Genomic DNA, 72,089 nt, shown 5'->3' with positions numbered 1-72,089 from the left:
ATACGATTTACAAAACTCTAACCAGAAAAACAGAGGAAAAAGAAGCTATTTAAGAGATATACCTGGAGAGAGTTGAACCAGTGAAGAGTCAGTACAATGTGTGCAGTGCAGTATAGTTGAACTCATTTGTAAATTTAGGGATTTGCTGTGGAACAGCAGAGGCAGATGAAGCCAGAAAATAAGGAGCCAGAAGATTAAAATGAATTGCAGGAGTTAGTTTGAGGCCAAACAGAAAAATTTAGTCAGAAGCTGAGAGAAGCGAGATTGAATTAGTCAGCTTGGAAAGAAGTTTGAACCAGAACAACTGACTTGAACTAACCATGCAGAGATCAGAAAGACATAGAAATGATAAACCTACATAGCAGCAAATCTCAGAGATGAGACTTACATCTGAGAAGTAAAGGATACCTTTACAGATTGCTGTATCAAGAACAAGATATTTCTCTATGTATTATCATTTCCAGTTTTTTATTGCTGAAACAATTGGTTTAATGTGTAGAATATGTTATATATTTTTCACAGTTAATTTTTTTTCTTTTTTGAGGTTTAAAGTATTTTTATTTTTTATTTTTTTAACAACTTTATTTTAAAGAACAAAGATAAATGTACAGATTTTAAGCATTTTTTGCATAAAAGTATATAATACATTTTTGGAAGTACTTGTTTCTTTTTTTAAAGGTTTGATAGTGTGATCAAGATCCCACCAGTTACAATGAGCAAAAAGTACATGTAAAACAAGATGCAACCTGGAAATAGTCAAAGTTTTCTTGGTGTGTAAAGATTTATTTTTTTTAACAATGAGCAGACAGTACATGTAATACAGGGTACAACCCAGAATTTGTCAATGTATTCTTGGTGGGTAAGGATTGAGCATGACTATTTTTTTTGTTTTGTCTTCTTTTTTTCTTGGACTTCATACAACCTGTGAGTTGTTTCTGGGGCAGTGTGAGTCTCTGGGGTTAGCATCCCACTATCAGTGACTGTATATTATGTCTGTTCTTTTGTAACTGGGTTATCTCACTCAGGATAATATTTTCTAGATGCAGCCATTTTCTTAGGAATTTGGTTAAGTCATTGTTTCTGGTGGCTGAGTAGTATTCCATTGTGTAAATGTACCAAAATTTTTGTATCCATTCATCTTCTGAAGGACATCTGGGTTCTTTCCAGCTTCTGGATATTATAAATAGAGCCGCTATGAACATTGTGGTGCATATATCTTTGTTGTTTACTAAGGTGTCTCTGAAGTATATGCCCAGAAGTGGGTCTTCAGGTAGTATTATGTCCAATTTTCTGGGGTATCGCCAGACTGATTTCCAGAGTGGTTGTATTAGTTTGCAACCCCAAAACAGAGGAGAAGGGTTTCTCTTTCTGCGCAGCCTCGCCAGCATCTGTTGTCATCTGAGTTTTGGATCTTGGCCAATCTGACTGGTGTGAGGTGGAATCTCAGGGTTGTTTTGATTTTCATTACTCTGATGACTAAGGATGTCCAGCACTTCCTCAGATATTTCTCAGCCATTCGATATTCCTCAGCTGGGAATGTTTTGTTTAGCTCTGTACCCCATTTTTTTAATACAGTTGTTTGATTCTCTGGTGTCTAGCTCTTTGAGTTCCTTGGAAACCTTGGATATTAGGCCTCTATCTGATGTGGAGTTGGTAAAGATTTTTTCCCATTCTGTTGGCTGCTGTTTTGTTTTCTTGAAAATGTCCTTAGCCTTACAGAAACTTTGCAATCTCATTAAGTCACATTGGTTAATCTTTGACCTTAGAGCTTGAGCCATTGGTGTTTTGTTCAGAAAATTTTCTCCTGTGCCTTTGTGTTCTAAGGTTTTCCCTACTTTCTCATCTAATAGTTTCAGTGTATCAGGTTTAATATGGAGATCTTAGATCCACTTACACTTGAGCTTTGTACAAAGAGATAAGAAAGGATCTATTTTCATTCTTTTGCATGCTGAGTGCCAGTTGGACCAGCACCATTTGTTGAATAGGCTGTCATTTTTCCATTTAATGTTTATGGCTCCTTTGTCAAAAATCAGGTTACCATATACCCGAGGGCTCATTTTTGGATCTTCTATTCTATTCTATTGATCCACATGCCTATTTCTGTACCAGTACCATGCAGTTTTTAGCACAATTGCCTTGTAATATAGCTTGAGGTCAGGGATAGTGATTCCCCAAGATGTTTTTCCTGTTGTTGAGGATGGATTTCGCTATTCTAGGTCTTTCTTTATTCATTATGAAATTACACATTGAACTTTCCAATTCATTGAAGTACTGGGTTAGAATTTTGATGGGGATTGCATTGAATCTGTAGATTGCTTTTGGTACGATGGCCATTTTTAAAATGTTGATCTTTCCAATCCATGAGCATGGGAGATCTTTCCATTTTCCGAGATCCTCCTCAATTTCCTTCTTTAGAAGTTTGAAGTTCTTGTCGTACAGGTCCTTCACTTGCTTAGTTAGAGTCACACCAAGTATTTCATAATTTTTGTGACAATTGTGAAGGGTACCTTTTTTCTAATTTCTTTTTCCCCATGTTTGTCCTTTGAGTATAGGAAGGCTACTGATTTGTTTCAGTTAATTTTTTATCCAGCTCCCTTGCTGAACTTGTTTATCAACTGTAGGAGTTCTCTGGTGGAAATTATGGGGTCACTTAAGTACACTCTCATGTCATCTGCAAAGGGTGATGTTTTTATCTCTTCCTTTCCAATTTGTATCCCCTTGATCTCCTTTTGCTCTCTAATTGCTCCAGCCAGGACTTCTAATACTAGGTTGAATAGGTAGGGAGAGAGTGGGCAGCCTTGTTGAGTCCCTGATTTTAGTGGTATTGCTTCAGTTTGCCCACCATTAAGTTTGATATTTGCTGTTGGTTTGCTGTATATTGCTTTTATTATGTTTAGGTATGGAGTTTGGATTTCTGTTCTTTCCAGGACTTTTAACATGAAGGGGTGTTGGATTTCGTCAAATGCTTTCTCAGCATCTAGTGAGATGATCATGTGATTTTGTTCTTTGAGTTTGTTTATATTGTGGATTACATTGATGGATTTCCTTATATTAAAGCATCCCTGCATTCCGGGGATGAAGCCTACTTGGTCATGATGAATGATCGTTTTGATGTGTTCTTGGATTCAGTTTGCAAGAATTTTGTTGAGTATTTTTGCGTCAATGGTCATAAGTGAGATTTGTCTGAAGTTCTCTTTCCTTGTAGGGTCTTTGTGTGGTTTAGGTACTGGGTTATTCTAGCCTCAAAAAATGAGTTAGGTAGTATTCCATCTAATTCTATCTTGTGGAATAGTTTGGAGAGTATTGGTGTTATATCCGCAATAAATATCTGAGAAAATTCTGCATTGAACCCGTCTGAACCTCGGCTTTTTTTGGTTGGGAGGTTTTGATGACTTCTTCTATTTCTTTAGGTGTTATGGGATTATTTAGATGGTTTACTTGGTCATGGTTTAACTTTAGAATATTGTATCTGTCTAGGAATTCGTCCATTTCTTCCAGATTTTCCAATTTTGTGGAGTATAAGTTTTTGTAGTAGGATCTGATGATTTCTTGAATTTCCTCAGTTTCAGTTGTTATGTCTCCACTTTCCTTTCTGATTCCGTTAATTTGTATACTCTCTCTTTGCCCTCTAGTTAGTCTGGCTAGGGGTTTATCAATCTTGTTGATTTTCTCAAGGAACCAACTCTTGGTTTCGTTGATTTTTTCAATGGTTCTTTTTGCTTCTATTTTATCTATTTCTGCCCTAATTTTGATTATTTCTTGCCGTCTACTCTTCTTGGTTATATCTGCTTCCTTTTGTTCTAGGGCTTTTAGCTGTGCTGTCAGGTTGCTTATGTAATCTCTCTCCAGTTTCTTTTTGGAAGCACTTAGGGCTAAGAGTTTTCCTCTCAGTACTGCTTTCATTGCATCCCATAAATTTGGGTAGATTGTGTTTTCATTTTCATTGAATTCTTGAAAATCCTTAATTTCTTTCTTTATTTCTTCTTTGACCCTGCTATCATTTAATATAGCATTGTTTAGTTTCCATGTGTATGTGGGCTTTTTATTGTCTTTGTTGTTGTTAATGACCAGCCATAAACCATGGTGATCTGAGAGGATGCATGGGAGTATTTCAATCTTTTTATATCGATTGAGGCTTGTTCTGTGTCCAATTATGTGTTCAATTTTTGAGAAGGTGTCATGGGGTGATGAGAAGAAGGTTATTCTTTTACTTTAGGATGATATGTTCTGTAGATATCTGTTAAATCTAGTTGGTTCAAAGTCTCTGCTAGTTTTGCAATGTCCTTGTTCAGTTTCTGTTTCCATAATCTGTCCATTGACGAGAGTGAAGTATTGAAGTCTCCCACTATTAATATGTGGGGTGAAAAGTATTTTTTGAGCTTTAGTTGATTTCTTTTATGAATGTGGGTGCTTTTTTATTTGGAGCATATGTGTTAAGGATTGAGAGTTCCTCCTGACAAATTTCCCCAGTAATAAGTAAAAAGTGTCCTTTCTTATCTTTTTTGATAACTTTTGGTTGGAAATTTACTTTATTCAATATTAAAATAGCCACTCCAACTTGCTTCTTGGGACTGTTTTCTTGGAAAAATTTTTCCCACCCTTTTACTCTGAGATAGTGTCTGTCTTTGTCTCTAAGATGAGTTTCCTGTATGCAGCAAAAGGCTGGATTTTGTTTATGTATCCAGTCTGATAGCCTATGTCTCTTTATTGGGGAGTTGAATCCATTTATCTTAATATATATCAAGGAACATCCTGCTATTATTGCTTTTGTAGGTTGAGTTGTGTCTGTGTCTTTTTTTTCTTTTGGTTTTCTTGCTTAGTAATTTTCTTGTTTTTACTAGGATGTAGTTCCCCTCTTTGTATTGGGTTTTTCACCTATAATTCGTTGTTGTTTTAATCAGATTAGACATATTTTGAATCCTTGTTATTTCTTTGTGTATTATAGACTTACATTGTCTTTTTTTACACTTGCCAAATATATTTAATGTATATTAGCATATATCTTGTTTAAATTGTAAGCATGTAATGCCACATAATTAGCATACATGTTGATGTTGAGCAGTACCACTTTAAAATCTCATGATGCATAATAGAAACTTTATAATTGTTGAATTATGAATTGCCATTATTTCCTCTTTATTTCATTGCTCAACATTCTCCTTTATATTTCTTTGAGGTTGACCCATTGTGTTTGAAATAAGGTTATTCAGAAGCATTTAGGTATTAACTCCAAATTTAATGGTAGTAAGTTGCAGAAACTTTGAGATATGGTACTTATTAGACACAATCAGACCATCAGATGAAAGCTCTTTAATGTTATTCCTGCTTGTAGATCCTATATAGCTTTCACTTCCAGGTCTATCTAACATGAGATGAGCTCCTTCACACATTGCTACTCTCATGGAAGTACACCATTATGCTTTCTCTTCTTCAATAGTGTGAACCCTGTTAAAGTATGAGCCAAAAGAAATTATCTCTTTTAAATGTCTTGTGCCAACTACTTAGTTTTAGAAATAATAAAAGAAGTGCATTTACATTTTTGATATCTTACGTAACTGGGGCCATATATTAACTGATGATAGTTTGTTTCAATTGCAACAATACCTTCAAGTTTTATTCAAATTGTATCATTTTGCAAAATATACATACATTCTAAGGACATATGATATTTTCCCATATGATTTTAATATACATTTTCCATCACTGCAATATTATACTTTGAGAAAAGAAATTTGAGAGTAAAATAAAAAGTTTATTTTGCCTCACTGTGTAAGGATTTTGAAAGTGCCCAGGAGTCATGATGGCAGATGCTTAATGTAGCTGGTCTCAGTGTCTAGAAGCACGAAGCAGAGTTACTCATGTACAAACAGTGGATACTCATGTACAGCTCTTTCTCCCTAGGGTTTAGGTCTATAACCACAGTCCGTGTAACTGTACTAACCGCAAGTGGCAGCTTTTTGCTTCTCAATTATTTTATTCTAGATAATGACCAACATGCATGTTCAGATGCTATCTAATACAGATAATAAATTATGGAAATGGCTAGGTTTGTTAATATAAATATAAATTTCTTTTAAATTATAACTTAGTTCCTATAGTAGTAACTCATGTCTAGCTCACAATTAAAATATATATTCAGTCCAACTTAAAATCTTCCCTGTTTTCATAATTATAACATTGTTTAACATTTATAAGTCAGAGTCTCCTCAAAAATTCAAGGTGATCCTTTAAGTGTAAGATTATTAGATTATTTAATTTCTTATAATGCAAAATGGCATATTCCAAATAAATATACTAGGATACTAAGATGATAAGATGATATTAAGCCTGAAAATCACTGTGGAATAATTTGAAATTCTTTCGTCTTATGTCCATGATATTATTTCAATAATAGGGTCTTTTAATCACCAAATGTCTGTTTAATTCATCCCATCCAGTCTTTTGTATGTTGTGCATGTAGTATTTTACTTGAGTTAGTGCTGAGTTTATTGTACATAGTATCTATGTTTGACAAAGGCCATTTCCTTCATACTTAGGCAGTCTTTCTATGACATATGTGTAAGTGGAGGAACTTGGCAGTGTATACTGCACATCTTAATTAAACACAAAAAATGAATTATAACATTCATCCTCTGTCTTATGTTGATCTACTTCTGAGAAACACTCTCTAAACTCCTCTTTTTAAATTTTTATTATTTTTATTTATTTATTTATTTTATTCATTAGGGGATTTATCAGATATGGAGCAGAAAGTCATGCCTATCTTAGGTTGCCATCTAAAAACACATCTCTTACCCTCGTTTTGCATGTGAATAATCTTATATCACTGGCCTGTCTTAAGTAGAGAAGGTTTTCAAGAGCATTTTAATCATCATTGCTGACAAACTTCCACTAGGAAAGACAGTGGACCTTGATCTTATTTAACTCTGTCTTGATGTCTGTAAAGGCTCTGATGATTCCTCTTAAAAGAACAGGCAATAAACTTTACATAGAAAGAACTATAAATCCAATTCTTCCTGTTCCCAATAACAGATGTAAATGAGGACAATGAAAAGCAAACAAACAAACAAAAGACCTGTAACTATTTTCAGAATATCATCCGCAAAGATAGCAGTGTCAAAAAGACAGAGCCTTTGCTTTTTTGATGTAGGGTTTGATAAATCTAAAGAAGTGTTTTATTATGCCACATACCTGAAAGCTGTGTATTTTCCTTTGGTCTAATTATATTGACTTTCATTATCCATTTTGAAGTAATACAAATTGGAGATATCATGCATTACATTCAAAATTGTTTCTGACTTTAATTTCTTGTACTTCATCTCCTGTGATCTGCACTAGATCATATAATATGTCAATTCTTTGTTCCAGTCTTCTATCCAAATCCTCTTGTATGCTCAGAGCATTCGCTACATTTTTTTCTGCAAGATAATTAACAGAGCTAGTTGTTCATACCTCCTGTGTTAAAGCTAACGGGGATGTAAAACCACTTGTTTAATGTATTATGAGAGCAACAACCCAAGCAATGATGAGACTAACCATATGCTTGTTCCTTGCCAGAGTGTGATCAGATTCTTCTAATGTTTGTAAGCCATTTTTAGAATATCGGGTTTCAGATGAATTTACAGGAATTGTAATAAAAGCTGGTTGACATACTATCATTACAGATTGACTGCCCTGCACTCTAGAAACATAATTGGATAAAAGACAATTAAACAAGGAACATTAGTGTCATTATCAGAATAAGTAACAAAAATAACATTTTCAATTAGTAAAGGATACGGTTGGGGTCATGAAGAATGCTACATTTTCCTTAACTTTAGAACCTGTTCCATATTTATCTACAGCAAATGTATCATACAAACCAGCTTCCAATTTTCTAATATACCTCGGAAAATGTCGGGAAATGTCCAGAACCAGCTCTCCAAATGCCCACTGTCATTTCCTTTAGCCCAGTATTGGACTGATTCCTTACCAGTCTATGACTGAGTCAGAGTAACTGGGCACATTAAAGGAAATTAGGGTAATTATATCAAATTATAACAACTTCTTCATTTGAATATATATATATATATATATTTTGGAAGGCAGGTTTCACAGACTCTGTGTTTTCTCTCATACAAAGTATAAAAGCCTGAGGCAAGACAACTTGTCTGGTCTGGAGTGTAGGCATTCCCATCTTAATGCTTTGCACTACGGTCTTAGAGATATTCTTCTCTCAAGTATTAAGGTCCACAGAAACATATCCAACATTGGTACTATTTCTAGTAAAACAAATAGGTGAGTTCTGACCTGTAGCAATACAATTCACCAATTTGTAATACATTTAACTCTCAGAAATACTAACAGCAGAGTATTATGTGAGGTAATAAGTACTTCTGACCACATAGATGGATGTAGCAGAGGTGGGTCAGGAATACATGCCCAATACAGATTCCTGTTACCATCATCAGGGCACTCAGCAAGATCACAGTCAGCATCTGTCCCAGCGTTACTGTGTCTCCCCAATCACTCTGGCAGCCACCACACTCCTTTAGCATCCTTTGAAAAAAAAAAAAAAACATAAACATGCCCTCTTCCCAAAATTGTTATCAGATTGGAACCATGCCATATGTCAGTAAGTGAATCCTTTCATTCACCTGTTTCTAAGTATGTTGAGTTGTAAGATAACATAGACACTCAGCAGCAGAGAGTCCCTTAGCACCCAAAGCCAAAAATTTCAAAATAACATTTTGTGGTGAAGGTTTATACAACTCTCCCTAGCTTTTTATTTCTTACTATTGACATTTTAGAGCTCCATTAGATTGTTCCATAAATTCCCATAATTAAGGACATGAGAAATTATGTGTATCATATAAATTGTAACATACTTATAAATTTAACTCATATTTGATTCATATTTTAATAGATACAATTACTATTCAATGTATATAATATTATGTAAAGTATGTAATTAATGTTTAATGCATACATATTTATAATTACTATATATAATATATACAAGTGCATATATTATATATTAAATGTACATAGTTTTTATTTAAAGTATATATTTGTTTTGTTTTTTGGGTTTTTTGTTTTTTTGTTTTGTTTTTCCCTTACTGCTTTATCTAAAGAAAAAAGAGGATACATTTACAGATTTTTAAAGGCATTTTGGCATAACATTATATGAATATTTTTGTCAGTACTTAACTTTTTTTGAGGTTTGATAGCATGCATAGAAATTCCACTAGTTACCATAAGCATGAAGTACATGTAGGACAGAACGTAATATGGAAATATTTCTTGTTGGGTATAGATAAAGAATAATGTATATTTTTAATGCACATAATTTATATTTACCTTATATAGTATATTTATTAGCATTATCATACCCAATATATATAATTTATATTTAACCTGTATAATTTTTATTTAATGAATAATTTAAACTTAATATGGAGGATTTGTATTTACATATGCATGTATGAATATTTTTGTAGTAATTACATGAAGATTTCAGTGTTTATAATTTATAACTTTTATGATATATGTTAGTTTACATAATTGAAATTTGGGACCAGCTGATTGGACTAAAACAGGAAGGTGTAATTATTTGGAGTCTATTTGATCTGTGACAGGCAGATTCAAGTCTTAGGACTCTTCATTCCCTGAAGCTTTTGTGAACTTCAGTTTATGAAAGGATGTGCATTAGTATTTATCTTGATTTCTAAATCCATATTTTGAAACTATAGTTAACAAGTGTCTGATAAACAAGAGGAAAAGACACGTGCTTTTGAGATGTAGTAAAATTATAGATTAACAGCTATAAATATACAGGTTGAACAGAAATGTTTTTACACATTCAAGTTTATAATCAGAAAACAAACAAAGGAAAGTTAAAATCTAGAACCTCATGAATAAATTGTACAACTGTCAGTGTTGCATCAGAACTCCATTGATCAATGTTAAAATCTGTATGTTGCAATAGCAATAGCATGTAGGTCTGTGTGTGGGGGAGAAATATGAAATTTTCCCATTAAAACTCATTTCTTATTTCTCTACAACTTGCATTTATAAAACACAAATATCTTCTTAGCCCTCTTCTTCAAAACCCACTTCTCTGTCCTAGACCTAATCATGGTCCAAATACTAAGTGTACCTACAGGCACTTTACCTAGTCTATGCACATAATTGTTTTCCACACAACACAGGGTGCTTTATTCCAAATCATGAATGGGTCAAATGCAAGTACAAGCTGATCCTGTTGATTAGAACAAGAATGGAGATAGATATTTTTATGCAAATTGCCTCTTTAAAAAAATCTTTACTTATATTTCAAATAATACCCCTTTCCTGGTTTCCCCACGGGAATTCCCTATCCCATCCCCTCTCCCTTTGCTTCTATGAGAGTGTTCCCCTACCAACCCAGTCCCTTATACCTCCCCGCCATTGCATTCCCCTACACAGGGGTATTGAACCTTTATTTACAGGCCCAAGGGCCTCTACTCTTGTTGATGCATGACAAGCCCATGTTTTTCTACATATTCAGCTGGAGCAATGGGTCCCTCCATGTGAGCTGTTTCTCCAACTTTCTTCCTCAGAAGAAATTTATTTTTCTTTGCTAAATTTATTGTACCTTCCTCGGGAAACCAAGGTCAAACCTACTCTACAAAATCTAAGTAATTATGTAATTGCTGTTGTCCTACTTTAGTGGATGCATAACTTTAAGCGTTTGCACAGAAAAGCATACGGTCATTTCCATTTTTTTCCTTTCCTCTTTCTCTTTTGTTTTTCTTTTTGATATTACATTTATGAGATCTCTTAACTTTTTAAGCTCCTGTACTTTTCCTGAGCTCCTGCATCTACATTTTCCTGTGTATTTTACTCCCAAAAGTTACTCACTACAACCAAGACCTTCACTTTTCCAAATGTGTAAATGGCATATGTGTCCTAGTTTTTCTTCTTAACTGGTGTACCTTTTTGAAACAGTCTTTACTATCATAATTAATCGAGTTGTTCAAAAAATATTTAATTTAGAATGTTTTATCATTTTTTTTATCATTAGCTTTTCTTTCGTAAAAAGATGATCGTTTTGGTTTCATAGAATATTAAAATTTTATTTTTTTCCTACTACATTCCTAGATTCTTTTATTTGGTTAATGATTCATATAGCTCGCAGTATTCTCAGAAGCTTGAGTTCAGTTCTTCCGGCACAGTAGAAATATCTTTCCATTATATATTTCTTTATTTTTTTTTCCAGGAAAGGGCACACATTTTTTTTTTTTTTATTTTAGGGAAATTAAATTTATTGAAATGTTTTTTTCATGTGTAAGAGTGAATTTTATTGTTTATTTTTATTTTTATTTTTATTTTACAAAGAGCCAAAGGTACATGTAATACAGGATGTAACCCGGAATTTGTCAATGTGTTCTTGGTGTGTAAGGATTGAGCATGACTTTTTTTTTTTTTTTCTTGAACTTCACACAGTCTGTGAGTTGTTTCTGGGGCAGTCCGAGCCTCTGGGGTTAGCATCCCACTATCAGTGACTGCATATTATGTCTGTTCTTTTGTGACTGGGTTATCTCACTCACGATGATATTCTCTAGATGCAGCTTTTTTCTTAAGAATTTGGTCAAGTAATTGTTTCTGGTGGCTGAGTAGTATTCCATTGTGTAAATGTACCACAAATTTTGTATCCATTCATCTACTGAAGGACATCTGGGTTCTTTTCAGCTTCTGGCTATTATAAATAGAGCTGCTATGAACATTGTGGTGCATGTCTCTTTGTTGTATATTAAAGTGTCTCTGGGGTAAATGCCAAGAAGTGGAATGGCTGGGTCTTCAGGTAGTACTATGTCCAATTTTCTGAGGTATCTCTTTAAATATTTTCATCATGTATTTGCTGTTTTTATCTTGTGGGTTTCTCAAATTCTGTTTAGTTTTATTTTCCTGTATTGATTTATAATAAAATATTATAAGTGGAATTATTTTTCAATGTTTATTCATTGAGAGAAAAATAAATAGTTATATCCACTCTATAGCATTATTGATTTCTTGCCAATTCATGTATTTCAAAATCACTTTGCTATTTAGATCAAACAATAAGTAAATTCTATTTTTTATGAATTTCTATACACTCCAATGAATAATGTCTATTTAAGATTAACTCTGTTCTCGTTGTATATATTTTTTTGTGTCTGTAATAAAATTTCAAGCAAATAGTACATTGTTTTTATTTTGGATAATCATACATGTCTTGTTTTACTGTCCTGTGAATTATGGATAATTTTTGTCAGTTAGTGTTCCTTAGTAGTTCTTATCATCCCTCCTCCAAATGTTTTAAAAACATTTCTTAGAAAATCACCTCAAATAAGTTTGGTTGAGTGTTAAAGCAAAACACAAATCTTCCTTCATGTGATCTCTGCAGCACACGGTACAGCAGTCTCTGGTCCTGACTTCTTCAATTTTCAGACCCTTCAGCCTCTTTGAACTGTTACTTCCTTATCTAACCATTAGGACTACTAGGCAGTACTGAATCTCCCAGCTATATGTTATAATCTCAAATGCTGGGCACTGCCAATTCTCCTGTCTGCATGTTATAACCTCCAAAACCCACACAACCCACAGGAGAATTTCATCACCTCCTTGCTAACTTGGATCAATCTAACATGGATCAACTAATTCACATGAGCAAGTAACTGTTTTCATTTATTTTTTTTATTCTTTTAAAAATTTGTCTTTTACTTCTGATCATAGAAACCATACAGGCCCTGCCTAACTAATTTAAAAATAAATATGGACTTCATTGGGATGGCATGTCCAGTAATTAAATATTTCAGAGACAAAGTGAGGCTTCTGTATTTTGTACTTTATTATGTGTTTATGTGTGTCAGTGAGCATGTAACAAGGCACGTATAAGAAAGTCAGGCCATAGCTTGCCAAAGTTGCATCTCTCCCACCACGTGGTCCTGAAAATTGAACGCAGAATTTTAGACTTAAAAGCAATCACTGATCTTTACATTCTGGACTATCTTTCAAGCCCAGATTTAATAAGTCATAACACCTTTGTGCTCTAAAGGTGTGATAAAATTAATCATGAGGTGTATTCTTGTTTAAGTTTGTACTTTCACAGAGTAAGAATAAACAATATTTCATTTTACAAGTATCTATCAATTTTCTGTTTTGTTTTTAAATTAATGACATATTTCAATTTTTGAAAAGGTTTTCTCATAGATTAGGTTCAGCTTTGTTGTTGTGTTTGCATATGTATATATTTAAAAGATGAAGTCTAACAATGATGATTTCATAATAATCTCATAAATGGCAATTTTAAGTAAACACTGGGTGCCTTCCACAATCCTGTTTTACGTTGGGGGCAGGGTCTCTTACTGAAGACAGAGCTTGCAAATCCAATTCTGAGTATTCTTGAGAGCCATATTGCCCTAGGATTCCTTGTCTCTGACTTTTGTTGTTGTTAATGAAAATATTTTCTCCCTGTAATATATTCTGATGATGGTTTCATCCTAACAGCCCCACTTTCTCAGTTCTGGAATTACAAGGATACTATAGCTTTCTGAGTTAGAACTGTTGAGGATCTGAAATCCAACTTTCATGTGTGCAATACAACAGTTAAAAATTATCTCAACTAAGAGATGTCCCCAGCCCTAGACTTTGTTTGCAAGCATACAGAAAAGTTAGCAGTCACATTTCTACAGAAGAATTATATGTTTTGGCAGACTCAGGCTTTCCCTCTAACATTATCAAACGTTGAATAAAAAACAGTGGGGAATACTAGAATATCATGGTTGGATTTATCTCCTCTTCCCTGAGTGAGTAAAAAAGTTTTTCATACTATGGCAGGCTGGGAAGCAAGTGACCTACATTTTATACTTCGTGCTATTTTAAGTAAAAGAAATCATCTTGAAATGATCTTAATTGGTTGAAAATTGGATTAGCTTTCCTTTTGGTATATTCTGAGTAAAAAAGATATCTTCATTCTTATATTATATAATGGATTGGATGAGCTGCTTTTTTCTTTCATAACTTCACACACCTACCAATTTTAGTTACTGAAAGGTTAATTTTAAGTATTTGGAGACCTTCACAATATATTACTATTTAGCTGGAAGTATAAAATATTTGTTAAAATAAAAAAATAAAAAATATATTTTATTAAATCATGAACTTTGAAAATGAACTAATAAGGCATTTTTCAAAAGAAGTAAATTGTACATTAAATATTGGAATAGGCTATATAATTTTAGTCTTTGTGTACGTGTGTGCATTTATGTGTGTTTATGTGTGTGTATACATATACATATAATTACACATACACATACATATATAATAGGAGAATTATACATCAAATGGAAGTTACAAAGTATTATAATGCCAACTATTCACAATTTTATTTTCTTTTTTCATTTTTTTAAATTAATAATTAGCTTTTAATCTAACTTTCCATATTGTTAGCATGTTTTTAGTATGATACTTCAGAAGGTTTTTTAATCGGTCATTAATTTTTTGCATAAAACTATATGAATATATTTCTGTCAGTACTTGATTTTTTTAAATGTTTGATAATATTAATTAAAAACTTAGTAATTTTAATGAGCATAAATTATATATAAAACAAAATATAACATGCCAATAGTCAAAGTTCTCTTGGTGTGTAAAGGTAAATGTAATGACTTTTAAATACCAAGAATTGCCACAAGGCTGCATTCTTAGTTTTTGAATCACTAATGATTTAAGGTCTAGGTGTACCACAATCTGAGAGGGTGCTATACACTTACTTTTTTCTTCTAAGAAGGATGGAGGCTTCCACTTTTTGGACTTCTATATTTTTGAGCCTCATAAGGTCTATGAGTTGTTTCTTGGGTATTCAGAGCATCAGTGACTGCATATTATGTCTGTTCTTTTGTAACTGGGTTACCTAACTCAGGATGATATTCTCTAGATCCATCCATTTGCCTAGTAATTTTGTAAAGTCCTTGTTTCTAATAGCTATGTAGTACTCTGTTGTATAAATATACCACAATTTCTATATCCATTCATCTACTGAAGGACATCTGGGTTCTTTTCAGCTTCTGGCTATTATAAATAAGGCTGCTATGAACATAGTGGGAATATGTCCCTTTTAAGTGTTGTAGCATCTTTGGGGTATATGCCCAGAAGTGGAATAGCTAAGTCTTCAGGTAGTACTATGTCCAATTTTCTGAGGAACTGCCAGACTGATTTCCAGAGGGGTTGTACCATTGAATAAAATTTTTTGTTGGCTATGTGGACATGGGTGTGGGTCCACCCATGCGGGGATGAACCCCTCTTCTCTAGGTGATATTAATTGTAAAAATTTCTTCAGCTCCAGAAGATACTTCACTGTCAATTCTCTTAGCCAGTCTAGAAAATCTATAGATATATGAAGGTAGTCACCACTCCTGTTAGTCCATATGTGTAATAGCAAGCCCATGTTCATACTACTGTACTTCATAGCTCTTCTCTTCCTCATCTCACCCATCTAGCCCTCTAAGGCTTCTACCACATTCTAAATTTGTCTTGAATATTTCAATATGTGGGGGACAAAGGTTATATAGATGGCTTATTTGTGGCTGAGCTGGATTAGTCACATATTTTTTTTTTTTTAAACATCAAACTGTGCTTTATTGAAAACCAAACCAAACCAAAACAACAGAACAAAACAAAAACACTAAAATAAAAACAGAGTTGCTGTGGTCTTGGTATCTCTTCATAGCAATAGAAACTATAACCAAATAGTTAGAAAAGGAATTAATATGATGCAGACAGCACTCTTATTTTCATTTTATGGGCAGATGAATCTTTCTTTTTTTTGAACAACTTTATTTTACAAAACAAAAATAAATGTACAAATTTTAAGCATTGTTTGCATAAAATTATACAATACATTTTTGTCAGTACTTTTTTCAGATTTTAAAATAATTTTTACATAAAACTGTATGAATATATTTTTTAGTCAGTACTTGATTTTTTAAAGGTTTGATAGTATGCATTGAAAACTTAATAGTTACAATGAGCATAAAGTACATGTAAAACAAAATGTAACATGGAAATAGTCAAAGTTTTCTTGTTGTATAGAGATTTTGTTTTGTTTTGTTTTGTTTTGTTTTCTTTATTTCTTGGACTTCATACAGTCTGTGAGTTGTTTCTGGGGCAGTACGAGCCTCTGGGGTTAGCATCCCATTATCAGTTAGTCACATATTCTTAATCCTTTGAGCAGTTACTAATTTGTACATTAATCATCACCTCTTACATAAAAGACACTTCTCTAACAATGGTTCATAGTGTCACAAATCTATTTCTAAAATCATGAATGTTTGAAAGCAGCTTTTCCTGTGAGCTTATGACTTTCTTAATGATTCTTTTAACTGGCCTATACTATTTTCAAAAAACAAGAGTTATTAAATGATACACTCAGTATCAGGCGTGGGTAACTGTCATGTGAGCTACTTGTTAGGGAAGAAGTAGTGCTCCCAATTTTATGTATTCTATTATTTTTGTACTTTGATGATAAAATGACAAAACTAGATGCTAATGTCCTATTGCTGAATAATCCATACACTGTAGTTGAAAGAGGACTCAGGGAACTCTATTTTGGTTAGATTTCTTTTATTTATTTTTATTAATTCATTTTATAATACATCTCAAATTTTTCCTCCTCATGGTGACCTCTCAAAGAGTTTTTCCTCCTATCTCTCCTCCAATTTTCCTCTGAGATTGTGTCTATCTGAATCTTCTCATACTGGGGAATTAAATTTCTACAGGGTTAACCACACTCTTTTCCATGCAAGGCAGCCTTCTGTAACTGTGCTTGGAGCCTCAGACCCACCTGTATGAGCTCTTTAGGTGGTGGAACAATCTTTCATTGATGGTGGGATTAGAAACATATATAACCACTCTGGAAATCAATTTGGGATTTCCTCAGAAAATTGAAAGTATTTCTACCCGAAGACCCAGCTATACCAAAAGATGTCCCTTAATATCATAATGGTACATGCTAGACTATGTTCATTGCAGCCTTATTCATAATAGCCAGAATCTGGAAGCAACACAGACAGACTATAACTGAAGCGTAAATACAAAAAATTTGGTTCATTTATGCAGTGGAATTAAACTATTAAAAATGAGGACATCGTGAGATTTGCAAGTAAATGCATAGAACCTGAAAATATCATCTTGAGTGAGGTAATGTAAAAAATTGCCTACGCTTAACTGGTAAGATCGTGGTCCTAATGGGAAAACACAGAAGTGCCACTTCGTAAGTCAGAGCCACTTCTAAGTGCATATCCAATACCTCTCACACACAGAGTTAAGTGTAGCTCTAAGCTACATCTGCAAAGCTTAATTTACAGTAGATAGAGATAATTACAGGAATGTACAACTCTTTAAATATAGATAACCACATACCAAACCCAAACTGAAAAATCTACAACAAAACCTGAAACTTGTATGGCTCAAGACTCCTTGAGCAACCAGGACTAGAAACACTGTTACAAGCCAGAACCTAGGGCATCTGCTGTGAAACAGTCTTTTATATATGACAGAAAATCTTCATTGATAAAAATTGAGATATGACTTTCTAACTAAGAGAAATGTGATGGCAACCTCAATTCACATATTGAAATAAATGGTAGAAATCTCTTAAGCCTATGTCAGATGAAGAACTACAAGCCATTAATAGTTATTGAGAGATAAAAAGGCAAAGATCACATGATGGGTTGCCCAATCCCATGGTTTATCCTATATACCTGTGTCAACGTTCAGTGCATTAACAGTGTCCAACGTGAGGGACACAGAGAATACACAACCAAGTCAGCCAAGGCACACTTTATTCAAAGTTTCAACATGTTTTAAATAGAAAACAATGTAAAAATTTCCTGTAGTTCCTTGTCTTCTCCAAGTGTTGTTTCCCTAGCAATAGCTTATCTCAATTCAAAGTGACCCAAGCCTCCTTGCAGTCTGAGAAATCTGTCAGCAGTCCAACTCTTAGATGGGTTGTCTAATTAAACTATAAAGAAAGTTACTTTCTTAAGAAAAAAGAATCCTGAAGGCCACTTCTTCAGACCTGCAGCTTGCTTGGCAAAACATTAGGGTTCTCTCCTTGAAGAAATATACCTCCTAAGTCTTTCAGCATGCTGAGAGAAACTGAAGCATCCCAGGTTGTTCTACATCTATCATTTGTGCATATGAACAGCACAAAAAGGACACATAAGGTTGATTTATGCAATCATATACACTTGTATAGGTGTATTATAATTAAACATAAAAAGAAGCTATAAACTTGATGGTTAAACAAAAGAGAATGAGAAGGAGAGGAGGTAAATATCCCAATTTAAGTCACAATAAACATGTTTTGTACTTTATTGCATTTTAAGATGTTATTTCATTTTTATTAAGTCTGTGAGCACCTGTGTGTGTGTGTGTGTGTGTGTGTGTGTGTGTGTAGCGCTCAGGATTAATGCTCACTGAAGCACATAAGTGTCACACGCCCACGCTTCCCGCCGATAGGAACAGGCGTGCAACAAACAAACAGATTCTTCTGCGGACAACCTTTATTGTACAGCACTCTGAGCAGGGGACTTCTTGAGCAGGAAACTTCTCTCTGAGCCGGGGACTCCCACCGGGTTCTACTGTCTAGGCGACCTCAGGCACAGTCCCCCACGTGCGATCTCTCTGTCCAGTCTCTGTCCACGCGGGATCTCCCGCAATCTCTCTTATCGGGTTTCTCTCCACGTGGTATCTCTCCACCATTCCTCCACATGGGGTCTCCCGCAATCTCTCCACTATCTTCCTCTCCTCCTCCCGTGGGGGAGAAAAATGCACTGCTATATATGCCTAGGAGACTCGTGTCGCTACCTGATTGGTGCACCCTCCAGTAACTCAATAGTATGCCCTGAGAACGGCATACGTATGTGGCGCATGCGCATTAAGTCTCTTGGCTGGGCAACAGCTCTGTTTGCTGAGTTCTCAGCGTGAAGCCGGCGCCATGTTTGGGTGCGGCACAAACGGCTCCCTATACATAAGGGTATTTTGTACCCTGAAATTTGAATTCTGGTTGTCTATGAGCTTCAATGAAGATTTTGGAAACTTACTATAGATTTTCTATAATAGCAGCCGATGTCTTTAATCTCTTAAAAATCTCTCCAGATGTATTTTGTCATTGTTAAATTGAAATTTTATTTACCATATTTTCATGATGACAAATGATTATTTTTCAAAACTTAAATAGCAATAAAAATTTTCTATCACTGGCCAATTATCATTGCATGAAGTAGACATGTATAAAATTTCACATTTTATGTTACTATAAATTAGAAATTTAATCATAAATGTCATCTTAAATATCTTTCCTAAAATGTGTATTGTTATACTTTCTTGGCAGAAAAAGAGTTTGATTATGATAATATCCTACCTTTCTTACTTTCAGAAAAAAGAAAACGTTTCCTCATAAAGACATTTTTAATGACACTTTCACCTCTGTTTTTACCTAATTGCTTTTTACCTAGTACCATAATTGCTTTACCTAATACCATAATTTACACAGCACACTCTGTTACTTCCTATAGAGCCTTTATGTTATACTTAACTTTGCTTTATCTATAATATTTTTTTCATATGCTAACACTAGTCTTTGTAACTATAGTAATTATGGAGAATATATATATTTTTTTGGAGTTATGGTCATATGGTCATGTTACCTCTAGCTAACATTGATTTTGCTTCACTGATAAACTTTTTCTTATTATATAAAAATAATTTTGTAATTCTTATGAATGTACAATAATCAGTCTATCTCATTAAAATATGAATCTGATTGTGGCATGTATTATATCAATATTATTACTGCACAATCACAACATTTACATATTAACATAACTTAACTTTTTATGTACTGATTATTATAGAATTTGTAAGTGTTCAGTAACTTTAGATAATTGCCTATATTAACCCTCTCAGAATACAAAACTAATATGTAAGAAACTCAAATTCATTTTAATGTACTGAAATATATGCTACAACCTGCTCAGTCTTTACAATTATACTTAATGTATGTTTCAGGGCTAACCATTTGGTATAGGACCAGAAATTGGTGTGATTTTTTTTCCTGTGAAAAATTACTTCTTCTGCTATAAGGATTCTTTATTCACGTGTGCCTTTTTAATTTGTTTGTTTAAATTATATCCTTAATAGATACAATAACAATTAAGAAATGCCATGAATTTTAAAGAGAGCTAGGAGGTACATATGGCAGAGTTTGCTGTGGGAAGGGGAATAAATATATGATAGGTGGCTATCAGGGTTATTCAAACCGAAATTACTCTGCAATTTCATCTAATACCTGTCAGACTAGATAAGATCAATACCATAAGTGACAGATCATGATGGTGAGGATGTGGAGCAAAGGTATCACTCATCCATTGCTGGTGAGAGCACAAATGTTGTGGTAGTGCATACAGATATGTCAATCAATATGGAGGTACCAAAAGAAAGATAAGATTTAATTTAACACAAGACCTAGCTGTACCACTTTTTGGAATTTATCCAAAAGAATGCTTCATTCTATCACAAGGACATTTAACTAACCATGTTCACTGGAACTGTGTTCATATGAGTCAGAAATTGGACACAAAGTAGATGTCCCGCACCAGTAGAATGGTTAAAGAAATTTGGGTAAGCTTATATGGTGGAATACTGCAGCTGCTGAAAATAAAAATGACATCATAATACTTGCAATTAAATTAATGCAACTAGAAAATATCATCCAGAGTGAGGTAAAACTGATAGAGAGATAGAATTATATGATTTATTCATTTATAAGTGGTCATTAGCAGTCAACCAAGTAGTAAACAAGTTGTAATCCATAGAACCACAGAACTTAAATACAGAGTAAAGACTGACAGCTGGAGCCACTTGGGTCCCCAGAAGAGGAAAATAAGAGTATTTTATGGCTGCTCTGGGGAAGAAGGGACAGGAATGGATGGATCATGCAGAAAGGGCTAGGATATCATTGAGGGAAATAATGAAGGGAAAGACAGCCTGAATTATGGGACATGTGAGGGGTGGCATGGAAACTTTGTGTACTGGAAACTTTCTATTGTAAATGAAGGTGATCCTAATGAAGTCTCTAAACAGTGGAAATAATGAGGAAGACAGAGGCCCAACTTGCCATCTTTTGGCACCAAACAAAACTTCTAGTGGGAGGACTAGGTCAGACACAATTGTATTGCTCACCAAAGGAGTCTGACAAAAATGCTCAAAAAAGGATTTTGCCAGAACTTGCTCTACACAATTTCACAGCAAAGTCCCGCTGCCAAAGAAAATAGCCATACAACACACTGACTATAGAGAAGACAAGCTAGGCCTACATAGAACCTTAGATACCATGTCAAGTTCAGAGTTGCCAGGGAGCAGGAGATCCAGGGAAACAGGCTAGTTACAAGGGTGAGGTAAGAGCCAATCATTGACAACAAGACCACATATAAACACAGACAAGAAGATGGTAAGAGGAAAGTGAAAGAACGTACACCAGGGTAACCAAGAAAACATGGCTACACCAGAACAAGCTCTTCCATCACAGCAAACAGCAGAATGCCAAACACACCAGAAAAAGAAGACTCAGGCCTAAAATCATACCTCAAGATAATGATAGAGACCCTTAAACAAGAACGGGAGTAAAAGCATAAAGAATTAATAGCTTTTAAAGAGGAAACAAGAAAAACACTCAAAGAACTAGAGGAAAAAAAGAATCAAAGAGATGAAGAATGAGTTTAAAATGGAAATGGACACAGAAAAAAACAAAAAAGAGAAAACACTAGAGGTAGAAAACATAAAAATGAAATCAGGAGTTACAAACGCAAGCATTTCCAATAGACTATAAGAGATGGAAGAGAGAATCTCGAGGGACGAAGAAATATTGAAAACATAGATAAAACAGTCAGAGAAGATGCAAAAACAAAAAAGATCCTAACCCAAAATGTCCAGGAGATCCAGGACACAATGAGAAGACCAAACCTAAGGATAATAGGAATAGAAGAGGGTGAAGAATATCAACTAAGAGGCACAGTAAATATCTTTAACAAAATTGTAGAAGAAAACTTCCCTAGCCTTAATAATGAGATGACTATGAGCACAAAACAAGCCTACAGAACTCCAAATAGGTTAAACAGGAAAAGAAATTCCTCGCGACAATTAATATTCAAAACGCCAAGTACCCAAAGCAAATTAAAAATACTAAAAGCAGTAAGGAAATTAGGCCATGTAACATAAAAAGGCAGACCAATAAGAATCACACCTGACTCCTCAACAGAGACTATGTAAGCTAGAAGAGCCTGGACAGACATCATGCAGACCCTAAGAGAGCACAGGTACCAGCCCAAGGTACTATACCCAGCAAATTTCTCAATCACTATAGATGGAGAGACTATGATATTCCAAAACAAACCTAAATTTACAAAATACCTGACCACAAACCCAGCACTACAGGGAATTATAGGTGGAGAAAGCAATACAACGACGGGAAATACATCCTAATAGAAACAAGAAAACTCCTAAGCATGAAAACCAAAAGAAGAAAGACATACAGGCACAATTCAACTTCCAAAAGCAAAAATATCAGGAAACAGCAACCACTATTCCTTGATATCTATTAACGTAAATGGAATCAATTCCACAAGGAAAAGATATAGGCTATCAGACTAGATACATAAACAAAACCCAGAATTTTTTGCATATAGGAAACTCATCTCAGAGAAAAAGTTAGACACTACCTCAGAGTAAAAAGTTGGGAAAAAAATTTTCAAGCAAATGACCCCAACAAGCAAGCTGGAGTGGCCATTCTAATATCGAATTAAGTAGATTTTCAACCAGAAGTTATCAAAAAATATAAGGATGGACACTTTTTACTCATTACAGGGGATGTTTGTCAAGAGGAACTCTCAATCCTTAACTTATATTCTCCAAATAAAAAACCACCGATATTTATAAAAGAAACCCTACTAATTCTCAAAAAATACATTGTACCCCACACAATGGTAGTTTAAGATCTGAATACCCCACACTCTCCAATGGACAGATCATGGAAACAGAAACTGAACAAGGACACTGTAAAACTAGCAGAGACTATGAACCAACTGGAATCAATAGATATCTACAGAACATATCATCCTAATACAAAAGAATATACATTCTTCTCAGAACCTCATGGCACCTTCTCAAAAATTGACCATATAGTTGGACAAAAACTGATCCTCAATAGATATACAAGAAGATTGAAATACTCTCATGGATCCTTTCAGATCACCATGATCTAAGGCTGGTCTTTAATAACAACAAAGACAACAAAAAGCCCACATACACTTCCAAACTAAACAATGCTCTATTAAATGATAGCATTGTCAAAGCAAAAATAAAGAAAGAAATTAAGGATTTTCTCGAATTCAATGGAAAAGGAAACACAACATATGCAAACCTATACGATGCTGTGAAAGCAGTACTGCAAGGAAAACTCAGTGCTGAGTGCTTCTAAAAAGAAACTGGAGAGAGCATACAACAGCACCCTGACAGCACAGCTGGAAGCGCTACAACAAAAGAAGGCAGATATACCCAAGAGGAGTAGACTGCAAGAAATAATCAAATTTAGGGCAGAAATAGACCAAATAGAAACAAAAAGAACCTTTCAAAGTATCAACAAAACCATGAGCTGATTCATTGAAAAAATTAACAAGATTGATAAGCCCTTAGATATACTAACTGGAGGGCAAAGACAGAGTACAAAATCAGAAATGAAAGGGGAGACATAATAATTGAAACTGAGGAGATTCAAGAAATCATCAGAACCTACTGCAAAAGACTATACTCAACAAAGCTGGAAAATCTGGAGGAAATGGATGAATTCTTGGACAAATACCAGATATTAAAGTTAAACCAGGACTGGGTAAACCATCTAAATAATCCCATAACTCCTAAAGAAATAGAAGCAATCATCAAAAGCCTCCCAACCAAAAAAAGCCCAGGTCCAGATGGGTTCAGTACAGTATTTTATGAGACATTTATTGTCAACATAATACCAATACTCTCCAAACTATTCCACAAAATAGAATCAGATGGAACACTACCTAACTCATTTTTGAGACTACAATAACCCTCGTTCCTAAGCAACTCAAGACCCTACAAAGAAAGAGAACTTCAGACCAATCACACTTATGACCACTGATGCAAAAATACTCAACAAAATTCTTGCAAACCAAATACAAGAACAGATCAAAATTATCATTCACCATGATCAAGTTGGCTGCATCCCTGGGATGCAGGGATGGTTTACTATATGAAAATTCATCTATGTAACTCAACATATAAACAAAATCAAAGAAAAAAACACATTGTCATCTCACTAGATGCTGAGATATCATTTGCTAAAATTCAACACCCCTTCATGTTAAAATCTTGGAAACAACAGGAATCCAAGGCCCATACCTACACATAATAAAAGCAATAGACAACAAACCAACAGCCAACATCAAACTTAATGGTGAGAAACGTAAAGCAATCCCACTAAAATCAGGGACTCAATAAGGCTGCCCACTCTTCTCCTACATATTCAACATAGTACTGGAAGTCCTGGATGGAACAATTAGACAGAAAAAGAAAATTAAAAAGATACAAACTGGAAGGGAAGAAGTAAAAACATCACTAGTTGCAGATGACATGATAGTGTACTTAAGTAACCCCACAAATTCAACCAGAGAACTCCTACAGCTGATAAACAAATTCAGCAAATTGGCTGGATACAAAATTAACTCAAACAAATCAGAAGTCTTCCTCTACTCAAAGAACAAACATGCAGAGAAAGAAATTAGGGAAAAAATACCCATAACAATAGTCACTAAAAATATGAAATAGCTTGGTGTGACTCTAACTAATCAAATAAAGGACCTGTATGACAAGAACTTCAAACTTCTAAAGAAAGAAATTGAGGAAGATCTCAGGAAATGGAAAGATCTCCCATGCTCATGGATTTGAAGGATCAGCATTGTAAAAATGGCCATCTTACCAAAAGCAATCTACAGATTCTATGCAATCTCCATCAAAATACCAACCCGATTTTTCATTGAGTTGGAAAGAGCAATATGTAATTTCATCTGGAATAATAAAAGACCTTAAAGAGCGAAATCCATCCTCAACAACAAGAAAATTTCTGCAGGAAAAACTATCATGGACCTCAAGCTATATTACAGGGCAATTGTGATAAAACTGTACTGTACTTGTAGAGAAATAGGCACATGGATCTATGGAATAGAATAGAAGATCCAGAAAGAGCCCTCACATATATGGTCACCTGAATTTTGACAAAGGATCTGTAAATATTCAATGGAAAAATAACAGTCTATTCAACAAGTGGTGTTGGTCCAATTGTCACACAGCAAGCAGAAAAATGAAAATAGACCCTTTCTTATGTCTTTGCACAAAGCTCAAGTGCAAGTGGATCAAAGATCTCCACATTAAGCCCGGTATACTGAAACTATTAGATGAAAAAGTAGGGAAAAACTTAGAACACATAGGCACAGGAGAAAATTTCCTGAACAGAACACCAATGGCTCATGCTCTAAGGCCCAAGATTGACAAATGGGACTTAATGAGATTGCAAAGTTTCTGGAAGTCTAAGAACACTCGTAAGAAAACAAAATGGCAGCCAACAGAGTGGAATATGATCTCTACCAAACCCACATCAGATAGAGGCCTAATATCCAAGATATACAAAGAACTCAAGAAACTAGACGCCAGAGATTTAAACAACCCTATTAAAAATGGGGTACAGAGATAAACAAAAAGTTCTCAATTGAAGTATAACAAATGGCTGAGAAGTATCTAAGGACATGCTGGACATCATTAGCCATCAGGGAAATGCAAATCAAAACAACCCTGAGATTCCACCTCACACCAGTCAGATTTGCCAAGATCAAAAATTATGATGACAGCAAATGCTATTGAGGATATGGAGAAAGAGGAACAATTCTCCACTGTAGGAGGGATTGTAAACTGGTACAACCACTCTGGAAATCAGTCTGGGGATTCCTCAGAAAATTGGACATAGTACTACCTGAAGACCCAGTAATTCGACTTCTGGGCATTTATCCCAGAGATACTCCAACATACAACAAAGACACACACACCACAATGTTCTTAGCAGTTCCATTTATATTACCTAGTAGCTAGAAAGAACCCAGATATCCTTCAGTAGATGAATAGATACAAAAATTGTGGTACATTTACACAATGGAGTACTACTCAGCTATCAGAAACTATGACTTATTGAAATTCTTAAGAAAATGGATGCATCTAGAGAGTATCTTTCTGAGTGAGATAACCTAGTCACAAAGGAACAGACTTAATATGTAGTCACTGATAATTGGATACTAACCCCAGAAAACTCTGAACACCCCAGAAACAACTCACAGACTGTGTGACCTTCATGAAAATAAAAGAAAGGAAAAGAAATTAAAAACCATTATGTTTACTCCATACACACCAAAAAAACTTTGCCTAATTCCAGGTTACATCCTGCTTTACATGTACTTTACGTTTATTATAACTAGTAAGATCTTAATGCAGACTATCAAACCTTAAAGAAAGAAAAAGCCAAGCAATGACAAAAATGTATTATTATGCTTTTATGCAAAACTGCTTAAAATTTGTACATTTATCTTTGTTTTTTTAAATAAAGTTCTTCAATAAAATAAATAAAAAAAATAGTAATCTGTGATTTTCCAATGAGGGTCAGAAAGAGATTGGATCATATGGGAGGGGAGGTGGGAAGTAACTGAGAGGAGAAAATGGAATCCATATAGATTTTATAAGAAAATAATTTGATTTCAATAAAATAAAAAATAAATCTTAAGAATAAAAGAAATAATTTAAAAATCTTCTATTTTTTTCATGATATTGTTCTTATCTGTCAGTACTTACATTCCATAATAAAAATGAACAAAACCATTAATACATATATGGTAATTTTTACCAGAATATAAATGCCCCTTGTTTTTTGTTTGTTTTTATATTAGTTCGAAGTACTGATTGTACCTCAGCGTCTACTTATGCTTGTATAACTCTTTTTAAATCAGTTAGTAATGTGCCTATTATTTACTGACATAGATGAATATGTGTTATAATTTGTATTATTCCAGTAAAAGGCTATGGTATTCTGATCATTGCATCTTTCATACTTGTCTTATTTTTAAATCCTTTTTTTGGGTATCCTTTCGAATGTTTTCCTTAAAATTACCATATTTAATACTCTCTACCTTTACATTTCAAATGATATATCCTTTTCCCCACCTCTTCCCATCCTTCTTCCTCCTCTACTTGTCTCCACTATGGTGCATCCTCTCCCAATCTCCCTTTTCACTTCAGTGCTTTGGCATTCCTCTATATTTGGAATATGTACCCTCACTGGAGCAATGGTCACTTCTCACATTCATGCCAGACACTGCTGTCCTCTGGTACATATACAACTAGAGTCATGTGACTCTCCACATATGTTCAGTAGTTGGTATTTTAGTCTATGGGAGTTGTGGAGGTTTTGGTTGGTTGGTAATGTTGTTCTTCCCATGAGGCTGCAAACCTTTTCTACTCCTTCATTCCATTCTCTAACACCTTCATTGGGGTCCCCATGTTCAGTCCTATGGTTAGCTGCATGTATGCTCAGCTTTATCTGTATGACTCTAGCAGAGTCTCTGAGGAGGCACCCCTATTTGGTTGTACCAGTAAATACTTCTTGGCATCAGCAATAATCCTTGTGTTTATTGCATGCATATGGGTGGATCCCCAAGTGAGGCATTCTCTAGCTGATCTTTTCTCCAATCCCATTCTTTTATTTCCTCCCATGAATGTTTTGTTCTGCCTTCTAAGAAAGACTGAAGCATCCAATTTCTGGCCTTTCTTCTCTTTGAGCTTCATAAGTTCTTTGTATTGTTTCTTGGGTATTCCAAGCTTTTTGGGCTATTATCAGCTTATAATTGAGTACATATCATGAGTGCTTTTTTTGTGACTGGGTTACCTCACTCAAGGTGACAGCTTCAAGTTCCATCCATCTCCAAGAAATTTCATGAACTCATTGTTTCTAATAGCTGAGTAGTACTCCATTGTGTAAATATACCACAAATTTGTATTCATTTCTGTGTTGAAGAACATTTAGAGTGAGTGAGATAACACAGTCACAAAAAAACAGACATAATATGCAGTCACTGATAATGGGATGATAACCCCAGAGGCTTGCCCTCCCCCAGAAACAACTCACAGACTGTATGAAGTCCAAAAAATAAAGAAAACAAAACAAAACAAAAAAATATTTACAAAACAAGAAAATTTCACTATTTCCATGTTACATTTTGTTTTACTTTAGCTCATTGTAACTATTATGTTTTCAAGGCATACAATCAAATCTTGAAAAATATCAAGTACTGACTAAAAATATATTCATATAGTTTTATATAAAAATTATGTTAAAATCTGAAAAAAGTACTGACAAAAAATGTATAATTTTAAGCAAAAAATGTTTAAGATCTGTACATTTATCTTTGTTTTGTAAAAGAAAGTTATTTAAAAAAATAAAATTCATATATGAAAAAAAAGAACATTTAGATTCTATTCAGCTTCTAACTATTATAAATTAGACTGCTATGAAAATGGTGGAGCATGTGTCCTTTTTAGGTGTTGGGGGTTCTTTTGAGTATATGCCCAGGAGAGGTATAGCTGGGTCCTCAGGTAGTACTATGTCCAATTTTCTGAGGTATTGCCAAATTGATTTCCAGAGTCGTTGTACCAGTTTATAATCCCAGCAACAGTGGTGGAGTGTTCCTCTTTCTCCACATCCTGGCCAGCATATGTTGTCATCTTACTTTTTGAGCTTATCCATTCTGACTGTTGTGAGGTAGAATCTTATGGTTACTTTGATTTGCATTTCCCTGATGACTAGGGCTCTATCATTCTTGAACTAGATAAAGTACTCATAGAATGATGAGCAAATTTATACATATATAATAGATACACTTCATAGAAGGGTTCCATATGTATTTTTTTATTCCTAGAATGTTTCATGAAATTAAGACATAATGTGTGTTTACACATAACTATGAACATTATTAACTCTCTTAGCACAGCTAATGGAGGCTGACTTCAACCTGTTCTACCAGCTAAAACCAACTGTGGTTCTTTAGGAAAGAAACAGCTACTCCAAATATGTCCAACATATTGTTATTATGCATTGTTATTCACAATTGCATTCTAATAGCTACATGATGAAAATATTCCAGTAGAACCAAACTGTAGCAATAAATGACCATGCATTAGAGAGGATGAATGCATTAACATATCTGACAGAGCTAGAGTTAGGATGCAAAGTATAACAAATTGGTCTTTAAAACATCGATTTCCTTTCCCTTAAAAACTTACTAATTCTATGAAGGAAATACAAAACCATAAAGCTGTAAGTAACAGAGTCATGTTTAGGCTGTCATAGGGAGATCCTCATGGTCAGTCATTGCATACTGCTGCTTGCAAAAGGCTGGGTATTGATCCTTCTTTGGGTCATAGTCTGGATTTTTTCTCCTCATCTTTTCTTTCTTTTTCCCTGTTCTCATCATCTTCTTCATCATAATCATCATCATCATTCTCAATACCTTCTCCAATGAAGTATAACACTTATTCTTGGGATTATACACTTACACAAAATGTGACCAGTTTCAAAGTCTGCAGCCGGGATTACATCAGAAATAGCATCTTCCAGATCTCCATTGTCAGCACCTTCAGGAGGAGTGAAAAAATAAAGAATCATTTGAAACTGTTTTAGTAACAGTATGATCTGTCACACTTCCTTTGTGTTTCTGTTGGTTTTTTTTTAATGACTTTCAAACTAATTAATTTCCTTAATCCAATGTATCAGGCATCCTGTATAACCCATGATTTCTATTCAGTCAAAAAATTAAAAGTATTAGTATCATTGGTTCTGACATTGGTTCTGACCTCATCGTTTAAGTTTTTGTTAACAATTCATGTGTAAAATATTCATTGGGTTCAATGCGAAATTATAAGTTAAAAATCATAGACTAGGCAGCATAAAAAGTTTCACTTTAATATCTTCCAACTGCTTAAGAATATGTTCTTCATGTTCCTGAACTATATCACTGACCAAATCAACATTCTTAAAAATTGTCAACCAAAATTCAAGAATTAATTTAGGGTCTTCTTTTCCTTAATCATCTTACTCAACTTAAATCTTGGCCTTTCTTTTTTCCTCAACTCCTCCAAGACTACATCTTCTTCGTCTGATTTCCATTCACATTCTTTTTCTGTGAGTTCATAAATTGCATTAGTGATCTCATGTTGCTTATCAAATAAAGGCTAATAGAGAATAACATCCTTTTCTCAAGATCATGAATTTTCTCATAGATTTTGGCTTCTATCTGTGCACATTTATCTTGAAGATTCTTGAGAACATTCACTTGTCTTTTGACCTCATTAAGTAAGCTTTCAATGTATCTATCCTGTTGGTATTTCTGCCAGACCATCAAATCTTTTCTGAAGAGCTGCAAGATTCTGAAGATTTCACATCATCTGAACAGTTAGCTGACATGCTTGTGATTTTTGTTTCTTCCCCTGTTTCTTCTTCTTTGGCTTCATTAATAAGTTCAGATTGTTCTTTGTTGTCAATGTGTGCCATCTTGTAAGAGCACCAAATATTATTCTAGGAGGCTTAGATGAAGACCTGGGTGGCCAAAGCTAGAAAGGAAGTGACTTGGGGCTGCAGAAGTTGGAGGAGTGTAAAGCATCACCAGGATCAGACAGCAAACACACACACACACACACACACACACACACACACACACTCCCTTGTCATTATATTTAAGGATTACCTATATTATTTGTGTGAATATCATTTTTATAATTATCTTGATTGAGAAAATTACAGAGTTTATACCATTAATAGATGATTTTCACCATTTTTAGAAAAAATTAAATATCTCTTTAACAATCATTTTTCTTCACATCTTTTTCTCTTAGCATCATGTATTTACTATATATTGAGGGATTTCATAGGACTGCCGATTTCATTTATTGTTTATGTAATTTTGTTTTAATAACTATCATAAAGCCTTGAACTTATCATTAAGCTTCTCTAAACATCATTTCAGAGCACAGCTCCTTTTTAAGGCTTTTATAATTCTATTAATTTTTAAATTTATTAATCTAGCCTAAAAACTTAATTTTTAAAATGTTCACATTTGAAGTACTGCTTGAGAGGATATTGGTAATTATGAAACTATCTCAAGTTTTGCTAATAGTCTTTCTTTTATTTTTCACAGTAGATGTTATTTAGCAGTAGTTAAGAAGAGAAATCATTGTTTATATCTGCTTAGTCAAACACCCACATCTTATATTTTTTTCATATTTTGGATAACATTTTCTATTTTTAAGTTTACTCTTTTTACGGATATTCCAGGAATTTCAATGAAGAATTTGTAATTGGTGGCAAATATAATTCAATACATTGTCATTTTGGCCACATGGACTGTCAGTAGTGGTGCGACTTTGCCAAGGTGTTCCTGCTCTGCCTCCAGGAACCCCTTTCCTCCTGTTCCCTTTCTCTCACTGTCCTTCCTCCTGCCAGACTTTCTCTTGTGGTTAGTAGTAGCAGATGTCTTGTTTCAGATAAAAAAGCAGTTTTCTTTATCTAGCAATGCCTCCTGTTCCTTAAAGTAAAATTTATAATGCTTTTAGTATTGTGGTTAATTTCACTTACTCTGATTTTTTTTATCTGTATCACCATGGTTTTCAATACTTTTGTCTATTATACTTTCTTTGGCCTTCTATATAATGTTTATACAAATCTTTCCTTTCAAACAATCTTGAATCTAATACATGTTTATAACTCAGTAGTTCCCTGTTTCCAAACTGTTCTGCTTTTAAATTTTAGTCTTTTGAACTATTTTATTATTGATATTTCTTTACATAAATAATAACTTGTTGCAACAATATTTTAATATGTTCAAGCAGTATTTAATGTTTTTGGTATTTTAACTGATTATTTACAACGTCAGTGTTTGTCCACTTATTTATTTTAATTTTTACTAATTCAGGAAAAACATGTTTTAGAAGTACTTAAAAATGGTAAAACAAATTACTGTATGTTTTCATAATAAATTTTTTAAATATATTTATCTCAAATTCATAGTGGAAAATGTATTATTTTTCTTAGGTATCTTGACTTACAGACATTTGCTCAAAAGAGACTGTAAAAATTATGGAAGGATTCACAAGTATTTTCTTTTCATTTTGAAGAAAATAAAAAAAAATATATTAAATATTTTTAAATTAAAAAAAAATATTATAAAATTTTTTTTCAGAAATTAACTATTTGTATTAAGACTAAATTTTGAAAATTATTTTTATAGGTTTTATACAATATTTTAAACACTTGATATTATTTCTTTTGCAAAATGCATAGTCTTTACTATCAGTGTTCTAGTTTTATTAGACGTTAAATGGACACTTCTTAGTTGGAAATACAACTCAGTTGGTAACATAACTACAGAGAAAGCATGAGGGCTTGAGGTCACATGGCAACATCCAAGTAAATAGCAGGTATTTCAGTGTCTATCTGTAACTTCAGAGCAATACAGAGAGGCAGTGGAATCTCAGGGACACAGTAAACAGACAGTTTATCCAAAGTCCTGCATTCCAGGTGTAGTGAGAGATGTTATCTGAAATTATATAATAGGGTTTGGGCAGAAACTAGTAATCAGTCAATGACTGCCACATTGATGCATGTGAATTAGCACAACTGTAAACTTGCCCACATCCACGTGCCTCACAAACACAAACACACACACACACACACACACACACACAACACACACACACACACACACACACAAACACATAAACATGTTTTTTTCTGTTATTTCATTTATTTCCGCTGTTTGTTTTTAAGCTCAAAATTTGCTACTAAAAGATCCCACTAGAATTATCAATTATTTTATTAATTGAACAACTTTATTTTAAAAAACAGAGATAAATGTACAGATTTAAAAGCATTTTTGCATAAAAGTATTTGAGTACATTTTTGTCAGTTCTTGGTTTTTTTAAAGGTTTGATAGTGTGAATTAAAATCTTACTAGTTATAATGAGCATAAAGTACATGTAAAACAAGATGTACCATGGAATTAGTCAAATATTTCTTGGAGTGTAAAAATTAAGCATAATGGTTGTTCTTTTTCTTTTTTTTTTTTTCTTTTTTTTTCTTTTTTTTTTTTTTTTTTTTTTGGCCTTTGTGTTATTCTCCAATTTCATTTAGTCTGTGAGTTGTTTCTGTGGTATTCATAGATTTCTGGGATTAGTATCCCATTATCAGTGACTGCATCTTATATTTGTTCTTTTGTGACTTGGTTACCTCACTCAGGATTACAGTCTAGAGATGCATCCATTTTCTTAAGAATTTCGTAAAGTCATTGTTTCTGTTAGCCGAGTAGTATTCCATAGTGTAATATACCACAATTTTTGTATTTATTCATCTACTGAAGGACATCTGGGTTTTTTCCAGCTTCTGGCTATTATGAATAGGGCTACTATGAACATTGTGGTGCATATGTCTTTATTACATGTTGGAGTATCCCCTGGGTATATGCCCAGAAGTGGAATAATTGGGTCTTCAGGTATTACTATGTCCAATTTTCTGAGGAATCTCCAGACTGATTTCAAGAGTGGTTGTACCAGTTTACAGCACCACCAACAGTGAAGTGATCCTCTTTCTCTGCATCCTAGACAGCATCTACTGTCATCTGACTTTTTGATCTTAGCCATTCTGATTGGTATGAGGTGCAATCTCACGGTTGTTTTGATTTTCATTTCCCTGATGATTAAAGATATTGAGCACTTCCTTAGATGCTTCTCAACCATTCGATAGTACTCAATTGAGAAGTTTTTGTTTAGCTCTGTACCACGTTTATTAATTAGATTATTAGATTCTCTAGTGTCTCACTTCTTGAATTCTTTGTATACCTTGTTTATTAGGACTCTATCAGATGAGGGGTTGGTAAAGATCTTTTCCCAATCTGTTGGCTGTTGTTTGGTTTTCTTTACAGTTTCCTTAGCCTTACATAAACTATGTAAACTCATTAAGTCCCACTTGTCAATCTTTGACCTTAGAGCATGAGCCATTGGTGTTCTGTTCAGGAAATTTTCTCCTTTAGCTATGTGTTCTAATTTCACATCTAATTGTTTCAGTGTACCTGATTCTATGGGGAGATCTTTGATCCACTTGCACTTGAGATTTGTGGAAGGAGATAAGAAAGGGTCTATTTTCATTCTTCTGCATTCTGAGTGCCAGTTGGACCAGCACCATTTGTTGAAGAGGCTGTCCTTTTCCCATTGAATGTTTACAGTTCCTATCTCAAAAATCAAGTGATCATATATGTGAGGGATCATTTCTGGATCTTCTATTCTATTCCATTGATCCACAAGTCTATCTCTGTACCAGTACCATGCAGTTTTTAGCACAATTGCCTTGTAATATAGCTTGAGGTCAGGGATTGTGATTCCCACAGATATTTTCTTGTTGTTGAGGACGGATCTTGCTATTCTAGTTCTTTTGTTATTCCAGATGAAATTGCGCACTGCTCTTTCCAACTCCATGAAAAATTGTGTTGGAATTTTAATGGGGATTGCCTTCAATCTGTAGATTGCTTTTGGTAAGATGGTCATTTTTACGATGTTGTTCCTCCCAATCCATGATCATGAGAGATCTTTCCATTTTCTAAGATCTTCCTCAATTTCCTTCTTTAGAGGTTTGAAGTTCTTGCCATGCAGGTCCTTCACTTGCTTAGTTAGAGTCACACCAAGATATTTCATACTTTTGTGACTATTGTGAAGGGAATGTGTTCCCTAATTTTTTTCTGCACAAGTTTGTCCTTTGAGTAAAGGAATTCTACTAATTTTTTTGAGTTAATTTTATATCCAGCCACTTTGCTGAACTAGTTTATTAATTGTAGAAAATCTCTGGTGGTATTTTTGGGGTCATTTAATTACACTATCATGTCATCTGCAAATAGTGAAGGTTTTACTTCTTCCTTTCCAATTTGTATCTATTTGATTTCCTTTTACTGACTAATTGCTCTGGCCAGGACTTCCAGTACTAAGATGAATAGGTGGGGGGGAGTGGGCAGCCTTTTTGAATCCCTGATTTTACTGGGATTGCTTCAAGTTTCCCACCCTTTAGGTTGATGTTGGCTGTTGGTTTGCTGTATATTTTTTTCATTGTGTCTAAGAATGGACCTTGGTTTTCTTTTCTTTCCAACACTTTTATCATGAAGTGGTGTTGAATTTTGTCAAATGCTGTCTCATCATCTAGTGAGATGACCATGTGGTTTTTTTTTTTTTTTTTGAGTTTATTCACATGGTGGATTATGTTGATGGATTTCCTTATATTAAACCATCCCTGCATCCTAAGGATGAAGCCTACTTCATCAGGGTGAGTCATCATTTTGATGTGTTCTTGGATTCAGTTTGCAAGTATTTGGTTGAGTATTTTTGCATCAATGTTCATAAATAAGATTGGTCTGAAGTTCTCTTTCCTTGTAGGGTCTTTGTGGGGTTTAGGAACAAGGGTTATTGTGAAATAATGAGTTAATTAGTGTTCCATCTGATTCTATATCGTGGAATAGTTTGGAGAGTATTGGTATTAGGTCATCTATAAATGTCTGATGAAATTCTGCACTGAACCCACCTGGACCTGTTTTTTTTTTTTTTTTTTTTGGTTGGGGGGCTTTTAATGACTGTTTCTATTTCTTAATGTTTTATGGGATTATTTAGATAGTTTACCTGGTTCTGGTTTAACTCTAATATCTGGTATCTGTCCAGGAATTCATAAATTTCCTCCAGATTTTCCAGCTTTGTTGAGCATAGGATTTTGCAGTAGGATCTGATGATTTCTTGAGTCTCCTCTGTTTCAATTATTATATTTCCACTTTCATTTCTGATTTTGTACTCTGTCTTTGCCCTCCAGTTAATATATCTAAGGGTTTATCAATCTTGTTAATTTTATCAAAGAACCTGTTCTTGGTTTTATTGATTCTTTGAATGGTTCTTTTTGTTTCTTTTTGGTCAATTTCTGCTTTGTGTTTTATCATTTCTTGCCATCTACACCTCTTGGTTATATGTGCTTCCTTCTGTTCTAGCGCTTTCAACTGTATTTCCCAGTTGCTTGCTCTCTCCAGTTTTATTTGCAAGCACTCAGACCTATGGGTTGTCCTCTCAGCACTGCTTTCATTGTATCCCATAGGATTGGGTATGTTGTGTTTTCATTTTTATTAAATTATAGAAAATCCTTAATTTCTTTGTTTATTTCTTATTTGCCCATGCTATTGTTTAATAGAGCATTGTTTAGTTTCCATGTGTATATGGGCTTTTTGTTGTCTTTATTGCTATTAAAGAACAGCCTTAGACCATGGTGATCTGATAAAATGCATAGGAACATTTCAATCTTCTTATATCTATTGAGACTTGTTTGGTGATGGATCATATGGTCAATTTCGGAGAAGTTGCCCTGAGGTTCTGAGAAGAAGTTGTATTCTTTTGTTTCAGGATGAAATGTTCTGTAGATGTCTATTTATTCCAATTGGTTTATAACCTCTGCTAGTTTCACTTAGTCCTTGTTCAGTTTCTGTTTCCATGATCTGTCCATTGATGAGAGTGGGGTCTTGAGGTCTCCCACTATTATTGTGTGGTGCAATGTATTTTTTGATCTTTAGTAGGGTTTCTTATAGGAATATGGGTGCTGTGTATTTGGAGCATATATGTTAAGGATTGAGAGTTCCTCCTGGCAAATTCTCCCTGTAGTGCATAAAAAGTGTCCTTCCTTATTTTTTTGGACAATCTTTGGCTGAAAATTTGCTTTATTTGATATTAGAATGGCCACCACAGCTTGCTTCTTGTGGCCATTTGCTTGGTTATTTTTTACCCAACCTTTTACTCAGAGATATTGTCTGTCATTGTGTCTGAGATGAGTTTCCTGTATGCAGCAAAATGCTGGATTCTGTTTATTTATCCAGTCTGATAGCCTATGTCTTTTTATTGGAGAATTGATTCCATTTGTATTAAGAGATATTAAGGAAAAGTGGTTGCTCTTTCCTGCTATTTTTGCTTTGATGGGTAGAATTTTGCCTGTGTGCCGTTCTTCTTTTAATTTTCTTAGTTAGGTATTTTCTTGTTTTTACTAGGATGTAGTTTTCCTCCTTGTATTGGGTTTTCCACCTATAATTCCTTGTAGTGCTCAGTTTGTGGTCAGATATTGTGTAAATTTAGTTTTTTACTGGAATATCTCGGCTTTTCATCTATGGTGATTGAGAGTTTGCTATGTATATCAGCTTTGGCTGACACTTGTGTTCTCTTAGGATCTACGGGATGTTTGTTCATGCTCCTCTAGCTTTCATAGTCTCTGTTGAGCAGCTGGGTGTGATTCTGATTGGTCTACCTTTATATGTCACATGACATTTTCCCCTTACTACTTTTAGTATTCTTTCTTTGCCTTGGGCACTTAACATTTTATCTAAAATATGTTGGGAGGAATTTCTTTTCTGGTCTACTCTATTTGGAGTTCTGTAGGCTACTTTTATGCTCATGGTCATCTTATTCTTAAGTGTAGGGAAGTTTGCTTCTAAGAGTTTTTGAAGATATTTACTGTGCCTATTAGTTTATGTTTGTCACCCTCTTCTCTTCCTATTATCCTTAGTTTTGGTCTTCTCATTGTGTCCTGGATCTCCTGGACATTTTGGGTTGGGAGCTTTTTGGTTTTTGCCTCTTCTCTGACTGTTTTGTCTATGTTTTCAATGTTCTCTATGGCCCCTGAGATTCTCTATTCCATCTCTTGTGGTCTGTTGGAGATTCTTGCATCTGTGATTCGTGATTTCTTTTAGGTTTTCTACATCCAGGGCTGTCTCCTTAATGTTTCTTTTATTGTTTCCATTTCTATTTTAAATTCCTTCTTCAATTTCTTCATGTCTTTGGTTCTGTTTTCCTCTAGTTCTTTTATTTCTCTGAATTTTTTTTCTATATCCTCTTTAAAAGCTTCTGTTTCTTTATGGTTTTCCTCCTGTTCTTGTTTAAAGATTACCATCATCACCTTGAGGTGTGGTTTCAGGTCTGAGTCTTCTTTTTCTGGAGTGTTTGACATTCTGCTGTTTGCTGTGATGGGAGAGCTGGGTTCTGATGTTGCCAGGTTGTTTTGGTTTTCATTGGGTAAGTTCTTTCTCTTTCCTTTTGCCATCGTTTTGTCTGTGATTATATGTGGTCTTGTTGTCAGTGATTGGTTCCCATATCTCCCGTGTAACTGACCTTCGTCCCTAGATCTCTGCTGTTTTATGTGGCAAATGGCTTGAGCCTTTGTTCTGCATGCAAGGGCCTTCCTGGATGAACCCTACTCATCTCTACAGCAGAGTTCCTGCTCCCTAGACCAAATGGAGTGCTGCACCTACCTTGTGCTATCCCTAACCCTCTCTGCACCCCAGCTACTCGCAGTGCAGTCTCCCCAGGCCTGTGTCCCTGGATCCCTGCGTTTCCAGGTGGCAAATGGCCTGAACATTTGGTCTGCATGCAGGGGCCTTCCTGGTGGAAACCGAGTCCCTATGGCAGAGTTCGTGTTCCCCTGAACCAATCAGGGGGCTGTGCTTTCCATGTGCCAAGCCTAGCCCTTTCTGTGCCCTGGCTAATCGTAGTGCAGTTTCACCAGGACTGCATCCCTGGATCTCTACTTTTCCTATTAGCCTGGAATTATAAATTCTATTCATTAAACTACATTTGGTTTTAAAGTTTCAGTAATTGGATTTAATTGCATGTCTAATTCTAATTAGACCTAAATCTTTTCATGAATTTTCATCTAATTTTCTCAATGAAATAACTTGTATGTTGTTTACTGATGCATTTTGATAATCAAAATACTAAGACATTTTGTTGTTGATGATGGTGACACTGATTTTATTGTTAATTGATTTTTCTCAGAATAAAAGTGAATGGCACACTTTGATTCTTTTACCTGAGAATTATATTTGAGGCTTCTCAATGGAAAAGTGAAGTGAAGGGAAGTGTGTCTTCAATGACAGCTTCAGCTATCCAAGATAATTGTGTTTCTCTTGGTTTTTCCTACACTGCAGTTGGCACTAATGGCGTTCTCAAGGTTCAACCTCCTTTTATAACTGAAAACTTATGCCCTGAATCCTCCCCATGTTAACTGGAAATACCAGGTTGCCATGGAATCTATTGCCTTTCAGTTTCTATCAACTATTTTTCTGTTTCCTAACTTTTAATATTCTGCCCTAAGCTGTTTCAGTCTCCCAAGAAAATGATACAAAATGCCTTTAAACCTATTATATTCTTTTTGAAGCAGTACTCCCTTAGAGACAAAAAAAATGTTTTGACTTGGATTTACAGACAGGAACAAAAGACTGTAACCAGAAGTGCAGAATATAATAGTGTGAAAGTGAGTCTTGGCAATGTAACTGCTGTTCTTACTATGTTATGAATTCCTGTGCTGTCTGTATTTTAGTAAATGGCATGATAGACTTTGCAAATTTAAAAGTTATTTTAAATGCATAGATTTAGTTTTGTGCTATAAAGTTTTATGTTTGCAGTCTGATTATGATACTGAGAAAAAAGTGCAGCATTGGTTTTTTATTCTAACATCATAAAGTGTTTTCAATACACTGAGTCAATAATATGGTATATTGGTTAGCAGTTGTCTTTAGTGACCTGTGAATGGGATGATCCCTAATGGACTAGAGGACTATTTTCTCTAGGTGTTACTTTCAAAGTACAAATTCCAAATAACATATCAATATGGAAGTGGAAAAATGTGACTTTTTCTTGGTTGACTCTTCTTATTTTAATAATTTCTATCTATCACTGCGGGGAAAACAACCCAAAAGTACCAGAGTCCTTCAAAAAATTTTTATGGTTAAAAAAAATAATTGAAATCTTTTGCCAAACTTCATTTTATTCTCACGTTATTTCATAGATCTTCTGAAGTAATTAATTTGTCTAAGATTTATCGAAATGTAACTTCATGTCTGCATGATGAGCACACTTTCCTTTCATTCGATTTAAACTCTTAGAGAATCTAATTAACAGAAACAGGTATTTAAGAGAAGTTGCCATTAGAAATTGGGTGGGAAGAATGGCTGTGTGTAATCCTGAGAGCAATTTTGAGGCGAAGTATATTTTCTGTTGATATCAGCTACTCAGAATCTTGTCACCAGTCTGGTGTCATCCCATGCCAACATTAGTCTTCTGAGCTTAAGGTGTGTTCTGTCTTAACTTGCTGTTAGCAAGTCCATGTTTTACTCTAGTACTTGCTTATTGGGTTGCCTGTACTGCTCTCTGTATACTCTTATCATCTCTCATCAGGCTTATTTGCTTTCCACTACATAGAAAGTACACAAGGTTCACATCTAAACTGCCTGTAGTGTTCTTCTATGACCCTTCTACAAATTGTGTATACCAAGACAGAACCCATAGCTGAAGAACCCGAGTACTCTCAAGATATGTCTGTTTCTCTCTCATCCCTGTGATTTTATTTTGCTTTATTGTTTTATTTTGGATTTTATTGCTTGCTTTCTTTCATTATTATATAAGGCCTGCCCTACTAGCTTTACTGAATGTTATATAACAATATTACTGTATTTATTCCATGCTATGTACTTTCTTTATAAAAGTAAACTCATGTGTCTCTAGTTACATAATGGTGACTGAGGGAATTTGTATAATACACCAAACATGCTACACTTCTGTACTAATCTATGAGTGTACATCCTGAAATTTGCATTCAAAACTAAGTGGTGTTTCTAATTTGTAAATGATTCTACAGTATAATTTGTCCAACTTGAGCCATTCTTCTGCTCCATGTGGTATCAAATGAGGCATCAGTTGAACCATGTTGGAATGTCCAGCTTGACACCTGTGCATGGTTCAAAAATTGTGTGTTATTGAGATGGAACTAAGCTTACATTGCTGGGCAGAGATGTACTTACTTTCAAAGGGCACACCATGTACCTTAAAAATTCTATAATTAAGAATGTTTGTCTATTTTTTGAATGAGGACACCACTGACTGTGACTTTATTTTTTAACAACTTTATTTTACTGTTCTTTTGTGACTGGGTTATCTCACTCAGAATGATATTCTCTAGATGCAGCCATTTTCTTAAGAATTTGGTTAAGTCATTGTTTCTGGTGGAATTCTGAGTAGTATTCCACTGTGTAAATGTACCACAATCTTTGTATCCATTCATTTTCTGAAGGACATCTGGGTTATTTACAGCTTCTGGCTATTATAAATAGAGCTGCTACAAACATTGTGGTGCATATATCTTTGTTGTGTACTAAGGTGTCTCTGGGGTATATGCCCAGAAGTGGAATAGCTGGGTCTTCAGGTAGTACTATGTCAAATTTTCTGAGGTATCACCAGACTGATTTCCAGAGTGGTTGTATTAGTTTGCAACCCCACCAACAGTGGAGAAGGGTTCCTCTTTCTCAACAACCTCGCCAGCATCTGTTGTCATCTGAGTTTTGGATCTTGGCCAATCTGACTGGTGTGAGGTGCAATCTCAGGGTTGTTTTGATTTGCATTTCCCTGATGGCTAAGGATGTCGAGCACTTCCTCAGATATTTCTCAGCCATTCAATATTCCTCAACTGAGAACATTTTGTGTAGCTCTGTACCCCATTTTTTAATAGGGTTATTTGATTCTCTGGAGTCTAGCTTTTTGAATTCTTTGTATACCTTCGATATTAGGCCTCTAGCTGTTGGTTTGCTGTATATTGCTTTTATTATGTTTAAATATGGGCCTTGGATTCCTGTTCTTTCCAGGACTTTTAACATGAAGGGGTGTTGGATTTTGTCGAATGCTTTCTCAGCGTCTAGTGAGATGACCATGTGATTTTGGTCTTTAAGTTTGTTTATATGGTGGATTACATTGATGGATTTCCTTATGTTAAACCATCCCTGCATCCCAGGGATGAAGCCTACTTGGTCATGATGAATGATGGTTTTGATGTGTTCTTGGATTCGGTTTGCAAGGATTTTGTTGAGTATTTTTGCATCAATGTTCATAAGTGAGATTGGTCTGAAGTTCTCTTTCCTTGTAGGGTCTTTGTGTGGTTTAGGTACGAGGGTTATTGTAGCCTCAAAAAATGAATTGTTTAGCATTCCATCTGATTCTATCTTTTGGAATAGTTTGGAGAGTATTGGTGTTTTATCCGCAATAATTGTCTGATAAAATTCTTCACTGAACCCATCTGGACCTGGGCTTTTTTGGGTGGGAGGCTTTTGATGACTTCTTCTATTTCTTTAGGTGTTATAGGGGTATTTAGATGGTTTACTTGGTCCTGGTTTAACTTTGGGATCTTGTATCTGTCTAGGAATTCGTCCATTTCCTCCAGATTTTCCAATTTTGTGGAGTATAATTTTTTGTAGTAGGATCTGATGATTTTTTGAATTTCCTCAGTTTTAGTTGTTATGTCTCCACTTTCCTTTCTGATTTTGTTAATTTGTATACTCTCTCTTTGCCCTCAAGTAGTCTGGCTAATTTTTCTAATGATTAACCACATAATTTAATCAGCACCATTGTTCAAATTCTGTTATTCAAACATATCACATAGAGGACATATATTTTAGGGATCAGATAACAATTTTCAGTTATGGAAATTCTATTTTTAATCTAAAAACCTAGAACAACCATATAAAGTACAATGAGACACATTGGATCACAAAGAAATCAAACTTTTTGGTAAGAAAAGTAGAAATAAGTCTGTTTTCTAGATGTTTTGAAAATTTTTTTCAATGTATTTATATAAAATATTGGTGTGCTTCACCTTTCTTTTTTTATTATTATTTAATTTATTTTATTTTAAACAATGATACAAATTTAATAAATATATTTATGCTGTGGCCTGCATGAAGAAAGAGGGTGGGGTACGACTTGATGGAATATTTTCTCACTTTTAACTATGTAGATTGCAGGGATTGAACTCAGTCCTTCATTCTGACCAGCAAGTATAATAACTCCTTGAAACATATTTCTGGCACTTATATAACACTTTAATCTTATAAAATAGAGATTCTATAACTTTGAAGTAAGATTATGTTTTTCTTTACTCTATTTCAGTAACTATTATATAGAATAGAAAGGTTCGAACAGAATGAAAGAGAAGGATGTGTGTGTGATTTTTGTGCATGCATGTGTTGTGTAGGTTTATGTTTTAAGTAGATAAATATTATTATATCATTATACTAGACTTCTTAGAATACATTTTAGTATATAAGTGAGAAACAAGGTTAAATATATGATAATTAAGTTCACATATAAATTGCTAGCAGAAGTCTGAAGATTCTTTTTTTTTTTTTTTTTTTTTTTTTTTTTTTGCAAATCGTAAAAGGATTTTATTACTGAACAAAGAGAAATTGTTCACAAATCAACTCAATGAACTTTGGCAATAAGATTATTTTTCCCAGAATTCATTGCACTCATAAACTACTTGACATTTTTTTTTTTTTTTTTTTTTTTTTTTTTGTCTTCAAAACAAGATTTATTTTTTTTTAACATGAAAATACATGGAAAATACATTGGTCTCTTATCTGTTACAAATAAGACTCAAATTATTAATCATAACAAGAAGTGTTTCTTGAGATATTTCCATCTACACAAAAGACTAACAGCTTATTATTTTTTTTAAAGATTTTAAACATTTTTTGCTTAAAATTATACATTTTTGTCAGTACTGTTTTTTCAGACATGAAAATAAATTTTACATAAAACCATGTGAATATGTTTTTTAGTCAGTACTTGATTTTTTTTCAAGGGCTTGACAGTATGCATTGAAAACGTACTAGTTGCAATAAGCGTAAAGTACATGCAAAACAAAACGCAACATGGAAATAGTCAAAGTCTTCTTGTTTTGTGAATATATGTATAGTTTTTGTTTTCTTTATTTGTGCTTCACCTTTCAATCTACAGAGTTATCAGAAATGATCTGATTAAAATCAGAATTATGCATAAGAGACAAAAAGATAAAAATTAAATTAGAAAATAAACGTAGTTTTCTGAATTTTTTTCTAAGTTTGTACTTTCTGGTTATTATTAAAGGTTGTCTTTGATGGAATCTCACTGTAAATCAGGTTTAATAACTTGAGTTGTTAGTACTAATTTTGCACTCAGTAGGACATTGTGTTAGCAAATTATCCAACCAGCTTCCCATCTGTCCTTTGGAGACATAAACAGGCTCTTTCTTTGGAGAAGTCCAAATCATTGAAAAGATAGAACTAGAAACAAAACTTGTAATTTACTTTAAAACACCACTTCAGAATATTTTTATGGTGGCATATTAAGATGATAGTTTTATGTTTTGGTTTTATTCAATGAACACCACATTTAAAATGGTTTGTAATTATAATTAATATAGGTTTTAAAACCCTCACACATATTGTTATTAATATAGTGAAGTTAGTAACAGGAGCCATTTTGCTTTGACTACCTTTAGAGGTATTTATAGCATCACTCAATTCTCAGGTTAGTACAGAGATCCACAGGCAGAAGGGAAAACCTTTTTTTAAAACCTCAAAGTGGATGAGGCTAGCTGCTCTACCCACCATCCTAGTATATATATATGAGGCTGAAGCAAAGGGATTTCTGACAACTTGTGAATTAATTAGGATATGTAGTGACCTCCAGTTAAATTTGAGTTAACAAGTAAGAATGACTTAAAAAAACAAAACAAAACAGTAATAAACCAACCACCCAAAATTGCTGAATTGTCTATAACATGTACAAGTTTGAGGGATTTTGCAGTGTAATCTTTTGGATTTGTGTTGTACATAAAACTGTATTCACTTCTTTTTTCTGTGGAGAAGTTACCAGGAATTTAAATATTTCACATTCTGCAACTATTCACATGAGGAAAAATTTCAGGCCAGTGCTAAATTACTGTTGTTAAATTCTGGAAAGTTTGCCAAGTGGTGATGACCCATGCCTTTAATTCCAGCATTTGGAGGTATAGACAGGCCAAGCTCTGTTTTCAAGATTAGCTAGAACTATTAAGCGAGATCCAGGACACCCATTGCTTTACAGAACTCAAACCAAAGCAAGCAAAAATACTGAAAAGTTGAATGTCTCTGACACATATGAGTTGTCTGATCTTTTAAAATGGAATTGCTTTGAAAGATAGGTTTTTTATTGAATTATTTTCTAAAAATAATGAATATTATAACTGTCTTTGGTATGATATACAATAGTGAAACATATACTTTTTAATAGTTTAGTTATTAATTTATATCATATTTTACTAAATAATTTTAAATAACTCTCATGTATGAATGAAACCTTGCTGAACTCTAAGAAAAAATAGGTCTGTGAAGCTAAATGACTACTAATACATTTCTCATTTGTAATTCCTTACAAAGAAACAAGAGGAAAAATGAACAAAATTCTGGTGAATGCTGACAGTGAATAGACACAAGGTATTTTAGAAACCCAAGAAGTAATGTGCATTATTGGTGCATATTTTTTAGTCCTAGATCTCAGTGAGTAAAAGGCTAGTGAAATAGCCTGACAAGCCAAGAGTACATAGGGGACACTGTCCCAAAAGTTAAAAAAAAAAAAAAAAAAAAAAAACCAAACCAAACAAAACAAATCCAAAAAACCAAAAAAACCAAGAGATTATATGGAAAGCAATTGATCAAGCTATAATTATAACCAGTGCATTCAACAGAATAATCAACGGTACCCTCAGTAGTATTGTCAAAGTCTTTATTCCTATAAAACTAAAGAAACATTAAGATGAAAGAAAATCATTACAAATTTAGATATGGTGTTGTCTTACTTATGGTTTCTATTTCTAAAGAGACAGCATGACAATCTTATGAATGAAAACTTGTAGGCTGGCTTGGAGTTTCAGAGTTTACTCCATTTTCATCATAGCAGAAAGGAATGCAGGCAAATATGTTACTGTAGAAGGACCTGAGAGTTCTATATCTTGATTTTCAGGTAGCAGGAGACTGTGCCTCTCAGTGTGGCTTGAGCATGTATGACATGACAAAGCCCACCTGCTCAGTGACACTTTCAGCAATAAGGTGATACCTCTCAATACTGCCATTCCTTAGGAACCAAACATTCAGACATGTGATGTTATGGGGCTTACCTTCTGAAACTACAACAAGAAAAATTATACTTATTTAACAAATTTCGATTAGCAAACAAAGTTTAGTACAGAATAATTTGCAATCTTACTTTTTTATAAATAACCTATATTTTCAGCTTATATTAAATAGTCAATGTCACTAAAGTTACCTGAATTCATAATCATGGCCATGTATAAACAAAAGTTCATCTTATAAGAATATTAAAAACAATGTATAATGAATACAATGGTGTGTGTGTGTGTGTGTGTGTGTGTGTGTGTGTGTGCATGTGTGTATGTGTGTCTCACTCATGTCACTGCTATATTAGTACATTGGTGCTTTGGTAGATCATCCTGTGTGCAGACAGAGGTAAATGAAAGGTACAGTCACTGGTTGACCATTCCCACAAGTTCTGTGCCACCATTAGCCCAGCACATATTTCAGGCAGAAAATATTGTACATGAAAATCTTTATGGTTATGTTGATTTCCCAGTCCTAATTCTGATAGTCTTGCTGACTATAAAGACTATAAAGGCCAGTACAGGCTCCAGATAGCCTGTTATTAGAAGAGTTTACTAAGGTTATTCTCATAGATTCCAGAGAGTTTCCACTGTAATAGGTTCCTCCATATCCCTGATTTATGTTCCCCCATTCTAGTTGTCTCTCCAAGTACCCTCACACTTTTTCCCCTTCAATGTCTTTCTAGACATTCCTGTTTCCACCATTCCCACCTGCACCTAGTCCCCTGAAAAATCTATTCTATTGTTCATTTGCATGGAGACCCAAGTGTTGTCTCTTGAGACTTTACTTATAGTCTCTGTGTTTGTGGTCCATAAAATGATTGTCTTTTATTTAACCACTAATATCTACCTATGAGTACATGCTGATTTTGTTTTTTTGTTCTGAGTCTGGATTACCTCATGCAGAATGATCTTTCCATTCTGCTGAATTTAAAATGTCATTATTTTTAACAGTTGATCAAAACCTCAATTTGTAAAAGTTTCACATTATTCTTTTTATTCTTTGATTGAGGAGCATTTAGGATATTTCATGTCTTTGCAAATTATGACTAAAGCTGCAATGAAAATAGCTCAGAAAGTGTCCTTCTGGTAGTATTGAGTATCCTTTGTTGATATGCCTAAGAATGGTTTAGCTGAGTAAGATCAATTTCCAATTTTATGAGTTACTTCCATATTAATTAAAACAACAAATTAAAAGTATAAAATTACTTTTGGCTTTTTTAAAATTATATTTTATAAATTATATTAGAGATGTACACTTTTATACCATTGTATACACATAAATAAAAATTTTCTAACACTGGAGTTATATTTGTTATATTTTGTCTGAAGTACAGAATATATACATATTATATGTATATATATGCAAGGTTTCTATTGAAGTACATTCTTATTCTATTGAATAAAAAACAGAATACTCTATACCTTAATTCTCTTCATACACGTTAGTCAGGGATCATCTCATAAATGCTGGGGGATTGTTCATAAAATATGTATTTTTCACACATATATTTCATGTTCCCTTCAGAAAATACATAAATACTGCATTGGTCAGACTTATTAGAAAACAGAATTGATAGAACGAATATATATGTGTCCCCAGTTACATACAGGATTTTTTAGAGTATCTTACAAGCTGTGGCCAGACTAAACAAACAATGGATTTCTCATAATGGGAAGACCAAGAATCCTAGAGTTATTCTGTTTTTAATACTGATGTTTCAGCTGGTCTTCAGTCTATGTTAGAATCTTGAAAATAACATTATAACTGCATCTAAGGAATGCGTCAACAATGGGATAGAGCTTGTGAGCACCTGTGAGAACAAGAAGGCCAGAAGCAAAAACCTTACTTCTTTCATGTCTTTTTCATCTCTCTCTCTCTCTCTCTCTCTCTCTCTCTCTCTCTCTCTCTCTCTCTCTCTCTCTGTGTGTGTGTGTGTGTGTGTGTGTTTGTGTGTTTGTGTGTACCTGTGTGTGTGTAGCCACCATAAGGTGTGTCCCAGATTTAAGATTGGTTGTCCCAACTTAAATGATCCATCAAGAAATTCCTCATGCCCAACTGTTTGAGTTTTAGTTGAATTCATATGTAGTTAGTTAACAACCAAAAATAGGCCATCACAAACACCTTGTATCTGTATTTCTTTGATACAAATTTTCTACTATGAAGAAAAGAAATTTAATGTTTCAATTCAAATTTTTTTATTGTGTGGTTATGTGGAAGGTGAGAGGACATGTTATGCCTGTGTAGAAGTTATTGGAACACTTGTGTACATATGCTTTTTTTTTCCCCTTCCTTCACATAGTATCAGGGAATTGAACTCTAATTTTTAGGCATGGAAAGATGTTCCTTTACCTGCTGAACATTATATTTGGCATCATTGACATATTTTAAAACATTGAAACACAGTAAATTATTTTAAGAAGCAAGTCAGAATACATCCTTGGTCTTTATCATATTTTGTCTATTTAGCTCAGGTTGCACTAGAAATTTAAGAAACTGAAGAAACACATCAAGAATTCGTACCACTTCCATTTCTTGGATTGAAAAGATTTAGGTTTGTTAATTTTGTATGTACCAAACTATATCTGATACTACCTTATAATCTAAGCCACCTGGTAGATAAATCATTTTGCCTAGTTTAATATAACATATGTTTAAGTCTATTGATAAATGTACAGGAATCAACTCAACCAACATCAGAAACCTGCATATGTGTGGTACAAAAATTCCTAAATAAACATCAAAATATTGCAAAAAAATGTGTTTTCTACATAATGAAGTACTCATAGTCTAACCACCTGTATAACAACAATGATTCCATTTGTCTTACTTATTCACAGTGCAATTTATGTTTGAAACAGTATAATGAATAGTGGACAATAGAATAACACCAAGAAATGAATTTAGGAGGAAAGAAGATTGCCATTGAGAGATGTCTCTGAAAAAATGGAGATATGCAATGAAAACAGAAATCCATAGGTCTTCGAACAACTCAAGAGAAATTATATATTTCTCTTTGTTAGCAAGTCTCCAGTTATGACTGTGAAAGGTAAAACCCACTAGTTTATTTCGTCTAATACTCAAACAGTCTAACATCATCATTCCCAAGGTTCAGAAGACATTTTTATCCTTGCATATGTATGGTTGGTATTGTTACTACATCAGTAAAGATGTCTGCCTTTCCATTGCTATCCAGTTATCTCATTAATGATGTTTTAGGTACAAAAATGAAAAATATTTTATGCTATTTGTAAGGAATTGACCTTAACGCCTCATACCAGTTTCAGTCAAGTTCTTAAATTGTTGTCTATCAGTATTCTGCTAGGACAAAATTCGAGATCAAAAAATGCCAGAACCGGATCCTGAATTGTCATATTGTCATTAAAATTCAAACTTCTAATAGCAGTATCATAACCACATTAACAAGATAAAATTTTGAGAGCAGCTACCTTTAAGAATCAAGGTGTTTTCTTTGTTTACTTTTCTTTCTTTTTGTGGATGTGCATCTATCAGGAAAATATTTTAAGTGTATAAGTTGACATAGGTTAGAGTTAAATATTGAAGAGATATTTCAGTGTAAACACAGTCCAAAAGAACAGAATAAGAAGTGAAGAAAAAATATCATCCAGCATTACATCCAACTGTCATTTCATGAAGGAGCCAAGAACACACAGGAAAAAAAAAAAAAAAAAACATTGTCTTAAGGAAATTATGTGGAAAAATTCTAGATATCATATGAAAAAATAAAAATTTTGCTTCTCAATGATTAAACTATTCATTATAAATGGATTAACTAATTAAGTGTAATACCCAAATCTTAAGAAACAGTTTTTAAAAAGCATAAAAATTGCTTATTATATTGACATAAAAATACACTCTTGTTCAGGATACTAGCATAGGAATCAATTTTTGGCTATGACATTAAAACCCTAAACAGAAAAAGAAAAACCCTATTAAACTGAAAATTAGAAAGATTGCTTAATATTAAGACAGTACTGTATAATAGGAGAAACAAAAGGTGAAGTAGACAAAAATTCAAAAAATGTAGCAATGGGTCTACAAGATATTACTTTAGGCAAAGATAATAGCTGTTGAATCCTGATTAACTGAAGTCAATCCCTAGACTTTATAATGCATTGATTACTAATTGATTGTTGTTTTGTGAAAGTGTAAGCATGGTCATCATGAAGGGACATAAACACTACAATGATATACAGGTTTTTAATATGGAAAATTCTGTGGAAATATTTACAAACTATTTCTTTAGCACAGGATATATATCTGGAATGTATAAAAAAATAAGCAACTCATGATATCCTGTACTTTGTTCTCTTTTCTTTTATCCATGTTTATACTAAATTGAGCGTGTGTGTGTGTGTATGTGTGTGTGTGTGTGTGTATGTGTGTGTGTAAACACATATAACTGAAGAAATAGGCAGGTGTTGTAAGGATGTTGTTTGTTTGTTTTGTTGTCTTTATCTTGGCGGGTTTTTTTGTTTTTTGTTTTCTTTTCTTTTTTGCAGAGAATGCTTATGGTGTGCCAGGTAAATGTCCTCCTAAAAAACCAGAGAAGAGTCAATCAATTGACAAGAGTCAGTGCAAATCACATCAGGGTCTTCATTCCATTTGAGCTATCTTGCACCTCCCATCCCCCAACCCATTGCCATCAAACAGGAGAGTTTTGGTGGTAGGGGAACCCTGAATGTCTATGGAAGCAGATTTTATAGTAAGCAGCACACAGTGGTTAATTGTGCAAGCCTCTGATTTGGGCCCCTTTAACAGGTGCTGGAAGTCATATCATACATTTAATTTCTGTTCCACTCTGCATTTTGGTCCTTAAGCTGGAAATGAGCTTGTAACCTGAGGGTGCAGATCTGTTGGGGAATAATCTGGGGATTCTAATCTTGTTGGGAATTAGCAGAGAGACTGGAGTTACACTCTAGTTTTGTTTGCAAGCAACTTGGAATCTAAAGCTAGATTCCAGCCTATTAGTTTTCCTGTTCTCAAACTTAGGTCAGGTTCTCGAAAATGGAGTCTGAACTTTTGGCTTTCCAGTTACAAACATACCATATTGATTAGACAAATAATAAAACTCAGCCTCACTAATTGTGAAAAAATGAAAACAAGGCAACAATGACATGCTATCAGGAAGATAAATTGCAGAGGTTTGTATATTTGTTTGCTTTTTGTTTTAATTAATTAATTAATTAATTAACTTAATAATCTAGATTTTATCCCCATTCAGGTTTACCCTCTTGCTGTTCCACATTCTGTACCTCCTCCACAAATATCCATGAGTATTTCCCCATCTTCTCACCCCCACCAGACCTTACCACTCATGTGGACCTCCAATCTCTTGAGGGGTAGGTGCATTTTCTTTGAGTCCACACCTAGCAGTTCTCTGCTGTGTATTTGTTGGAGGTCTCACATCAGCTACTGTATGCTGTCTGGTTAGTGGTTCAGTGTCAGAGAAAAGCAAGGGTACAGGTCAGTTGAGACTGCTGGTCACTCTTCTCTTCAGCTTCTGTCAGTTTTTCCATAATTCAACCACAGACAGCTCCTGTCCATTGTTTGGATATGAATACATGTGCCTGGCTCTTTCAGCTGCTTCTTGAGTCCTTTGTAGGGTAGTCATGATAGGTCCCTATTGTGAGCCCTCTATAGCCTCAGTAATACTGTCACCCCTTGGGGCCTCCCCTTTACCTGGATTCCACTTTGGTCCTATTGCTGGACTTTCTTTTTCTCAGTCTCTTCTCCATTTTTATCCCTGTAGTTCTTCCACACAGGAACAGTTGTGGGTCAGAGTTTTTGACTTTGTGATGGCTACCTAATGCCTCACTTGATGCCTTTTCTTTCTGCTGGAGGTGGGCTCCACAAGTTCCCTCTCTCCACTGTAGGGCATTTCATCTAAGGTTCCTTTGATTTCTGAGAATCACTCCCAGGTCTCTGGTACATCCTGGGGTGTTCCCTCTACCTCCTACATCCTGAGGTCGCCTCTTTCCGTTATTTCTGCTGGCCCTCAGGGCTTCAGTCCTGTCTCCTTCCCCCAGAAAATACCTGATCATGTTACCCTCTTCTCCTCCCTATCCCAGTTTCCCACCCAGATCTATTCCCCCCTCCCTGCTCCCGCTACTGTGATGGCTTTCTTTTCCCGTCCCAAACGGGGTTGAGGTATCCTCACTTCGACCCTTCTTCTTGTTAACTTGAGTTCGGTGGACTGCATCTTGGGTATTATGCATTTTGCACTTTTCTTTTTCTTTTTTTTTTTTCCATTTTTCATTAGTGAGTACATACTATGGATTTCCTTTTGGGTGTTAGTTTACTCATTCAGGGTGGTATTTTCTAGCTCTACTAATTTGCCTACAAAACTTGGGATATCTTTATTCTTAATACCTCGGTAGGCTTCCATTTTGTAAGTGAACCACATTTTCTGTATCCATTCTTCTCGTTTTGAATATCTGGGTTTAGTGTTCATTCTAATAAAGCATTTTCAGTTATTCCTGAAAGACGCTTGTTTCTTTGATGCCATTGTGCCATCCACCATTCCTGGCCCTTAAAAGATTTCCACTAAGTATGCTGCATAAATCCCTATGCCTTGAGGAAATTAGTTTGATAAGTAAATGAAATATATCACACTTACTGTTAAATGTTCCAAAGCCTACCATTCTCTCACATTGTGTTGTTGTGAGTCTCTCAGTTGCATGTATTTCAAAAATAAGTTCCTGTGATTTGGGTTGTGCAATTATATGAACTATTAGTATAATAATTTGCCATTGAAATAATTATAATATTAGCTATATTATTTTAGAAAAATAATATTAATACTTTTTTTTAGTTCCAGGAATAATATACCCAGCCTTACAATCTTAATCAGTTTAGTAGTGTTAGATATGTGCTGCCGTTTATGAAATTAAAACTATTTTAATTGATACTTGCTAGGAAAAAAAAATCAGTTTGCTTTGATGGAGTGTCTTTGAAAATATCAAACCAAAAGAACAGTTCATGATCAAGAGTAGTTAGGCAACACAAAAATTTACAGCAATTTTTTTGTCTCATTGAGTTTTTGTTGTTGTTGTTCTGTTATTTCTATGAGAGAGAGAAAGAATATATAAAATGGGTGGGTAAAGAGGTAGGTAAGATCAAGGATTTGGAAGGTATTACAAGGAGAAAGATTATTATCACCGTATGTTGAATAAAATTTAAATAAAAAATAAAATATCACCAGCATTGAGGAAGATCAAGAATTGATAAATGGGACCTCATGAAACTCAAAAGCTTCTGGAAGGCAAAGCTTACAGATTTTTAGAAAAATAATCTTCACTAACTCCCCATCTAATAGAGGATTAATATCTAAAATATATAAAGATCTCAAGAAGTTAACCACCACAAAACCAAACTATCTAATCAAAAAATGGAGTATAAGACAAAGCAGAGAATTCACAACAGAATAATCCTGTGTGGCTGAGAAACACTCAATGAAATGTTTGAAGTCCTTAGTAATCAGGGAAATACAAATCAAACTGATACTGAGATTTCACCTAACACCAAACAGAATGGCTAGGATCAAAATTTCAGGTGATAGCACATGTTGGTGAGGATGTAGAGAAAGAAGAACACTCCTCCATTGTTGGTCCTATTGTAAACTGGTACAACCACTCTCTTGTGGATGTTCAGAAAGTTAGATACCGATCTACCTGAAAAACCACCTAGCTGGCAAGGGTGACAGGGAGAGGAAGAGCTGTCCTCTTCCTTTAGGGGTTTGGGGGAAGACAGGACTGAAGTCTTGAGGATAAGTAGGAAGAATGGAAACAGGCAACCTCAGGGAGTTAAGTGGTGAAGAGACCATTCAGAATGTTCAGAGACAAACACACACATAGACACAAACAGACACACACAGAGATAGGCACACACACAGACACAGGCTCAAATAAACACACATTCACACAGAAGCACACACAAACACACACAAGCACACACACATACACACAGACATACACACAGACACACAAATGTGCTGACACACACACTTACACACAGGCATACACACACAGATACACAGAAACAGACACACAGAGATAGATACACAGACACACAGACACACACACACAAATGCACAAAAGCATGCAAGCAGGCATACTCTTCCTGAGTTATAACTCCTTTGATTATCAAGGTCTTTCACTCTCTGGAAATCTTTTGCTGTTTTCCAAATGCTAACTGCAGCTCCTACTCCTACCTTAGCTACCAGGACTGTAAAGTAGAAGATCTTGTTTGTTTTTCATACACCTACATAGCATGTTGCAATTATGATAAAGGCTACAAGTACCCAACAATATTTACAGAAGGCATTATATGGGTCTATAGGTTCTACAACAAACAGGATATACAGCACAGATTTTCAGCCTACTTTGGAATGAATATGCAATAGCCTGCTTAGATAGACAAAGAGGGTTATGACCTACTTATTTATTTATAACTTCATTGTCTATAAAAGTTTACTAATTATAAACATCCCACAAGAGATTGTAACATTGGGAATCCCTTTATTTAATCAGTACCTAGAAAACCAATTCCTTACTGAAAATGTCGGCTGTCTCACCAGTAGTAATTTCATATCCAAGCATGTTTGACCAAAGTGCAATTTTCTAGGAGATAACAACACAAGCAATCTAAGGAAAAAAAAAACATTTTATGACAGTCCCATAAGTCAGCAAGACAGGGCACACATAGTTCATATTTCACTATTTAATATATCCAGGAAAGGGGATTATATAACAACTATCAATCAAGGATCAATTCTGCCACCTTCCAAACAGCTTACTTAATTCAAAAGACAAGCAGACATTAGCTACTGCTAACAATGGAGGTGTACTAGCAGTAGTATTCTTGGCAGTGTTAACAATCCTAAGGGTAGTCAGATAATCTTAGGAATGTCAAATCATTCTGTGCACTGGTGCTTTACTGCTGTCCACTTCTATGAATTACCAAGTCTTACTTGTATATGAACTTAGAGTGTGGCATGCCTATAGAGTTAGACTACACTCTCACTGGTTTTATTTATGCTTCATACCTGTAATGATAACCCAAGTTTAATGGTTAATTATGACTTAATTAAATTAAAAAAATTAGTCAAACTAGCAAAACATGAATTATGGTGGTTTTGTGAGAATATTTTAAGACACAGTTTAAAAGCATTTTGAAGAGTTGCTCTGAGTGTATGTGGACAAGAAGTGTCATGCTTTATTCTCTAGCTATAGCCCAGAGCAGACAACTTTATTCCTTCCCTGTGTTTATAGACAGTACACTCTGTGATTCAAAAAGTTCCTTCTTTCCATAAGTTGATCAGCTTTCACATAGCCTGTCACTGCTACATGAAAAGACACTATCATATCATGTTATTTAAAATATTTTCCATGAAGTAAAGATTTTATTGCTAACTAATCAGGTTTCCATCTGTGGAATTGGGAGATGACAGCTTATTATTGGACCATCTAATATTCTCATTTCCATATTCTTATTAAAGAATAAGGAAGGTTACACATTTCTTAATATCTCCTTAACAATCTATGTTTCTATTACAAATGGGACATTTCGTGATCTTCTTATCTTTTTGTCTAAAATAGTTTCAGATAAAATAACTTCTAAATCAGAAGGCCTTCAGTATTAAAGCATCATATTTCAAAAGCTCATTAGTCAACAAGAAAAGAGCTACTTCAAAAAGTAATGACTTAGTCATGAGGTCAAAACCATGTTACAGATATTTAAGTGTTCTTAAGATGAAAGCATTCTGTGTTTACATATACTCAAATTGATGAAAATGATCACTAGAGATAATCTGAATTTACATCTTACCCTAAAATTATACAGTGATATTTTGAGCCTGCTTATTAATGAGAGGATACTAAAATGGTGTATTTCCTAATTGATTTAGGACAAATGTTCTGGGGATAAGCCCTAAGTTATTGTTTTTCCCCATATTTAAATCAAAGTTATTTTGCATAAGAGACAGAATAAAAGCAGAAAATGGGAGGGGTAAGTTAGGCAGCATGAAAATATAGCTAGAAAGCACTAAATATTGAATCTATTCCAAGCACCATGGAAGTATTATGACAGAATTTGGTTTTGTATTTAGCAGTCTCTTCCTAGTCCTTGCTACTTAGACCTGACAAAGTCATTCTACCAAACTAACTCTGCTTCATTCTCTATACTTATTCTTGGAAAACACGTCTCAGGGTCTCTGCTGAAGTGTTAGCCCTCACTGATTACTTCATGAAGTAACATCTTAAAGACAATCTTTACATGATATGCCCTTTATATTAGTAAATTGTTCTTTACTAAAGCTAGAGAGAGAAAAAATGGTTTATAGTATGACTCAAAATGTATTTATGCTTTAGACAGTTAAAATACTTTATGCAATATAATTTGTTTGTTAAGAAGTAATTTGTTACTAGATGATACAGTAGTTATTTTGAATTATCTGCTGACTAAAAAAATCAATGTTTATGGAATAGATAGTATCAGAAAAAAGATATATGAGTAGGACTGAGATAGTTATATTAAACCTGAAGATTATTATTCTCTGAGTTTCAAAAGATTTCTAACTTTCAGCAATAGTTTATTATACCTGTGGAAAATCTTCACTACAATTCATTGTTACCAATAAAGACATGCCAAGTACCGAATGAAAGAACAAAGAGCCAGGTCACCGTGTTCTACCTTGCCATTTTCTTCACTATTAGTATTTATTATAGATCCTCACCCTCACACTGCACTTTGTGTTTATGATTTTTTTTTATTTAACAGTCTGTAAAGTACATTATTTCACTAGATCTCATTATGTATGACTTCTTTAATTTGTGATTTATTTAACATTAACATAGTAGAAGGATGTAATTTTGGTGACATTTCAACTGTTCCTTCAAATAACATTGACCCACAGATCTTTAAACATATTTTCCTTAATAGCACACACTAAATATGCAAGGTTTTGTTTACATTGTTACCATTAAAGGAGACCATCACTTCACCTCTCATCCTTAAAAATGATACATTACTTAAAATGTTATAGATTTTAGAACGCATTTTTTCTCTGAGTTAGTTTATATTTAGTTAAACTTTAACAGAGATATTAATGCTACCATTATACCAATGTAGACAGATTTGCTAAAAAGATATTTGTGTTCTTCACAGCATCAAAATCTATTGATCTAGAGATTCATCTGATTGTTTTCACAAGTAAAACAACTGCAATTATGTTTAAAATTGCATTTGGTTATATGTATTCTCTTTCAGAAATGTTCTCTGTACATTTATTATAAGGTAAATATTTTTTTTTCAAAAAAGAACCAGGTAATTTCTTACCAACCCTAAAACTTTTCCTAATATACAAAATATCTGTTCCTATGTTTTCCTGTTCTCCAACTGTAGACTGGTCACATTCATAATTATTACCTAAAGTTGCCATGTGGTGAAATAAAACAAATATTAGTCAATAAACAGAGTAAAGAGAATTACTCTTGTTCTATTCAAAGTATTTTACCATATGTGAAACTTTCAACAACAGGAGTTCTCAGACAATGGAGTAATTCCTGCACACCTTTAATTCTGGACAGACCTCATGTATAGACTTTTGGGATGGTTCAGAGGCTGACAACAGGTGCTTCCTATTGGCTTGAGTTGAGGGCTTGGGAATACCTACATATTTGGGGGTGTCTTTCTGCTTTTTTTCTTGCGCATATGTGACATACACTAATGCCCTCACCAATGGAGGAAGGTCTTGGTATATGACTGCTCTGTCCTGAGCCTATATCACACCCTCACCTGTAGAGGAGAGACTTTACGCATGGCTGATCTGGCTTGCATCTACCTGGAGGAGAGACATGGGGTGTGACCTACACCCCTCTATAGGGGCCTGTGGGGTGTTGTAGATTCATGAGAAAGGCCTCACCTCCAGGAAGACTAGGAAGCTCCTGCTGTCCCTTAGAATCCCAGAGTTTCTACTTATCTCAACTGAGAATCAGAATAATCTTCACTGCCAATTGCCTCACAGGACATAATATACCACTGTGTTGCTTGATCTTCTTCAGGGACTCCTAACAGTGGGAACAGGGGATTTTCTAACTGTGTTGCCTATTTTGGGAACCAGTTCTTCTTACTAGATTGCCTTGTCCAGCATGAATAGAAAAGGAGGGGCTTAGTCTTACTGAAACTTGATATGCCATGGCTGGTTGATATCTCTGGAAGAACTTTGCTTTTCTGAAGAAGAGTAGATTGTCTTGGGAAGCAGAGGGAGGGACTGTGGGGAGGAAAGGAAGAGAAAAACAACAGTCAGAATATTAAAAAAATAGAGAAAAGTTTATGATTCATTAAAACTTTTGTCTGAACTTAAGAATATAAATAAGTAGATTTGCATCCAATAACTCCATTTCTCATAATTATTGCATCGTTTGCCAATGCCAGTTGAGATCTTGCTGAAAGCTGGAATAGAATCACTACTCCCACGTTCTGTGGAAATGTGAAAGCAGATAAGGTATGCAGTATACTTTATTATGTCACATGTTGACTTACATGAAATACTGCCTGTTTGCTGCTTCTAGTTTTAAAATTCACACATCTCTAGTGACAAATCTGAGACAATGCCAAGGTCCATGTTCAGAGTTTAATTGTGTAGTAACCCATTTCCCATGACAGATCTCATAGAACTCTCTATGGCTTTATCCATGCTTAGTTTACTTAGTCATCCAATGGAGATTAAGACTGTGTTATTGGACATGAAGTAAGACTGATTTGAGGACATTCTAAAATTTTGTAGATATTATGTATGTAGTGCTTTCTTATCCTTTTGTGATTATTTTTTTGCTATCACCAGCAGCTTTTGGTATTACTTTATTGCTGGAAAACTAAATAGCAAAAAACTCAGTATACATATGAAAAGATAAAATAAAATATAGCCTCCATTCTTTCCATGTGTATGTTGACATTTTATTCAAAACTTTATGAAAGTATATGTTTTATTTATATAGGCACAACATATGATTGTAACTATTAGATAAACATATTGCATATTACTGTTCTATTTTCTTGTAGAAAAAAATCTGTTAGCACAGTATTGATAGGGTTCATCTGAAGCTAGACATACAAATGAGTAATTTCCTAAATTAAATTATATTACAAATGAAATTGATAATTTCCCTGTGGATTTCTAAAGTACATACAATGAATTATGACCTAATGATTATTTATTAGTTCACAATGGATTAATTATAATCATGACACTAGTAATCAATATCTGAATCCTTTTGATATTTGAGTTCAGTCAGTCCCTTACATATTTCTTCCAAAGCATCAGCATCATCAATATCAAGCTCTCTACAATGTGAAAGTTTACTATCCATCTAGTACCTCCTATCTCCTATCAACATTTAGCAGCCATAAGAAAAGAGTATGTTTTTACTTTCTACAGAAAAAAAGCATGAATCTGTGGCCATCATAAAAGGTAATAACAACTACTATTGTTATATAAGTTGAAAACTTTCCTTGATTTTTTTTTCCTAGTCAAAGGAGACGAAGGAATTTTGCAACCCCATAGGAAGAAAAACAATATCAACAAACCAGACCCTAGAGTTCCCAGAGATTAAACCACAAACCAAATGGTACACATGCAGAACCCTGGCTCATATAAGTCAACACATAAAAGAATAAAGTATACTCCATACATTATCTGCTGTCACATTTCTATAGAATGTGGGAGTAGTGAGTCCATTTCCATTCACTAGCAAAATAAGTCACTGTGTCACTAGTAAGATTTCAATGCATATCATCAAACCTTTAAAAGAATCAAGTACTGACAAAAAATATATTCATATAGTTTTATGCCAAAATGCTTTTAACAACCTGTACATGTCTCTCTCTTTTTAAAATAAAGTTGTAAGAAAAAAATGTGCTTCAACCCAAAAAGCATAATCTATACATTTATTTTTGTTATTTTTATTGGTTATTTCATTTACTTATACTTCTTTTGTTGAATATTTTATTTATTTACACTTCAAATATTTTTAACTTTTCCAATTTTGCCTCCAGAAACTCTGCCCCCCCCCCCGATTCTCTGTCGGTGCACCCCTACATACCCACCCACACACCCACTCACACTCCCACATCTCTGCCCTGGCATTCCCCTATACTGGGGCATCAAGCATTTACAGTACAAGGGCCTCTCCTCCTATTGAAATCTGACAAGGCCATTCTCTGCTACATATGCAGCTGGAACCATGGTTCCTTCCATGTGTACTCTTTAGTTGAAGGTTTAATGTGGGGTCTGGTTGGTTGATATATTTTTTTTTTTCATACCATGGGGTTGCAAACCCCTTCATCTTTCTCAGCTCTTTCTCTGAGTCCTCTGTTGGGGACCCAGTGCTCAGTACAATGGTTGGCTGCTAGAATCTGCCTTTGTATTTATCAGGATCTGTCAGAGCCTCTCAGGATTTATTGATCTTCCTAATTTCCCCTCTGCAAACCCCCTAATTCATTTCCCCTCCCCACTTCTGTGGGGGAGCTCCTCAACCCACACACCCACTCTTGTTGAACCACCCTAGCATTTCCTTTTGTTCATCATCAAGTCTTCACAGGACAAACATCTGGGCTCTATACACCTGCACAGCAGAACTAGGGACCCTGGCAGCAAAGTTGATTGACTACTGCTATCTAAGCAGGTGGATGGAATGCCTTTTAGACATTAGGACAGTGCTGATCACTCAATTCTATCAATTATATCACATTATATTAGATTTGCCCAGCTCACATAATCTAAGACAGACATTAAGCATTCTTAAATGGAGTTGCCTGCATTAACAATGTACTGAGATTTTCTATCATTAACACATGGGACCAGACAGAATTAAATCTATCAGATCCAAATGTCATATGCATTTTAAAAATTACCTCGTCCATTTCTTTATGAAATGACATCCTACTGCATTTTCATGTCTACATTCTATAATTCTAATGCTTGGAGCAACTATTATAAAACTTTTGAAATAATAAGGACCCTATGAATGAATGGTTGGCTGTGGAAGCATTAATTTAAAAACCATATAATCATTTTCTTTGTAGAAGGAGAGAAAGAATCCATACACATTCATTAGAGAGTATCTCTTATTTTTTGAGAATAAGTATATAAAATTCTAGTGAAATAACTTATGGATCTTATAAACTTGTGTATTTCTATATTAGATACAATGTAATGTAATGTAAGTTACTAATATCTTAGAAGATATTTATATCTTCATTGCTGTCTTCCAAAATACAAATTGAAATGCCTCAACCAACTAACCAGAAAAGGCTACAGGCTAGGATAATTGGCTATATTCATTTAAGATTCTATTTAGAAATCTTTCCAAAAATACATCACAGCACACAAATTTCTATGGCTTAGTTTTATGGTAAGATGAAAACATATTCATTTATATATTATTTCCACATCCAGAAGAAGGACAGTTTGACAATAAGTATTAGAAATTGATGAATTAGAAAGTTGAGTATAAGAAAAATCCATTCATAATATTTTTTCTTTAATAATTTCCATTTTATTTTTGTATGTATATTTTGTCTGCATATATATTAGTATGCCATGTGAATACCTAGTGCCCTGGGATTCAAGAAAAGTGTGTCCCATGCACTGACTATGGAGTTACAAAGAAATATTAGCTACCATCTTAATGGTAGCACTGAACTAGGGACTTCTGGAAGAGCTGCTGGAACTATTAATAAGTGAACCATTTCCCAAGTGCCATATCATTTATTTCTCAATGTATTGATGGTTTTAATTTGAAAAGTGACAGTAAAAAAAGTGGCATCTGAATTTAATAATATTTTACCACACACTGAACCTGTGCTTAATTTTAATAGAATTGGTGATGCAGACACTAGGTACTTCAATACTGACATTCCACATAAGATATGCTCACTGGCACCAGCGCCCCACTGATATTAATGGGTTAGCCATTGTTTTCTAGTTGAATGTAAATCAAAAATCATTTGGAGTGAGTTGTAAGTGCTATTAAATTCCAGTTTAAGAACTCCGGGCTGGAAGAGCATAGGTTCTACAAAAGAACTTGCTATTGATACTGATATTGATATTAATATTGATCTCCAGAGAACATATAGCACAGAAGATATATATACACTTACATTTATATTTGCTTTTATAGTTCTAGTCATAGTTATACTTTTAAAGTATTTTTTTTATTTTTTCCATTGAATATTTTCTGCAATGGGTGATGAGGAACACAGAGACTTATAACTACTCATGATGCTGAGAATATGAGGCTTTGGAGTCTTTACCATTAAATAAGACATTATCTCTATTATCTGTTTCAAGGTACATTGTGGGAGAATAGGTGAAAAGAAGGTAAGAACTGAATGGTCAAGAGGAGTGGTATCAAACCCTGTGTTCTGAACATGGTATGTTACATGTAATCATGCACAAAACAGGGCTTTAGCTGTGTGCCCTGAAAAGTGTATGTAAAGTACCATACAAGAGAAGAAGGCAAAAATATGTAAAATAAAACAAAGATAAAAGTAAAATAGAGGAAGTTGAGGATGGTGACAACAATAAACAGTAGACATTAAATAAATATATTAATTTGTCCAGAAATGTAAAATGGCATATATATATATATATATATATATATATATATATATATATATATATATATATCCAATTTAGTTAACTGAAACTCATAGACTTCTTTCAATTTAATCAGAAATATGATTACAAGACTGTTTCTGATAAAAAATCATAAGCAGACACTGTGTGTATGTACTTATAACAAGACTGTTTTTTGTGAATTTACCTTCTATCACAAGCTTAAATATATATTATAATAGAACTATTCATGTAAGCTTGAATAGAAGCTGTATGACAAACGACTCAGCACTCTGGAGCACTTGCTGGTCTTGCAGAAGCCTGGGGTCAGTTCCGAACACCCACAAGGCAGCTCAATGCTGTCTATAACTGCAGTTCGGTGATTCTGGAGCCTTCCTCAGGCCTCTTTTGACACTACCACACACTACACATAAACACAAGATAACCACCCATATAAAATTAAAGTATTTTGTTCCCCATACTAAGTTATATTGAAGCATCCTCACTTGGTCTTTCTGCTTGTTAAAGTTCTTAAATTCTGTGGGTTATATCCTACTGTGTACTTTTTGGCTAATATTGACTTATTAGCAAGTTCATACTATGCATGTCCTTTTGGGTTTGGGTTACTTCACTGAGAATATTTTCTAGTTTCATCCATTTGCCTGAAAAAATGGTTAAGTCATTGTTTTAATAGCTGAATGGCATTCCATTGTGTAGATGTGCTACATTTTAGAAGGGTGATTTAAGAAGAAGAACAGGAGTCTCAACTCTCCTGGACCCCTGGAGCTCCCAGACACTGAGCTGAGCCATCAAGCCGACAGCATACCTGAGCTTGTCTGAGGCTCTCAACACTTAAGCAGCAGAGAACTGCCTTGTCTAGACTCAGTGGGGAAAGATGAGCCTAGCCCAGCAGAGATTTGAGGCCCCAGGGAGGGTAAGACATGGTGGTGGGAAAGTATCCACTCAGGAACAGAAGGGGCAAGGAAGAGGTGAGAAATTGTGAGATGGGGGCCTGAGAGGGACTCAACAGCTAGATTGTAAATATATTAGTTAAGTTTTTAAAAAATTAAATATTTTAAAATAAATTAAATGGAGGATACACATAGAGTTTACATGCTTTTCTTCCAATAGGCATGTGTAAAGTGAAAATTAGGCCTTTATTGTCGGTCACTAATCATGTAGTTCTGCTTCTTATAATTTAAAGTGAATGAAGCAGGAATTAAGATGACATTATATGGGACCAATTATATGAACACTAAATAATATATCTGATAATACATTTAAAAAGTATTACTATGAAATACAAATATGAACTGAATTATTTAATTAAAAATAACATAGTTTTTAGTTTTCACAAATCACTGAGATAAAAATGGGATTAGATTTCTCCAAAGAAAATACAATTTGCTAAAACAATTACAAGTGTGTAAATGGAAAATCAAAATATATATGCATATTTAATTATCACTTATAAACTCTAATTTCATGAAAAATAGATTACATAGAGTAAAGTCATTATAGGCTATATTAACTAATTCAATTCTACATTACACCTACTAAGTGGGTTAATGTATGGCTGACTGCATTTAGTTTATGATTATTTGATTAATGTAACATGGCCTTTAGAGTATATAATAATAAAATAATCATAACATGCCTTTTTTCTATAAGAATCATTTTGTTCTATAAAAAAAGCTGTGTGTGGATATTGCTTAAGTAAAATAACAGCATTACTAGGAATAATAAAAGAATATAAAATTGTCCAGTACTCACTTATAATATAGTTGGTGCTCTAAGAGTTCAAGAGAAAATTAGTGATTATAAACATTTGTATGATAGAAAATTGGTCGTAATTCACATTGATTAATAGATTTTTCTCATTCTATGGTGCTATCCAAGGAAAAGTGTCTCTGTGCTCTGGTTGACTGCAGGAGGCAAAAGATTGGCATCGAGCTTAATTTGATTTAGTTCATAATTGCTTCAATCTTTTTCTTATGTTAACAACAAAATGAGGTAAAGACTTATGTCCTCTGAAACTTCATCTGGGTGCAATTCATTCTATTTTCTGTAGATCAATGTTCTTAGTTCTAGGAAGTTATATTATTTAAAACAAAATTCAAACAAAACAAATTCTAGGATCTTTTTTCTGATATAAAGAGGCTTGACCCATGAAAAATGTCCCTTGAACTTAATCGTCTTTAATTTGCCATTTAGAGCAGCAAATTTAGATTCACAATTTTATCCTCTAATCATTGGAAAAAAAGATATATTCATATTTTATATTTTGCTAAAATACACTTGAAGATCAGGATATGAGCAAATTTATGTTTTAATTACTAACTCCATCTTCCATATATTAAATAATTATTTAAGCCTTTAGTCATATTTTCAGATTATGATCTTCAGAACTCATCTAACAAGGTGTAAATAAATTTAGGTTATACTAAGAAGTCATATTAAAATCTTTTCATGGACAATCTGAGCTAATTTCCCCACTGACAGCATCAATTTAGGGACAAAATTTTAAGAGATTACAGGCTCTGACCTTTAATGTTCCCACCTCTTATGGGTGATCAGTGATTGACCAAGCCTCCTGAGTTCTAGAAAATTAGCCGATTTGGAAGGAAGAAAAAATACATTATTTCCTAAATTATAGTTTTTCTATAATAATGGAGGAATCAAATAACACCTAACATGGAAAACATTAAAGCATCCTCATCATTTTCTCCAAGTCAATTGCTATTGATAAATTCCAAAGAAACACTGAAGTCTTATTAAGAGTTTTCAAATAATTAGTTATTATGTAAAAATATTCTTTATTTGCTATGGGTTTTTCCCAGTATGGGTACTGAAATGTTATTTTACTAGTTTTTAAGAAACCATTAGTTAATCACTTACTCAGCAAGATGGAACAAATAGCCTAGGAAACTTAGTTTCCTTATGGTAACATATTGAGCAGAGTCCTGGGGCTTAAACATTTAAAAAGGAAACTTCATACGTTATAGATGATATGCTTCTAAAATTTGAAAAGATTTTCTCCAATGGGCAATTTCTCTACCTTAATGATTTTTATGGTTTAAATTTGTATGCCTGCACATTGTGAGTTGTAGAGTAGTTCTAAAACTCAAATATCCCTATCTTCTCTACAAAAAGATCTTGTTCTTCTGAATGAATGTATTAATGAAAAATAGCCCACTAACCTAACTGATTCATGTCAGGAAAGCCATGTCTACAGAAAATTTTAGCTCACTCTTTTCTATATAGTATATAATATAATAAATATAATATATAATATATTATATAATATATATAATAGATAATATTATGCTTTACTTATTTATTATTCAAAGTAAGTAGGGTTTACATTCATTGAGAAATTTAATGCAGAAACTAAACAGGCCAAGGCAGATAGTAAATACTACTGGTGATCACTGGAAATACTTCTCAGTACTGAGTGTTTTCCAGGTACTACTCTATACACTATCTACTTAGAACATCTAGTCCTTGTTTTTCAATCCTGAGACAAGATTGCAGTGGTCGAATTTAGTATGGCTCCTTCAGGAACAGACTGAAGGCCATTATGCTGAAAATGGCAATGTTGAAATGTGCACCAAGTTTTCTTGAGCTGTACTCTACATTATTTTATTATTAGGATTTGGTAATGTATTTGCATCTCTATTACGTTATATGTGTATACAATACTTCTCGTTTTACTTTAACTAAAATGTACCTAAGTGACCGATACATATTTTATAAATAATCATTATGATGTAGGACATGAAGTTGAAACTGACACTGAAGATTTCATGACACTGAATGATACATCTTGTCTCCTCGCAGCTCCTGCCCAGTCACTGCATTTCTCAAAGATGTGTCTATTATTCATCTTTATCAGTGTGGCTGAGCATTGTTTATCTCCCTTAAGTCCCAGACACCAGGGAAGCAAGAGGTTCTCAGAACTCAAGTGGAATGACATATGCCAAAATACCCACCTAGGGGAGATGCCCCCTGTAGAGACCATATGCAGGGGATAGGCACAGACCCCATTTTAGGGATGGAGCCACCCACCCATCTCAAAAATTTTAACCCAGAATTGCTCCTGTTTGAAGAAATTACAGGTGCTGAGTGGAGCAGGGACTGAAAGAAAGGCCATCTAGTGACTGCACCGCCTAGAGATCCATTTCATTTGCAGACACCAAACCCAGATACTATGGCTAAGGTCAAGAAGTGCTTGCTGACAGGAGCTGTTCTTGAAAAGCTCTTCAAGAACCTGACCAATATAGATGCAGACATTCACAACCCACCATCAGAATGAGCATGGGAATCCCAAGGGAAGAGTTAGAGGAAGGACTGAAGAAGCTGAGGGGATTGCAACCTTATAGGAACAAAAACAATTTCAACTAGCTGAACCCGCTAGAGCTCAAAGGGACTAAACCACCAACCAAGAATATACATGGAGAGACCCCATAGCTCCAGCCACAAATGTGGCAGATGATTGCCTTATCTGACAGTGATGAAAAGGGAGGCCCTTGGTCCTGTGCAAGCATCATGCCCCAGTATATCAGGATGCTTGGGCAGTGTAATGGGAGTGGATGGGTGTGTGATGGGAGAATCCTTTTAGACAAAGGGTGGGGATGTGATCGGGGGCTTGCAGGGGGGAAACAGGAAAGCGGGACAACATTTGAAATATAAATTAAAAAATACCAATAAAAATACAATCTTAAAAAAAATGTTGCCCCAGCATAGAGGGATGCTAAACGGTTGAGATAAGAGTGAGTGGGTGAATAGGGAAATACCCTCCTAAAGGCAAAGGAGAGTGGAGAGGGGATTGAGGCTTTGTGGAGAGGAAACTGTGAAGGGGGAGCAACATTTAAAATGTAAAGAAATAAAATAACCAATTAATAAAAATGTTAACCCTTCACTTTACAATTCAAAGGGGAAAAACGAAAAAATTAACACAACACATGTATGCTCACTGCTTTACGATCTTAGTCATAACCTTACGGGATATAAGATTATACATTGATATTTTAACAGTATTCTTATTGATGCTGACATCTATGGTCTTCAATTTATACAAACCATAAAAATGAATAGAACTTTTTCTCCTATGAGACTAGTAATATGAAAGCTATGCAGATCTGAGAATGTGAGTTTTAACCCTGAAATTCATGGGGAAAGGAAAAGTAACTCCTAAATATTGTCTTATATTTCAAATAATGCACTATGATAATCCTGTACCCACAAATATGAAACATTTGTGCACATGAATGTACATATGCCCAGATATAATAGACAATTAAATTTTTATATAAAATTAAATAAATTCTCAGAGTTTGGCATGTACTGAACATAAAGGTACTATATAAACTCTGAGAGAAAAAAAAAACAATTGCTAGACCTACAAGATGTAATACTTATGAATCTTTTCAGCAATCATCTACATGGCAGGAATAACACTGTCCAACAATACAAGCTTAAGCTTGAAATTAAGATAACAGAAGAACAGAAAATAAATCATACTCTGTACTGTAAACCTATAATCTATCATAGGAGAGCCATAGATCTCATAGGATAAATTACTCATGGCACTTTAATAAGCCAGTATAAATTCTACCACATTCTAAATATTTACACTTACATTCATCTATAAATATAGCTTTCACCCTTCATCAAGTAAGCTTTTTTTTGAGGCAGACAGAAATCTTTGAAGAAAATACTCAGTAATCAAAATGGTGAGTGGAAATGGCTGTGAGCTACCAAAACCTGTTAGTACTTTACTCATATGTAAGGCAAAAGGATCCCAGAAGAGAACAAAGAAAGGTTTTAAGGGGCAAATAACTGGGAAGTCTGTGGCAAATCTATTCTTTATAAATATCACAGAGGAGATGCTCACATGAACTATAAATACTATTTTAAAAACAAGACCTGAATAAGGACCACATTAGTTGAGGCATGAAAATAGAACAGGGGAACTGCACAAAGCTTACACCTAGGTGAAGGGCTATATGCAATAAAAATTACACTAGTGACCTGAACTCTAAATTTATATCCAATTCCAAGTGGCCAGCCTTAAAAATTACATATATAAGCAATATGAAATAGACTCAATAAACTATATATATATATATACAGCTTCGGTACATGTATACACTGATAGTTATATAAAAGTAAGTAGATACTTCAATCTCTGTGAACACATCAGAGCCCAGCTTAGTGGATTCAGTGGGCCAAGTTCTTGTAGTGGACTTCATCCCACCTTCAGCCACACTATTTTACCTTTATTTCTTAAACACTCTACATTTTAACTCTATGTATATACATGTCTAGATTCTGTCTTATACAAGATGTATTTAAAATCCCCCAGAAAAGTGCAAATATAAAATTACCTTTAATATCTTTAATAATAGAGGTATGAGGTATGTGGAATGACCTGAAATATATGTGAGATTTTCTTGATATCTGATGATGATATAGTCAAAACATGAATATTCTTTTTACTGATTCATCAATTTCAGTCTTTATCACTCATAGTGAAATTTTATATAAGATTCCATAACTAGATTTGTAGGTGATATGTCAAGTTCATTTTGACTTACAGCTGTTATTTCAAGTTCACAGTTGCTTTTCATTCATCATCATCAAAACAAATTAGGCTTTTCTTCTTGTTTTCAATAGAACATGATAGACCTCTCCTGTCAAACATTCATACAAACCTATGAATCACCTGTAATTAATAATAAGGCACAGAACTATAACAGTTTTAAAAGCATAGTCACTTTGGCAGTGGATCAATTATAACAATGTAAATTAAGACATGTATCAGGAGTTGCTTTCTATGACCAGTTATTTAAGGCTATAATTTAAGTACATAATCATTAAAATTAGATTCAAGAAAGTTATCCTCTATCTCCATCTGCACCCTGAAGTACAGCTCTCCTTACCCAAGTCTCTCCAAAAGAGAGTTGGTCTCCCAGGAGTGCTGTCACTCCTAAGTTTATAGGTGAGACCAATACTTTTGCTCCAATACCTGGCCAAAGAAGGACCCACAAGGAGATCACAGGGCACAGGAACCTCAAAGAAGCCAGTGACAGCATCAATGGAATTCTCAGTCCATGCTCCTTAGCTAAAGCTGTTAAACAGCTATCCATACCCAAATCCTGCAATAGAGAGGAGGTCTCCCAATAGTGCTGAGACACTCATAGGAAGGAAAGGCTCCATTCAGAAACAGCAAGACCAAATAACACAAGAAATGACCAATGGTGAGAGGCAAGCAGAGAACCTAAGCAACAGAATCTAAAGATACTTGGCTACATCAAAACCAAGTTTTTCCACTACAGCAAGTCCTGGATACCCTAACACACCTGAAAAACAAGATTCAAATTTATCTGCATCTCATGATGACAAGAGAGGACAAGAAGGACATAAATAACTCCCTTAACAAAATACAGGAGCGCACAAGAAACAGGTAGAAGCCCTTAAAGATAAAACACAAAAATCTCTTTAAAAATTACAGGAACACAAACAAGTGAAGTAATTGAAGAAAACCATCCAGGATCTAAAAATAAAAATAGAAACAATAATTAAGAACAAATGGAGATAAACCCAAATTTAGAAAACCTAGGAAAAAGATCAGGAGATATAGATGCAAGAATCAATAACAGAAAATAAGACATAGAAGAGAGAATTTTAGGTACAGAAGATGGAATAAGGGGATTATAGAGGGAAAATCTGGAAAGAGGATAAGGTTTGAAATGTAAATGAAATATATCCAAAAAAAAAAAAAAAAAAAAAAAAAAAAATGACACAGCAGTCAAAGACAATGCAAATTGCCAAAGCTCCTAACTCAAAATATCCAGAAAATCCAGGACACAATTAGAAGACAGAAAGTAAGGATAAGAAGTATAAAAGAGAGTGAAGATTCCAAACTTAAAGGGCAAGTACATATCTTCAAAAATATTATAAAAGAAGACTTTCCTAACCAAAAGCAAGAGATAACCATGAACATACAAGAAACCCACAGAACTCCATATAGAATGGAACAGAAAAGAAATTCTTCTTGTCATATAAAAATCAAACCACCAAATATACAAAACAAAGAATTTTAAAGGCAGTAAGGCAAAGAGGTCAAGGAACATATAAACTCAGACCTATCTGAAAAACACTAGACTTCTCACCAGAAACACTAAAATCCACAAGATCATGGACAAATGTAATAAAGATACTAAGTGAACACAAATGCCAGCCTAGGGTATTATACTCAGCAAAATTGTCAATTAACACAGATGGAGAAACCAAGATATTCAATGACAAAACCAAACTCCCACAATATCTTTCAACAAATCTAGTCCTACAAAGAATAATAGATAAAAACTCCCAGTGCACAAAGGAAAACTACACTCTAGAAAAAGCAAGAAAGCAATCTTTCAACAAACTGAAAAGATACCCACACAAATATAATTCCACCTCTAATAATATAAAAAGCAGGAAGCAATACTCAATATTTCTTAATATGTCCTAACATCAGTTGACCCTCTTCCCCAATAGAAATACATAGATTATCAGACCGGATACAGAAACAAGACCCAACATTTCAGTTCCATAACACCTAAAGAAAAACAAACAGTTATTAAAAGTCTAACCAGCAGGAGCTCAAGACCAGATGGGTTCAGTGCAGAATTCTACCAAGCATTCAAAGAAGCCCTAATACTATTCAAACTATTCCATAAAATAGAAACAGAAGGAACATTACCCAATTCATTCTATGAAGCCATAATTACGTTTTTTCCTTAACCACACAAAGATCCAACAAAGAAAGACTACTTCAGACCAATTTTTCTTGTGATTATAGATGTATAAATAATCAATTTCAATTTTTACCCACAATTTCTTTTATCTAAAGGAGATATGGAGACAAAGTGTAGAGCAGAGATTAAAGGAATGGCCCCACATGTGGACCCATCCTATATACAGTCAACAAACAGACACTCTTGTGGATGTCCCAAAGTCCTTGCTGGCAAGAGCCTGATATAGCTCTCTCCAGAGTGGCTTTGACAGAACCTGAAAAATACAGATATCAACCATTGGAATGAGCACAGCTTTCCCAATGATCTAGTTAGAGAAAAGATTGAAAGAGCCATTGTACTTTGCAACCCCATAGAAAAAACCCAACTGCATCAAGCTACCAGACTATCCAGATATCTCAG

This window comes from Micromys minutus (genome assembly GCF_963924665.1).
Source record: "Micromys minutus genome assembly, chromosome: 5".
In the NCBI taxonomy this organism is placed as follows: domain Eukaryota; kingdom Metazoa; phylum Chordata; class Mammalia; order Rodentia; family Muridae; genus Micromys; species Micromys minutus.
Note: the sequence above shows the minus strand (reverse complement) of the source record.